A 72,089-nucleotide genomic window follows, 5' to 3' on the forward strand; every position below is an offset into this window, starting at 1 on the left:
ACAATCGTAATGTGGGCAGCGTTCACCAGAATATCGTAATGTGGGACAGAAAATCGTAATGTGGGCAGAGTTCACCAGAAAATCGCAATGTGGGCATCAGTCACCAGAAAATCCTAATGTGGGCAGCAGTCACCAGAATATCGTAATGTGGGCAGCAGTCACCAGAAAATCCTAATGTGGGCAGCAGTCAGTCACCAGAATATCATAATGTGGGCAGCACACACCAGAAAATCCTAATGTGGGCAGCAGTCACCAGAAAATCCTTATGTGGGCAGCAGTCACCAGAAAATCGCAATGTGGGCAGCAGTCACCAGAAAATCGCAATGTGGGCAACAGTCACCAGAAAATCGCAATGTGGGCAGCAGTCACCAGAAAATCCTAATGTGGGCAGCATACACCAGAAAATCGTAATGTGGGAAGCAGACACCTGAAAATCGTAATGTGGGCAGCAGACACCTGAAAATCGTAATGTGGGCAGCAGGCACCTGAAAATCGTAATGTGGGCAGCAGACACCTGAAAATCGCAATGTGGGCAGCAGACACCTGAAAATCGTAATGTGGGCAGCAGACACCTGAAAATCGTAATGTGGGCAGCAGACACCTGAAAATCGCAATGTGGGCAGCAGTGACCAGAAAATCGTAATGTGGGCAGCAGTCACCAGAAAATCGTAATGTGGGCAGCAGACACCTGAAAATCGTAATGTGGGCAGCAGGCACCTGAAAATCGTAATGTGGGCAGCAGTCACCAGAAAATCGTAATGTGGGCAGCAGACACCTGAAAATCGTAATGTGGGCAGCAGGCACCTGAAAATCGCAATGTGGGCAGCAGACACCTGAAAATCGTAATGTGGGCAGCAGACACCTGAAAATCGTAATGTGGGCAGCAGACACCTGAAAATCGTAATGTGGGCAGCAGACACCAGAAAATCGTAATGTGGGCAGCAGGCACCTGAAAATCGCAATGTGGGCAGCAGACACCTGAAAATCGTAATGTGGGCAGCAGACACCTGAAAATCGCAATGTGGGCAGCAGACACCAGAAAATCGCAATGTGGGCAGCAGACACCTGAAAATCGTAATGTGGGCAGCAGTGACCAGAAAATCGCAATGTGGGCAGCAGACACCAGAAAATCGTAATGTGGGCAGCAGGCACCTGAAAATCGCAATGTGGGCAGCAGACACCTGAAAATCGTAATGTGGGCAGCAGACACCTGAAAATCATAATGTGGGCAGCGGGCACCTGAAAATCCCCCTGCAGAATTTCAATGTGTGTGGGCAGCGGGCAGCAGCGGGATACATACCTTCTTCCTTGCGTTCCATCGCCGCCTTCTCGCTCTAGCGGCTGACGTCACTTCCGCTTCCGGAAGTGACGTCAGCCGCTAGAGCGAGAAGGCGGCGATGGAACGCAAGGAAGAAGGTATGTATCCCGCCGCCGCTGCCCGCTGCCCACACACATTCACTAGCTGGAGGGGAGCGCAGAGGGGAGAGCCCCGAGGTGAGGGAGAGGGGGGAACTTCCCCTCTCCCCGCCGACTGTGGGCAAGGCTTTCCCCTCATGCTGCCACCCCTCCAGCCCCCAAAAAACGGCCCCGAGCGGGCCCCAGGGGGGGCCGGGCCCTCCCACGGGCACAAGCGCTGCAGGGCCTATTGCTACGCCCCTGACCGGGTGGCATAATCGAGCCGCGGAAACGCACCGTGTATTCCCAGCATTATGCCTGGTACACACCATGCAATTTTCTGTCTGATAGACAGGTTGAATTGATTATTTCCAACAGGTCCAATCTGATTTTCGATTGTTTTTCTAATTGATTTTCTGATCACTTCTATACAAAATCGATTAAAAAACAACAGACGAACCTGTTGGAAACAATCGATTCAACCAGTTTATCTGACAGGAATTTGCTTGGTGTGTTACAGGCTTTAGACAGTTCGAAAACTGTTTACTAGCATGGTGTGCTAGAAAATGTTACTGTGAGAGAACGCGGAAAGCGTGCATCTAGTGACATGGCAGAACGCAGAAAAGCCGTCGCATGTATTGACAGCAAGGCGGCTGGTTCCGCGTCCAGCACGGCGGTTTGCGCGCAGCAGCGTGCAGCTAGTGTGGCTGAGCCTGTTAGTTCACACAGGTTCAGGAACTGAAAGGCAAAACTTTTATGATGGCCAAGGAGGGATCAGCTGACCAGGCCGGTCAGCTGACCTCAGAGCTGGTAGCCATTGGTTGATCACTTCAGGGTGGCGCCAGAGAGCACTGCGCTATATATGGTTACTGCTGGCCACTCTCAAGTTGTCTGCCGCTGCGATCACTACGTGGAAGCACTCAGATCTTAGTCAGATCCAACAGTGTGTTTGAACCAGGAGGACCTGGAAATTCACACTGAGCCAGATTACTTGTGTTATTATTCTGTTATACTTCAGACTAGTTCCAGGGTGTAGACACCACGGACATCACACCCAAGACTAGGGAACTTGTGTTATTATTCTGTTATACTTCAGACTGTTATACTGTTATACTTCAGACTAGTTCCAGGGTGTAGAGACCACGGACCTCACACCCAAGACTAGGGAACTTGTGTTATTATTCTGTTATACTTCAGACTAGTTCCCGGGTGTAGAGACCACGGACCTCACACCCAAGACTAGGGAACTTGTGTTATCATTCTGTTATACATTAGACTAGTTCCAGGGTGTAGAGACCACGGACCTCATACCCAAGACTAGGCATTGTTTGATATTTGTTATGACCTGTTGCTTTCCTGACTATCCCTCTGCTTTCTGATTCGGTACCACGCATATCTGATATCACGTTGCCAAACCCTGCCTGTCTTAGATACCGAATCAGCCTTCAGTCTCTCCACTTAAGAGATAGTCTCCAAGATCAGTCAGTGACATCCACCCTCAGGTGTCACTCAGTCTCTGGTCCTTCCTACCTTCAGCCTGACTCCACCCCTTGGAGAGTCTCAGGCTGCTGGAAGGTTTCTGTACTGCTTAGGGTCACCTGTTCATCAGGTGGGTTGCTCAAAGTCATACTGTTACATCAAACACTCACCATATATATCTAGAGGTGTCCAGAGGTTAGCACTATATCTGTATTATTGGTGATTCTGCAGATCATCCATAATCAGGTATAGATCTGTATTCTTGGTGATACTGCAGATCACCAATAATCGGATTCTCTCTGCCTGCTGACATCGATCGTTACAGTTACCATGTCAGAAGTGGTTTTGTTTGTTTGTTTATATCTCTGTTTTTAGGGCACTTTTTGGGCAAAATTGGCATGTTTTGGCAAAATTGGCATGCTAAGCCTTGGTGGATTTTTATGTTACAATAAGTGTGAACTGCAATGGAGACTGGCCATAGACTTTATAACAAAGCCTGCATGCAGCCAGTTAGAACAACATGATCAGTTACAACGCAGTACTGTTAACAGGCCCATAGGATTGTATTGGCAAACTACAATTACATGATCAGTTACAACACAGTACTGTAACCGGTTCAGCGCCGCAGTGCCGAAAATCTCATGCATCCGAGCAACGTTCACCTCCCATTCATTCGCCTATAACTTTATTGCTACTTATCACAATTAATTGATCTATATCTTGTTTTTTCCGCCACTAATTAGGCTTTTTTGGGGTACTACATTTTGCTAAGAATTATTTTTTTCTAAATCCATTTTAACATGAAGATTAAGAAAGAAATGAAAAAAATTCATTACTTCTCAGTTTTTGGCCATTATAGTTTGAAATTAATATACGCTACCGTAATTAAAACCCATGTATTTTATTTGCCCATCTGTCCCGTTAATTACACCATTTAAACGATGTCCCTATCACAATTTATGGTGCCGATATTTCATTTAGAAATAAAGGTGCATTTTTTCAATTTGCGTCCATCACTATTTATAAGCTTATAATTTTAAATATTATAATAACATACTCTCTTGACATGTATATTTAAAAAGTTTAGACCCTTGGGTAACTATTTATGTTTTGTTTTTTTTACTGTATTTTTTTTTTTTTTTAAATAAAAAATGTATGTGGGTAATTTTTGGTGTGGGAGGGAAACTGCTTATTTTACATGTAAAATAAGCAAATTCTTTAATTAAAAATGTATGTGGGTGCAGTTTACTATTTGGCCACAAGATGGCCACAGTGAGAAAAGTCCTGGATGCAAACGATTTCGCATCCAGGAACCAAAATTCAGAGGAGTTGTTTCCTGGGGGCAGAAATACCACGCTCTCTGGAGAGAAAGCATCGGTATTTCTGCGGGGAAGTTAGATCGGTGAATGGGAATTATATTCCCATTCACTGATCGGGGGGCTAGCGGCGGGCGGCGGGCGCGCCCGATCGCGCGCACCACGCATTGAAAGCAGCAGTGCCTTTCTGGACGAGAAAGCTCGTCCAGAAAGGCCGAACTGGGTAAACAACCCCTTAGAATTATATGGGCAGTGAGCAGATATGCAACACAACTGAGCACTGACAGCATTTTAGCATTTTAACCCTTGATGGATTTAGGTAGGTAGTTTTTATTGCATTTTTTGGCCATAATAGTAATACCTAATTTGGCATGGTAGCCCTTGTTGGACAAAGGCTGGAGCATGACGACATAGCCAAGCTTATGCCCCTTCCCGCTTCATGTAGAAGCTGGACTTCACATTCGCCCCCTCGTCTTAAAGGGAATGTCCGAGCAAATTGAAAAAAAAAATCTACTTACCTGGGGGTTTCCTCCAGCCCTTTGCAGCCGACATGTCCCACACCGCAGCTCCACTCTCAGCCACTGGCTCCCGGTCCCCTCTGTTGCAGAGGCCAACCTTGCGAGATCATCCTCTACCGCTGTCAAACAAGTCCACGTTATCTGGTGTGTACTGCGCAGAGGCAGTAGTTCTGCAAGGGACATGTCAGCTGCAAGGGGCTGGAGGAAGCCCCGGGTAAGTAGATTTTTTTTCAATTTGCTCAGATATTCCCTTTAAACTCCTTAGCGGTAACCCCGTGTGTGACACGGGGTAAGCCGCCGGAGGGTGCCGCTCAGGCCCTGCTGGGCCGATTTTCATAATTTTTTTTTTGCTGGACGCAGCTAGCACTTTGCTAGCTGCGCCAGCACCCCGATCGCCGCCGCCGCGCGCCCGATCGCCGCTATCCGGTGCGGCGCGCGGCACCCCCCCCCCCCAGACCCCTGCGCTGCCTGGCCAATCAGTGCCAGGCAGCGACAAGGGGTGGATCGGGTCTCCCAATGACGTCCCGACGTCGCTGACGTCGGTGACGTCATCCCGCCCCGTCGCCATGGCGACGGGGGAAGCCCTCCAGGAAATCCCGTTCTTTGAACGGGATTTCCTGATCGCCTATCGCCGGAGGCGATCGGCGGGGCTGGGGGGATGCCGCTGAGCAGCGGCTATCATGTAGCGAGCCCTGGGCTCGCTACATGATTTAAAAAAAAAAATAAAAAAAAAACTGCTGCGCTGCCCCCTGGCGGTATTTTTCATACCGCCAAGGGGGTTAAGGCCTGGTTCATACCAGGGCTGTGGAGTCAAAGTCAGTGGCTTCAATAAAGTGAGGAGTTCGAGTCTGAATCGGATGATTTTGAAACCAAATCCATAGCTTTTGTAAAAGTTAGACTAAGGAGTCGGAGGAATTTTGGGTACCTGGATTCGGAGTCAGTGGTTTGATAAAATAAGTCGTTGGAAGATTTTTGTACCGACTCCACAGCCCTGGTACAGTAAAACAAAAAGTCAGTTTAGCAGACCATAACCGAATGGATCCTATGGGCTGGTTCACACTTGAGTGGATGCAGAATGGAAACAGTAAGCGCATCCGGGAGGTGAATGTGTACCGTCTGTTCTGCATCCACATGCAACAAATATACCAGAAGTTGTAGTTTTTGGTTTTATAACTTATAGATTTATCGGGTCCAATGTTTTTACTGTAGGCTATGTTCTGTTAGTTAGGCTCCTTGCACACATTATGCAATGCGACGCGTCTAGTTAAAAATGGCGCCGGCAAAAAAATGGCGCCCCCTTCTGCCCGATATATGTTTAAAACGATATTTATCGTTTTAAAGGTTAAAATAGTGCAGACCTTTTGAACGAAATTTATCGTTTTAAAACTTTTTTTTTGTCCTGCCTGAACGATATTTATCGTTTTAACCCTTGCTTTGCTGCCGTTTGGAAAATATCTGCCCGCCGGCTTTAATGTTTAATAACAAAGCCCCCTTAAAAGCTAAAAACACCAAATTTGCAGGGAATGTTAAGAAGAAAATTGTGAACAAGAGGAAACATTTTTTTTTCAAAAAGACCTTATAGTTTTTGAGAAAATCGATTTTGAATATTCTTCTTCTGACCGTGGGAAAATTAAACGCCCGCCGACTTTAGCGGTTAATAGCAAAGCCCCATTCAAATGCCAGAAACACCAAATGTGTAGGGAATGTTAAGAAGAATAGTGGGAACACGAAGAAAAAAAAATGTTCAAAAAGACCTTATAGTTTTTGAGAAAATCGATTTTAAATCTTCAAAGAGGAAATGTATCTATTTAAATCGCGTACTGACATTTCCGTGGAAACTTTTTCCGCCGACTTTAGCAGTTAATAGCAAAGTCCCCTTAAATCCTAGCAACACCAAATTTGCAGGATATGTTAAAAAGATACTGGGAAACAATATTTAAAAAAAATTGATTTTTTTTTTTTAAATTAAAATTTGTGGGTTATGTTCAGAGTGTGGGAAATTTTTTGAAAAAAATGACGTGGGGTACCCACTCCCGAGCCTCTGTAACCCCTTGTCTCCCATGCAGGCTGGGATAGCCAGAATGCGGAGCCCCGGCCGACTGGGGCTTCGCACCCTGAGCTATACCAGCCCGCATGGTCCATGGTATGGGGGGGCTTCGGGGGGGAGGGGCGGCCAAGCCTTCCCCTCCCCCCCGGAGCCCTTGTCCAATCCATGGACAAGGGGCTCTTCCCCACCTCCGGTGCCCCAGGAGGAGGTGGGGGCGATGACTCCCTGGGGGGGGGGTTCATGGTGGCATCTGGGAGTCCCCTTTAAAAGGGGACCCCCAGATGCCCACCCCCCTCCCAGGAGAAATGAGTATAGGGCTACTTTGTACCCCTTACCCATTTCCACAAAGGGTTAAATGAATTAAAAACACAACAACGAGAAAAGTCCTTTTTTAATGTTCTAAATTAACCAGAAATACTTACATGTACCTTTAAGAAAAACATCCCACGTCAATTAGGTCCCACGACAGTATCCTCTATCTTGCGACCTTCTGTTACATCTTGATTGAAGATCTCCACCGCCCCGACGCCACACACGCCGCCTCAGCCGCACTGCTCTTAGCTATACTTAGTATAGGCTTCTTCACCGCTGGACGCCCGGAGGGAGAGGAGCTGCGCTGAGGGCACTGATCGACTGCCAGGAGCTGGAAGAAGCCCCAGGTGAGGGCAGTTTTTTTTTAGCAGCGCGGATCTTCCCTTTAACCACCCACCCCACGGCTAACAGAGATGGGGCCACTACTATAAAATATGTATACCTGGGGCTTCCTGCAGCCCCCTCCAGCCTGATCACGCTCATGCTGTCCTCTTCTACCTCTCCGTTCACATGCAACTGGCCGCGGAAAATCTTCTAGTCCAGGCCAATCGGCACATACGCAGTCCGGCCAGGTGCGCTCCCCTGTGCCGGGAGTGTTCCGGGCGTCCAGCGGTGAAGAAGCCGACCTCGCCAGGTCGGCTTCCGAGTCGGCGTCATGTGTGTTCCACTGCGCGGGTCACGTGGTGTAAGTGACGTCATCAGTAGTTCTGCACCTGCGCAGTAGAGACCCGATGACATCTCTACACCATGTGACCCCCCACCGTGGAGCGCACAGAAGCCGACCTGGAAGCCGACCTGGCGAGGTCGGCTTCTACATCGCTGGATGCCCGGAGGGAGAGGAGCTGCGCCGAGGGCACCGATCGACTGCCAGGAGCTGGAAGAAGCCCCAGGTGAGTGCAGTGTTTTGTTTTTTTTTAGCAGCGTGAACCTTCCCTTTAAGCTTAGACATCGGTAGTCGGAGGGTTTAGTGTGAAAAAATGGTTATGTTTAGCTACAATAAAATATTGTATGTATTTCCGATATTTTACTATAGGAGAAAGGGATTAATGAGTAGACTACATGTGAGGTAAGTATGACCTTTGTATGGTCATTTTGACTTTTTATTTTCAGTTCAGGTTCTCTTTAAGTTAAAAGAATAAATGGGGTGACTTAATTTGCACAAACATAGGGAGCAGGTATATAAGGGCAGTAGTCCTCATGCCCACTTCTCCCTCCGTTCACCTCTGCCCCCCAAAGAAGCTGGACAGAGGGAACAGTGGTCATGAGGACTGCTTCCCATACATGCCTGCTCCCTCCATCTTTGCAATTTAAAGAAAACCTGTACTGAAAATAAAAGTCAAAATAGGCATACACAAGTCATACTTACCTTCCATGTAGTCTACTCCTCAGTGTCTTTCTCCTGTCCTGCGTCCTATTTGTTCACTATGATCAAGGGAATTTTCCGTCCTCCATTTTGAAAATAGCCATTACCCATAACAGCTTTCTGGTCAGCACACAGTTAAACTGTAACATCGCCCACTTGAGCCATAGGGAAACATGGACATTGCCTGGTACATCAGTTTTCCTCTCAGCTATAACTGACAGCAACTGATATTTTACTGACAGCAACTGATATATTTCAGATCTGACAAAATATTGTCAGAACTGGATGGGATTATTGTCAGAAGAAAATGGTGAGCTTCTGAAAGGAACTGATGGCAAGGTAACTCTGTAATTTTCATTTGAAGTTACCTCATGTGTTTATTTTAAATATTTTTACTCAGTACATGTTCTCTTTAAGTTTCCTTGTGTATCCTTTAAGACTAGAATTGTAGAGATACTAAGAAATGAAGCCTGACAGCGATCAAAAATGACTACCTATATAAATTTACTTGGAGGGTACAGACACCTGGGGTTACCTTTTTATTATTAAAGGGTGCACCCAAAATTCATCATAAGCCCCCAGGACCCAGGGCCGGTGTTCCAACTAACTAGCATACATTGACAAAACAGCATATATTTAAAGTGATATACCCCTTTTTAGTAGAATCAGTGTCCCCTTGCCCACTCGCTTCGCTCGCTGGGCTGCGGGCTCGGTCCTCACTTCGCTATGACAACTTTTTATTCTAACTCTATGTCCACTTGGATAGTGGAGATTGCACATCAGCACCCAGGCAGCTAACTGGGGTTGCAAAGGTTAATGCTGCTGATGGACATTATGGGGTTAATGTATGACCTGCATGACTTTGCACATGCTCAGTAGCATTTGTATGCTATTTTGTCGGGTATGCTAAAATGTTGGAACACCGGTTCTAGACTTTTTGTCGCCTAAGGAACAGTTGTGAAATGCGCCCCCCACTCACCAACCCTCCTGCCACCCCATCACCCTCCACCCCCACCCAATTCTCAGTCAGCCGCTCAGGCAGGGCAGCTAGATGAAAGCAGCTGTGCGAGGAGGCCAGGACTGGAGTGGTGACTGGGCTTGCAGTGCGCGGCAGAGATGCGAGGAAGCCAGGACTGGAGCAGTGGCTGGGCTTGCATAACTCAGCAGAGGTGTGAGGAAGCTCTGACTGGAGTGGTGATTGGGGATGCAGTGCACGGCAGAGGTGCGAGGAGGCCAGGACTGGAGCGGCTCCCTATGTTGCAGTCCGCTGCCCGCATGTGGAGCGATTATGCCCAACCCCCCACGTGGCATCAGCAGTGGCGGAGCCGTTGAACGAGCAGGCATGGGCGTAGGGCCCAAGGTCGCAGGGGTCGTACGTGCGACCGGGCCCGGGTCCTGCAGCCTTGAAAGAGGGGCGCCTCCCCCCCCCCCCCCCGCCTGTGCGCGTGTGTACTGGCGGTGGCCGGCACTTACTAATTAACTTGGCTGGCTCAGGCTCCATTTGCGGCTTCCAAACAAACACAGTGCATGCAGACACATGATCCACTCACTCTCTGCCTTGTCTCCAGACTCCTTCCCTAATTATCTCCCTCGCTCTCTTCAGACAGCAGCGCCTGCTTCAGTGTGTGTGACTGCTATACGTCACACATACAACACAAGTCATGCTGTCTGGCTCTGATTACTCATCTCCTCTCTGCAGCTGTTGTCACTCACTCCTGAGTCCTGACCTTTTGGACCACCCCTCCACGCTCCAGTTGGCCCTTCACTGATCTCTGGAAAAAAGAAGCAGTCCTAGAAGCTCAACTGCAAGCCAATGTGAAGCCAGGGAGTCAACCAGTCCACACCCGGATCCTTCAAGGTGCAACAATCCACAGCAATAGAAGAAAAAAGACTGGGACTCCACCTGGATAAATGCAATAGTAGCACTATTTTATTGCACCATAGTGACAAAACAACACGTTTCGGCCAGCAGGCCTTTATTAAGTGTTACACTTGATAAAGGCCTGCTGGCCGAAACGTCGTGTTGTTTTGTCACTATGGTGCAATAAAATAGTGCTACTAATGCATTTATCCAGGTGGAGTCCCAGTCTTTTTTCTTCTATTTTTTTCTTCTATTGCCTTCACTGATCTCTGCCTGGCCTGGCTCCTCCCATATCCCTCAAGTGAGCTGCAGGTTCAGAGTCAGTATGTGAAAGACGTGCTTGCCGCCTGCAATTCTGCTGGACTGCTGCCATAGACAGTCAGTGGGGAGGTCGAGGAGAAAAAGAGGATTAGGATATATTACATTAGACTACTACAACTTGTAGACAGACAGTGGAGGTCGAGGAGGATATATAGACTACAAGCAGTGTGCTAGCACTGCCTTTTGCCTGGTTTCTCTGGCTTCACAATCGCTCTTCTGTCACCTCCAGATCCGTGGACAGTGGTCTGTCGGTGAGTAGTTTTCTTCTTTCTTTTACCTGCTTCACTCACTGCCATTCCCACCACACATACACAAAAACAGTCGATAGTGGGGCCCTGAAGCAGGGGCATAGGGCCCGGGCCGTAACCTGTCTTGAATGTGTGCTGGAGGGACCCGTGTGTGCTCCACGTGACTGTAGCAGGTACTTGCATGGATGCAGCAGCGGCACGCCAGAGTCCTGTTGTGCTGCAGAGAACAGCGAAGTGGATGTGGCACAATGGTACTCTGGCGTGCCGCAGTCGCCTGGAAAACATGACCTTGGGCCCTATGCTGCAGGGGCCCCAGGGAGTAGAACCACTATTCTACTCCGCTATTCACTGTTTTTGTGTGTGTGTGTGGTTTGATCTTTTGGAACCCCCACATCTAGTAGCTACTCGTAATCAAAATTTAAATTAGACGATGCACTCCACTTGCGTTCCGTTTACGGGTTGATGTAGGAAGCACAGGAATGACATGGAACGCGAGTGGAGCGCATCGGCTAAGGCAGCATCATGGGTAAGTTAACCCCCTTCTGCCATAGGCAGCCCAGTATTGTGGGTTCAGTTGTGGGTTCCAACAGAGAGATAGAGCCAGCTAGCGGACTCCCCAGGTCTCTCCAGGTTTGTTCCGGACTTCCCCCAGATACCTGGAGCCGGCTTGTGAATCCCCCAGGTCTGACACCCATCTTCCCAGTGAATAGTGGTCCCCTGGGGCCCCTGCAGCGTATTTGCAGTGGAGCAAACCTACCCATCTGTCCAGCACCCTATTTCCATCAGACTGCTCCTTCAACGGCTCCGTCACTGCTGATGCCACGTGGGGGTCGGGCATAATCACTCCACATGCGGCCAGCGGGCTGCAACATACTTCATACTTGTGGACGCCTCTTCTCTGTGATCCCCACAGCATGTTATGTGTCACAGAGAAGAGGTACCTGCGAGGGTGAAGGCAGAAGCACATAGGCGGACGGACCAGACAGGTGAATTTACTCCACTATGAATACTCTGCAGGGACAGCAAAGACCACTAGGAAGGCGGTTGTCAGACATGGTAGGTCTGCCAGCTGGCTCTGGGTCCCTGGGGGAACACCTGTTATAGTAAACTCATATATAGTAAACATTTGGGTATTGTACACTACGTGTCCGGGTCCTAGCCAGGTACCATAATAAGCATTTACTTTATTTCAAGGAGTGATCAGGCTAAAATAAGAAAATAAGCGCTATTTACCTGGGGCTTTCTCCAGCCCCAAGCTCCCAGCATGTCCCTCGCCGCAGCTCTGCCCGCAGCCGTTTGCCGCAGCTCTGTCCCGGTCCCCAGCGATGATGTCAGGCTGATCTCTAGGTCGGCCTGTACTGCGCCTGCACGAGCGGCGCTGTCAATCACTGCCACATGGACCAGAGCGGTCCACGTGGCGGTGATTGACAGCGCCGCTCGTGTAGGCGCACTACTGGCCGACTTGGAGGTCGGCCTGATGTCATCGCTGGGGACCGGGCCGGAGCTGCGGCGAGGGACATGCTGGGAGCTTGGGGCTGGAGGAAGCCCCGGGTAAGTATCGCTTATTTTCTTATTTTAGCCTGATCACTCCTTTAAGTATTTATATATAGCGCTGACATATTACATAGTGCCGTACTCACAATCTAATCCCCACCATAGTCATATGTCTGTCTATGTATCATGTAGTGTATGTATCTATCTTTTTTTGGGAAAGTAAATTAACTTATCTGTATGTTTTTTGGATGTGGGAGGAAACCGGAGTACCAGGAGGAAACCCACACAGACACAGTGAGACTTTAAATTGGGGACCCAGCGCTGCAAGGCGAGAGCGCTGACCACTGCACCACCGCGCTGCCCATAAGAATAAGGGACTAATGCCTGGTATAGAAAACCCTGATGTAATAGAGCTTTTGTTATAGTAAACCTGTTTTCTAGCCTCTTTAGTATTCTGTATTCGACTCTAGTGAAAAGTGGGCAGGCACATTTGTCATACATCAGTCAGAGACGCTTGAGCCATGGTTGATGAGTAGGCAGGCTGGCAGCCACTTGTAGCCTGCTCACTATCTGCACACTCGGGGCCTGCATGGATAAACTCAGAAGCATCAGCCAGTGAAATCTGTGCTTTGTGTGGAAGCTGCGGCCTGATTACTGAGTGAACTGCCTGTCATCTGTGACTTGCTTATGCGTGGCTGCAATGCTACAGTATCATCCACGCTGCACATTAATATGGACAGAGGAGCACACTACCAATGCTGAACCTGCAATACCTGGTGAGACCTAAACTTCCTCCTCAAGCTGTTGCATCATTATTGCATGCAAATCCCTGCATTTTTATCTAGTTTAGACACTTCAATGCTTCAGCTAGTGTTGGGCGAACAGTGTTCGCCACTGTTCGGGTTCTGCAGAACATCACCCTGTTCGGGTGATGTTCGAGTTCGGCCGAACACCTGACGGTGCTCGGCCAAACCGTTCGGCCACATGGCCGAACTAAGAGCGCATGACCGAACGTTCCCCGAACGTTCGGCTAGCGCTGTGATTGGCCGAACGGGTCACGTGGTTCGGACCCGAACGCGCTCTGATTGGCCGAACGGTCACGTGGTTCGGGTAAATAAATACCCGAACCACGTCATATCTCCGCCATTTGTCTGTGGGTTTAGCTTTGGGTAGGCAGGCAGGGTAGTTCGCGCTCCAGCCACGCTAGCCAGGGTCCCCCCTGTCATTGTGTCACTGCTGGGAACAGTAGTACACCGCTTGCTCAGCCACACTATATAGCATTCTGTTTACTGCCACTCTGTGTACCTCGCTCAGCCACACTATATAGCATTCTGTTTACTGCCACTCTGTGTCTGCTGGGAATAGTAGTACACCGCTTGCTCAGCCACACTATATAGCATTCTGTTTACTGCCACTCTGTGTACCTCGCTCAGCCACACTATATAGCATTCTGTTTACTGCCACTCTGTGTCTGCTGGGAATAGTGGTACACCGCTCGCTCAGCCACACTATATAGCATTCTGTTCACTGTTCTGTGTCTGTTTGGAATAGTGGTACACCGCTCGCTCAGCCACACTATATAGCATTCTGTTTACTGTTCTGTGTCTGCTGGGAATAGTGGTACACCGCTCGCTCAGCCACACTATATAGCATTCTGTTTACTGTTCTGTGTCTGCTGGGAATAGTGGTACACCGCTCGCTCAGCCACACTATATAGCATTCTGTTTACTGTTCTGTGTCTGCTGGGAACAGTAGTACACCGCTCGCTCAGCCAGAGTATATAGCATTGTGTTTACTGCCACTCTGTGTACACCGCTCAGCCAGACTATATACCATTGTTTACTGACACTCTGTGTACACCGCTCAGCCAGACTATATACCATTGTTTACTGACACTCTGTGTACACCGCTCAGCCAGACTATATACCATTGTTTACTGCCACTCTGATTCTGCTGGGAACAGTAGTACACCGCTCGCTCAGCCAGACTATATAGCATTGTGTTTACTGCCACTCTGTGTACACCGCTCAGCCAGACTATATACCATTGTTTACTGACACTCTGTGTACACCGCTCAGCCAGACTATATACCATTGTTTACTGAAACTCTGTGTACACCGCTCAGCCAGACTATATACCATTGTTTACTGCCACTCTGATTCTGCTGGGAACAGTAGTACACCGCTCGCTCAGCCAGACTATATAGCATTGTGTTTACTGACACTATATAGCAGACTATATAGCATTGTGTGTACACCGCTCAGCCAGACTATATACCATTGTTTACTGACACTCTGTGTACACCGCTCAGCCAGACTATATACCATTGTTTACTGCCACTCTGATTCTGCTGGGAACAGTAGTACACCGCTCGCTCAGCCAGACTATATACCATTGTTTACTGCCACTCTGATTCTGCTGGGAACAGTAGTACACCGCTCGCTCAGCCAGACTATATACCATTGTTTACTGACACTCTGTGTACACCGCTCAGCCAGACTATATACCATTGTTTACTGCCACTCTGATTCTGCTGGGAACAGTAGTACACCGCTCGCTCAGCCAGACTATATAGCATTGTGTTTACTGCCACTCTGTGTACACCGCTCAGCCACACTATATAGCATTGCGTACTCTGCCAGTCAGTGTGTATATTGCTGGGATCAGTAATACTCCACTCACCGTCAACCACTATATGAGCTCAACATGAGTTCCCCAGAGACCTCCGCTGTGAGCAGCACTCCCAACAACAGCAACAGCCAACGCCCCACGCAAGCTATAACATCCACCCCAGCAGCCAGTGGTCAGCAGCAGCCCTCCCCGGAGGAGAACGTTGTGTCCATCAGTCCGTCGCCAGAGCGATTAATGAGGGCTGCCATTGAGGAGATGATGGGGCCTGATGTGGAGGAGGAGGTCTGGCTCAGGCCAGCATCCCAAGTTAATGTTGAGGACGATGAGGGGTCTGTGTCTGGGGATGTTGGGGTGGCAGAGGTGGTGGGTGGGTCAGACTCAGGAGAAGAGTTGTATGATGAGGATGATGATCGGGACCATCTGTATGTGCCTCAGAGTCCGACCCCGGAAAACATGTTGTATCGTGTGTTTAGGTACTAAAATCTGCGTTCCCTCCCAGTAGTGTTGGGCGAACAGTGTTTGCCACTGTTTGGGTTCTGCAGAACATCACCCTGTTCGGGGTGACTATATAGCAGACTATATAGCATTGTGTTTAATGCCACTCTGTGTACACGGCTCAGCCACACTATATAGCATTGTGTTTACTTCCACTCTGTGTCTGCTGGGAACAGTAGTACACCGCTCACCCGCCACTGTATAGCATTGTGCTCTGTGTCACTGCTGACAATAGTGGTACACCGCTCACCCACCACTGTATAGCATTTCTGTACTGCCACTGTACTGCTGCCAGTCAGCGTGTACTTTAAGGATAAGTGAAATGAGGAAGAAATCCGGTGAAAGAGGGAGGGGCAAGGGAAGAGGTGTTTCCCCTGACGGTTCACGTACAGGCCACAGGGGAGCACCCAAGAAAACCCACTCAATACTGCCCATGTTGTCCAGGACAACAACCCTCACAGATCCAAAAGAACAGGACCAGATAATTACTTGGATGACCTCTCAAGCGTCCAGCAGTGGGTTAAGCAGCACCAGCACATCACGCACGAGGTCCGAGTCCTCAGCCAGTTAAAGTCTGGGCTTTCTTTGAAGACTGCACTGAGGATGTTACCATGGCGATTTGCAAGGTGTGCAAGACCCGCCTGAGCAGGGGGAAAAGTATTAACAACCTCTCCACCACCAGCATGAGCCGCCACATTCTATCCAAACATCCCACTCTGTGGGCAAACGCGGCAGGACAGGGTACCACCAGCAACACTGCCTCCCTTGGGTTCACCAGACTCACCACCAGACCCGCCTCAGCAGCAGCAGTAGCCCAGCCATTGCGTGGTTCACAACATTCACAAACATCAGACGATGCTGACACTGTCACTTTCCGGACTAGTGCTCTTGAGGTCTCCCAGTGTTCATCAAACACAACAACCAACAGCCCTTCGGTGTGCAGCGCTACGGTTGAGTTGTCTGTCTCTGAGATGTTTGAGCACAAGAGGAAATTGCCAGCAAATGACCCCCGGGCCGTGGCAGTAACAGCCAGCCAGCATAGCCAAGCTTCTGGCCTGCGAAATGCTGCCATATCGAGTGGTGGAGACAAACAGCTTCAAGGGCATGATGTCAGTGGCCATCCCACGTTACGTGGTTCCCAGCCGCTACCACTTTGCGCGCTCTGCAGTGCCTGAGTTGCATGAGCACGTGGTCAGCTAAATAACCCGAAGCTTGAAGAATGCCGTTGCCTGCAAGGTTCACCTCACCACTGACACCTGGACGAGTGCGTTCGGCCAGGGTCGATACATCTCCCTTACCGCGCACTGGGTGAACCTTGTGGAGCCTGGCAGCGATTCCTCACCTGCTACGGCGCGGGTGTTGCCCACGCCGCAAACAGCTGGATAACAACAGCAGCACCTACCTCTCTGACTCCTTCTCCTCCAACGCATCTCAAAGCTGTACCTCATCCGGAAATGCTAACCCAGCACCAGCAGCAGTAGGATCGTGGAAGCAGTGCAGCACAGCTGTTGGCATGCGTCAGCAAGCGTTGCTGAAGCTGATCTGCCTTGGGGATAAGCAGCACACAGGGGAGGAAATTTGGAGGGGAATAAAGGAACAGACGGATTTGTGGCTGGCACCGCTGGACCTGAAACCGGGCATGAAGCTAGACACCTGGCACGAACTGGCAATGTACGCAATAGAGGTGCTGGCTTGCCCGGCAGCCAGCGTTATGTCGGAACGCTGTTTCAGTGCTGCCGGAGGCATCATCACAGATCGGCGTATCCGCCTCTCCACAGAAAATGCAGACCGTCTGACTCAAATTAAAATGAATCAATCCTGGATTGGAAACGACTACGCAACACTCCTGGACCCCAACCAAGTAACATGACCGATGAACATCTGGGATGGTTTAGCGTTTCCGGTCCCTGTTTATTGAACCTCTCATCTGTATTACATTTATGACTGCATGGCGGCAAAAAGCATTGCTGCTATATCCGCACGCTTTTTGTCCTCATGCAAGGCCTGGGTTGTTGTGTCTCACAAAGCGTGGCCTTCTCCTCCTGCGCCTCCTCCTGTTCCATCACGTGTGCTGCTGCTGCTGCTGCTGCTGCTGGGTTACCGTTGCCGGTCCCTGTTTATGGAACCTCTTATCTTTATTACATTTATGACTACATGGCGGTACAAAGCATGCTATCCGCACGCTTTTTGTCCTCATGCAAGGCCTGGGTTGTTGTGTCTCACAAAGCGTGGCCTTCTCCTCCTGCGCCTCCTCCTGTTCCATCACGTGTGCTGCTGCTGCTGCTGCTGCTGCTGGGTTACCGTTGCCGGTCCCTGTTTATGGAACCTCTTATCTTTATTACATTTATGACTACATGGCGGTACAAAGCATGCTATCCGCACGCTTTTTGTCCTCATGCAAGGCCTGGGTTGTTGTGTCTCACAAAGCGTGGCCTTCTCCTCCTGCGCCACCCTCCTCCTGTTCCATCACGTGTGCTGCTGCTGGGTTAGCATTACCGGTCCCTTTTCCTGGAACCTCTTATATGTATTACATTTATGACTGCATGCCGACAAAAAGCATGTTACCTGTGCAAAGAAAACAGACATTTCCCGCATTTAAAAGACAGTTTTCCCTTTGAAACTTTAAAATCGATTTTCTCAAAAACTATAAGCTCTTTTTGCTAAATTTTTTTTCCTCTTGTACCCACTCCCAAGGTGCACATACCCTGTAAATTTGGGGTATGTAGCATGTAAGGAGGCTTTACAAACCACAAAAGTTCGGGTCCCCATTGACTTCCATTATGTTCGGAGTTCGGGTCGAACACCCGAACATCGCGGCCATGTTCGGCCTGTTCGGCCCGAACCCGAACATCTAGATGTTCGCCCAACACTAGTCACTAGGGACATATATAATATGTCATCTTAGGGTAATATTAACCTATTTTGGTTCCTGGACGTAGTTTCTACGTCCAGGAACCATGCGCGCTACCGCGCGCCCCCGCGGCCGATCGTGCGCGTGCACGCGCACTCCCGGCCGCGGATTCGGTAGCCAAGGAATCAATGTATCGGGCTACGGAGCCCGATCATTGATTCCTCTCCCCCGCTGAAAAAGCGACAGCTTCTCTCAGAAGCTGTGCCTTTTCTGGCCGTTCCCTTCCCGATGTGTGACTCTAAGCGTGTGCTACGCTTAGAGTGACGTCATGTAAACAAACTCATGGCCGCCATCTTGTGGCCAAAAAGTAATACTACACCTGAAAAAAAAAAAACAGAATTAACACACATTTACATTATAAATCTATTGTTTACCTCCCACCCTCCCAAAAGTACCCTAATAACATTTTTAGTATAAAAAAAAAACCATTACAATAAAAAAAAAAACACATGTAAATATTTACCTAAGGGTCTAAACTTTTTAAATATCAATGTAAAGATGAAATATTTCTATATTTTTTTATTTTAAACTTGTAAATAGAGTTGGGCGAACTGTTAGCGCAACTGCAGCCGAACTGTTCGGCTGCCCAACCTGTCATGTGGCTGTGGCTCTTACTACTTCCGGGTCGCAATGACCCGGAGTAGTACGTCTGCGCTGGCCCGGCAGAGCGCGTCCTAGATCGCGCTCCCGTTGCCGGGCACTCTCTGCACATGTGTGTGACGTCACTCATGACGTCACACACATGCGCAGAGAGTGCCCGGCAACGAGACCAGCGCCGGGCCAGCGCAGACGTACTACTCCGGGTCATTGCGACCCGGAAGTAGTAAGAGCCACAGCCACATGACAGGTTGGGCAGCCGAACAGTTCGGCTGCAGTTGCGCTAACAGTTCGCCCAACTCTACTTGTAAATAGTGATAGATGCAAAATGGAAAAAATGCACCTTTATTTCCAAATAAAATATTGTCGCCATACATTGTGATAGGGACATAATTTTAACGGTGTAATAACCAGGACATATGGGCATATACAATACGTGAGTCTTAATTATGGAGGCATGTATTATTTTAAAACTATAATGGCTGAAAACTGAGAAATAATGAATTTTTCCATTTTTTTCTTATTCTTCCTGTTAAAATGCATTTACAGTAAAGTGGCTCTTAGCAAAATGTACCCCCCACAGAAAGCCTAATTGGTGGCGGAAAAAACAAGATATAGATCAGTGCATTGTGATAAGTAGTGATAAAGTTATAGGCTAATGAATGGGAAGTGAACATTTCTCACGTGAAAACGACGGAACCTGAATGGGTTAATGAGCAAGAGGGGTCGCCTAGGGCTAATGCTAAGTCTCCCCTTCAGGTGGGAATCCGTAATGTGATATGTCCTGGCAGTAGGATCTAAGTGGGGACCCCCTTGAAAAACAATCCTGTATTACCTCACGCGTGGGGTCCTTCACGACCAACGAGAAGTGAAGACTTTTTCTAAGGAGCAGCGACCGACTACTACAAAGACCGAGTGGGGACGGGACTGCCCTACACGCTTATACAAGTGGTTGCCTTAAAGCAACCTACACTTGTGAGTATATTTATTCTTAATTTTAATCCCTTTATCTGAAGATAATACACCATCAGGGCTCCTGGTATCCCTGCGGTTTTTTTTTCTTTTCTTTTCTCCACAACTGACCAGGATATCTCCGGATAGCTGCTTGCTATCCAACTGCGCTCGGATAGCACAGCCCGGATAGCTAATACTATTCAAATTCGGTATTCGAGCTCGAATAGTGAAAAAAGAGCTAGGATATCCGAGTACCTCGGATATCCTAGCTCAGATGAGCACCACTGATTGTAGCCAATCTAGACTCTCTCCTGGAGCAAATCCCCCCCTTATATAAGGCAGGCTCCGCCGGCCATTACACTCACTCGTGTTCCTGCAATAGTGAGAGAAGGGACAGTTGTTGGCAGACTCCCATAGGGAAAGATTAGTTAGGCTGTTATAGGCTTGTTACCTTGCTCCTGGTTGATTCTTATTGCTAAAATAGCACCCCACAACAGCTCTTTTGAGAGCTAATCTTGTTCTTGTGATCTATTTTTTTTCTGTGTGTCCCACTAAAACTTGTGTTGCATAAACAGCCTTGCTAATTCATACTGTGTGTGTGCCACTGCCAGCAAGGCCCAGCACATTCACGGACTACCTGTGTGTGAGACAGGTGCACATTGTAATACCCAGTACTGCATATACCTAGAGATGAGCGTAATGGCGTAATTACGATTTCGCGAAATTTCGCGTAATTAGTGTAATTACGTTTATGGCCGTAAGTACATAATCGTAATGAAGAAGGATTTCGTGAAATTTCGCGTAAGCATAATTTTCGCATTGCAACGGGTATTCCGAAATTAATGCGTATGGCCATGCTCCCGAAGCGGAAAAGTTGACGCATGGATCAATGTTAGGTAGCCGCCGACTTTAAGGGTTAATAGCAAAGCCCCCTTAAATGCTAAGAGCCTCAAATTTGGAGAATATATTAAGGAGATCAGGAGGAATAAGAGGAAAAAATTTTTTTTCAAAAAGACCTTATAGTTTTTGAGAAAATCGATGTTAAAGTTTCAAAGGAAAAATGTAAACATTTAAAAACCCGCCGACTTTAACGGTTAATAGCAAAGCCTGCTTAAAGTTTAGGAACACCAAATTCCCAGGGTATATTAAGGGGATCAGTGGGAATAAGAGGAAACATTTTTTTTTTCAAAAAGACCTTATAGTTTTTGAGAAAATCGATTTTTAAGTTTCAAGGGCGAAAATGTCTTTTAAATGCAGAAAATGTCAGGTTTTTTTTGCACAGGTAACAATAGTGTATTATTTTCATAGATTCCCCCAAGTGGGAAGAGTTTTACTTACTTCGTTCTGAGTGTGGGAAATATAAAAAAAACAACAACGTGGGGTCCCCCCTCCCAGACCTCTTTAACCCCTTGTCCCCCATGCAGGCTGGGATAGCCAGAATGCGGAGCACCGGCCACGTGGGGCTCCGCACCCTGACTATACCAGCCCGCATGGTCCATGGATTGGGGTGTCTCGGAAGGGGAGGGGCAGCCATGCTTTCCCCTCCCCCTCCGAGCCCTTGTCCAATCCAAGGACAAGGGGCTCTTCTCCACCTCCGATGGGCGGTGGAGGTGGAGGCCGCGATTTCCTGGGGGGGGGGGGGGGGGTTTCATGGTGGAATCTGGGAGTCCCCTTTAAAAAGGGGTCCCCCAGATGCCCACCCCCCCTCCCAGGAGAAATGAGTATAGAGGTACTTGTACCCCTTACCCATTTCCTTTAAGAGTTTGGGCTCCAAGCAGACCAATGGGGTTCCTTGGAGCCAAAATACAAAGATGCTTTAGAGAGCTCTGAGCTATATAGCTCAGAGCTCTGTCGGGTCCGTGCAGCGCAGACGCGTATGCGGCGGCGGCGGCGAGTGACGTCGGGTGCGGCGTAGTTACAATGTAACAAAGTTGTTACATTGTAATAACTTTGTTACATTGTAACTGATAGAACATTTCCGAGGCTATTTCGAGGGATCATTTATTTAAAGGGACAGGTAAGTATTAATGGTTAATTAAGAATATTAAAGGACTTTTTTCGTGGTTATGTTTTTTGTTCAATTAAAATACTTTTTCTAAGTGTTTGTGTGTTTATTTACTTTTAACTAAATGGGTAAGGGGTAAAAGTACCTCTATACTCATTTCTCCTGGGAGGGGGGGTGGGCATCTGGGGGACCCTTTTTTAAAGGGGACTCCCATATTCCACCATGAACCCCCCCCCCCAGGAAATCGCGGCCTCCACCTCCACCGCCCATCGGAGGTGGAGAAGAGCCCCTTGTCCTTGGATTGGACAAGGGCTCGGAGGGGGAGGGGAAAGCTTGGCTGCCCCTCCCCTTCCGAGACACCCCAATCCATGGACCATGCGGGCTGGTATAGTCAGGGTGCAGAGCCCCACGCGGCCGGTGCTCCGCATTCTGGCTATCCCAGCCTGCATGGGGGACAAGGGGTTAAAGAGGTCTGGGAGGGGGGACCCCACGTCGTTTTTTTATATTTCCCACACTCAGAACGAAGTAAGTAAAACTCTTCCCACTTGGGGGAATCTATGAAAATAATACACTATTGTTACCTGTGCAAAAAAACTGACATTTTCTGCATTTAAAAGACATTTTCGCCCTTGAAACTTAAAAATCGATTTTCTCAAAAACTATAAGGTCTTTTTGAAAAAAAAAATTTTCCTCTTATTCCCACTGATCCCCTTAATATACCCTGGGAATTTGGTGTTCCTAAACTTTAAGCAGGCTTTGCTATTAGCCGTTAAAGTCAGCGGTTTTTAAATGTTTACATTTTTCCTTTGAAACTTTAACATCGATTTTCTCAAAAACTATAAGGTCTTTTTGAAAAAAAAATTTTTCTCTTATTCCTCCTGATCTCCTTAATATATTCTCCAAATTTGAGGCTCTTAGCATTTAAGGGGGCTTTGCTATTAACCCTTAAAGTCGGCGGCTTTTTTATATTATACGGAGCGTTACGGTTTAACGCGAAATTACGGTAGCGTTTAATGCGAAATTACGGCATGAACGAACGGCGAAATTACGCGTTGAAAATTACGCTTACGGTATTTTCAATTACGATTTTAATGGCAATTACGCTACTGTAATTTCGCATTGTAATCGCAAATTTCGCATGCGTAATTTTAGTAATGCGAAATTACGAAAATTTCAGCTCAACTCTACATATACCTACCTGTTCTGTTGAGTCCACCCACCTCATCACTGCATATATCTACCAGTTGTGTTAAGTGAACCCACCTCATCACTGCATATACCTACCTGTTGTGTTTAGTGAACCCACCTCATCACTGCATATACCTACCTGTTGTGTTGAGTGCACCCACCTTATCACTGCATATACCTACCTGTTGTGTTCAGTGCACCCACCTCATCACTGCATATACCTACCTGTTGTGTTGAGTGCACCCACCTCATCACTGCATATACCTACCTGTTGTGTTCAGTGCACCCACCTCATCACTGCATATACCTACCTGTTGTGTTGAGTGCACCCACCTTATCACTGCATATTTCTACCTGTTGTGTTCAGTGAACCCATCTCATCACTGCATATACCTACCTGTTGTGTACAGTGAACCCACCTCATCACTGCATATACCTACCTGTTGTGTTGAGTGCACCCACCTCATCTCTGCATATACCTACCTGTTGTGTTTAGTGAACCCACCTCATCACTGCATATACCTACCTGTTGTGTTTAGTGAACCCACAATAGTCATCATGTTGGACTATGCTGTACAGTGTACATCCTGTGACATGTATGCATGCCTTGATCAGCGGATTGAGGGTGTTTACTGTTGCCCTGGGTGTGTGCGTGTTGCTCAGTTAGAGGCGGAATTCGCAGAGCTAAATAAGCATCTCGCAACACTGAGACGCATACACAACATGGAGATGAGCTTGGATCTCACGATCCAGACACTGGATGGAATCGGTGAAGATGAGGTGGGTGGAGTAAAGCCGGAGCAAGAAGCAGAGGTAGCCGCTAGTTGGGTCACAGTTAGAAGGGGTAGGGGAAAAAGTGACAGGGAGGCTAGTCCCGAGTTGTCCCTCACTAATAAGTATGCTTGTTTGCGTAATATTGGGGAGGATGATTCTGGAGTAGCAATGCTGCAGCAGGATGTGCTCCTTAGCAACCAAGGGGCAGACTGCTGTAACGAGAAAGGGAATAGGAGTGCAGCTAAGGCTAGACAGGTACTGGTGGTAGGGGATTCAATTATTAGGCGCACAGATAGGGTAATCTGTCGAAGAAACCGTGAATGCCGTACAGTCTGTTGCCTCCCGGGTGCTCGGGTTCGGCATGTAGCGGAAATAATTGACAGATTATTCGGTGGGGCTGGGGAAGACCCAGCTGTCATGGTACACATTGGCACCAATGACAAAGTTAGTGGGAGATGGAAGGTCCTCAAAAATGATTTTCAGGTACTTGGAGATAAACTTAAAGCAAGGACCTCCAAGGTGGTGTTCTCTGAAATACTGCCAGTGCCACGCGCTACATCTGAGAGACAGAGGGAGCTTAGGGAGTTAAATAAGTGGCTGAGAAATTGGTGTAGGAAGGAAGGGTTTGGGTTCCTGGAGAACTGGGCAGACTTTGCAGTCGGCTACAGGTTCTACAGCAGGGATGGGCTGCACCTTAATGGGGAGGGTGCAGCTGCATTGGGGGAGAAGATGGCTAAACGGTTGGAGGAGATTTTAAACTAGGATCTGAGGGGAGGCGGGAGGATAAAGTCTCAATATGTAGACAAGATAAGGTAAAAAGACAGTGGGAGCCTAACATTATGGGGGGTGGAGAGGGGGGTGGAGACAGTGTAAAGATTAAGGAGGTTGGTAAAACTTCAAGTAGCCCATTTCGTGTAAACAAAATTGGTAAATGTGTTGGTAAAAATATAAAGTGCATGGTAACCAATGCTCGGAGCTTGCAAATAAAATAGACGAACTAGAGTTCATTCTGAATGACAAAGGCTATGACATTGTGGGAATAACCGAGACATGGATGGATGAAAGCCATGACTGGATAGCTAATTTAAAAGAATACAATGTGTTTAGGAGGGATAGAACAGGGAAAAAAGGTGGAGGGGTTTGTCTCTTTGTTAAGAATTCTTTTACAGCTGTCCTCAACGATGAGATGGAGGAAGATTGCGAAGATGTGGAGTCCGTTTGGGTAAATATTCATGGTGGAAATAAAAGTTGCCAATTGCTTATTGGGGTATGCTACAGACCACCTCTTATTAATGAAGCTGCAGAACTGCGATTACTACAGCAGATTGAAAAAGCTGCAAGTAAAAACGAGGTCATAATTATGGGCGACTTCAACTTTCCAGACATTGACTGGGGTATTGAGGCTACCCATTCTGGTAAAAGCAGCAGATTTCTGGCAGCACTACAGGACAATTACTTGACTCAAATGGTAACGGAACCAACTAGGGAGGATGCGTTACTGGATCTGATCATTTCTAATAGACCAGATAATGTATCAAATGTGCAGGTTCAAGAACATTTGGGAAATAGTGATCACAACATGATAACGTTTGATCTGGTGACTGATAGGCCACGGGGCAGCGGGACCACTAAAACTATGAATTTTAGAAAAGCAAAGTTCAATCAAATTAGGCAGGCACTAAGTTTGGTGAACTGGGATAATGTACTACAAGGGGACGACACTGAAGGGAAATGGCAAGCTTTTAAACGTATTCTCAATCAATATTGTAGTATGTATATCCCATATGGAAACAAAATGTCTAGGAATAAAAAAAGGCCTCTATGGATGAATAGAAAGGTTAGGGATAAAATGAAGAGGAAAAAGAATGCCTATAAGGTCCTAAAACAGGAGGGGACTGAGGCTGCACTAAGCAATTATAAGGAGTGCAATAAAAATTGTAAAAAAGAAATTAGGCTGGCAAAGATCGAAGCTGAAAATCAAATCGCTAGGGATATCAAATCTAACCCAAAAAAGTTTTACAAGTACATCAACTCTAAAAAAAGAAAGGTTGATTGTATAGGAATCCTAAAGGATGAGGGTGGGAACTCAATGGTGGACGACCAAGGTAAGGCAGAGTTATTAAATGCTTTCTTTGCTTCTGTCTTCACAAAGGAAACAGCACTGTTGCAAATTACAGAGGCAGAAGAGTCTCAATCTTCTAACTGTAATATTAAATACTTAACGCAGGAAGAAGTAAAGGCAAGACTAAATAAATTAAAAATAGACAAGGCACCAGGCCCGGATGGCATGCATCCTCGGGTCCTAAGAGAATTAAGTTCAGTTATAGCTAAGCCCCTTTATCTTATCTTTTGTGACTCTCTTGCAACTAGCAGAGTCCCAGTGGATTGGCGTACAGCCCACGTTTTCCCATTATTTAAGAAGGGCAAAAAATCTGATCCAGGAAATTATAGACCTGTAAGCTTAACATCAGTTGTATGCAAACTATTTGAGGGGTTACTAAGAGATACTATACATGACTTCATAGTAGAAAATAATCTTATTTCTCAGCATCAACATGGGTTTACTAAAGACAGGTCCTGTTTGACTAACATGCTCAGCTTTTATGAGGTAGTGAATGCTAATATGGATATTGGGAATGCTGTAGATGTGATATACTTGGACTTTGCAAAGGCCTTCGACACTGTTCCCCACAGAAGTCTGGTGCAAAAGTTGAGGATGCAAGGACTGGGGAAGAGTTTGTGTGCATGGATAGGGAACTGGCTAATGGACAGAAAACAAAGAGTTGTGGTCAATGGATCGTACTCAAAATGGGAGACTGTTAGCAGTGGGGTCCCACAGGGGTCTGTACTGGGTCCAGTGCTCTTCAATTTATTTATTAATGACCTAGTAGATGCAGTAGTGAGCAATGTTGCTATTTTTGCAGATGATACAAAATTGTGCAGAATCATCAACTCTCAGGAAGATAGTGTCATATTGCAACAGGATCTGGATAGGATGGCTATATGGGCACATACATGGCAGATGAAATTCAATGTTGACAAATGTAAAGTCATGCATTTTGGTCGTACCAATGGTCTAGCACCATACAAAATAAATGGGATACAGTTGGGAACATCAAACTTGGAGAAGGACTTAGGAGTACTCATCGACAACAAGTTAAATAATCGTACTCAATGCCAAGCCGCTGCAGCTAAAGCGAACAAAATTTTGGGATGCATTAAAAGGGAAATAAAAACTCGAGATGCTAGCATAATATTGCCCCTGTTTAACTCTCTAGTAAGGCCACATCTGGAATATGGAATTCAGTTCTGGGCACCACATTACAAAAAAGATATTGCAGTTTTAGAGCAGGTGCAGAGACGAGCTACAAAATTGATACGTGGGATGGAAGGTCTCGCTTACCAAGAAAGGTTAGATAAACTGGGTTTATTTAGTCTAGAGAAAAGACGCCTTAGAGGAGATCTAATTAACATGTATAAATACATCAGAGGGCAATATAATAGCTTGGCGGATGAGCTTTTTGTCCCTAGGCCTTCTCAAAGGACTAGAGGACATGAGCTGCGCATGGAGGAAAAACGTTTTAGCCATTTATTTAGGAAAGGGTTCTTTACAGTAAGAGTGGTTAAGATGTGGAATGCATTGCCACAGGAAGTCGTTATGGCAAACTCTATACCTGCATTTAAAGGGGGCTTAGATGCTTTCCTTGCGTTGAAAGACATCCATGGCTACAATTACTAGGTTATGCCTAATGATGTTGATCCAGGGATTTTATCTGATTGCCATCTGGAGTCAGGAAGGAATTTTTCCCATTTGGGGCTAATTGGACCATGCCTGGTGGGGTTTTTTTCGCCTTCCTCTGGATCAACAGGGGTATGTGGGGGACGGGCTGGAGTTGTACTTTGTACTGGTTGAACTCGATGGACGTATGTCTTTTTTCAGCCAAAATAACTATGTAACTATGTAACTATGTAACCCACCTCATCACTGCATATACCTACCTGTTGTGTTCAGTGAACCCACCTCATCACTGCATATACCTACCTGTTGTGTACAGTGAACCCACCTCATCACTGCATATACCTACCTGTTGTGTTGAGTGCACCCACCTCATCTCTGCATATACCTACCTGTCGTGTTTAGTGAACCCACCTCATCACTGCATATACCTACCTGTTGTGTTGAGTGCACCCACCTTATCACTGCATATATCTACCTGTTGTGTTCAGTGCACCCACCTCATCACTGCATATACCTACCTGTTGTGTTGAGTGCACCCACCACATCACTGCATATACCTACCTGTTGTGTTCAGTGTACCCACCTTATCACTGCATATAACTACCTGTTGTGTTCAGTGAACCCACCGCATCACTGCATATACCTACTTGTTGTGTACAGTGAACCCACCTCATCACTGCATATACCTACCTGTTGTGTTGAGTGCACCCACCTCATCTCTGCATATACCTACCTGTTGTGTTTAGTGAACCTACCTCATCATTGCATATACCTACCTGTTGTGTTGAGTGCACCCACCTTATCACTGCATATACCTACCTGTTGTGTTCAGTGCACCCACCTCATCACTGCATATACCTACCTGTTGTGTTGAGTGCACACACCTCATCACTGCATATACCTACCTGTTGTGTTCAGTGCACCCACCTCATCACTGCATATACCTACCTGTTGTGTTGAGTGCACCCACCTTATCACTGCATGTTCCTACCTGTTGTGTTCAGTGAACCCACCTCATCACTGCATATACCTACCTGTTGTGTACAGTGAACCCACCTCATCACTGCATATACCTACCTGTTGTGTTGAGTGCACCCACCTCATCTCTGCATATACCTACCTGTTGTGTTTAGTGAACCCACCTCATCACTGCATATACCTACCTGTTGTGTTTAGTGAACCCACCTCATCACTGCATATACCTACCTGTTGTGTTCAGTGAACCCACCTCATCACTGCATATACCTACCAGTTGTGTTGAGTGCACCCACCTCATCACTGCATATACCTACCTGTTGTGTTCAGTAAACCCACCTCATCACTGCATATACCTACCTGTTGTGTTGAGTGCACCCACCTCATCACTGCATATACCTACCTGTTGTGTTCAGTGAACCCACCTCATCACTGCATATACCTACCTGTTGTGTTCAGTGAACCCACCTAATCACTGCATATACCTACCTGTTGTGTTGAGTGCACCCACCTCATCTCTGCATATACCTACCTGTTGTGTTTAGTGAACCCACCTCATCACTGCATACACCTACCTGTTGTGTTCAGTAAACCCACCTCATCACTGCATATACTTACCTGTTGTGTTGAGTGAACCAACCTCATCACTGCATATACCTATCTATTGTATTGAGTGCACCCACCTCATCACTGCATATACCTTCCTGTTGTGTTCAGTGAACCCAAAGCTGGGCAGGATGATGATGAATATGATGATACGGATCCCACATGGGTTCCAAAGAGACAAGATGACCAAGGGGACAGTTCAGAGGGGGAGTCAGAGAGGAGTAGGAGGAGACAAGTTCCTGAAAGAGGCAGGGGGAGCTCGTCGTCAGAAACAGCTGGTGTTCAGTGAACCCACCTTATCACTGGATATACCTACCTGTTGTATTCAGTGAACCCACCTTATCACTGCATATACTGTACCTACCTGTTGTGTTCAGTGAACCCACCTCATCACTGCATATACCTACCTGTTGTGTTCAGTGCACCCACCTCATCGCTGCATATACCTATTTGTTGTGTTCAGTGAACCCACCTTATCACTGCATATACCTACCTGTTGTGTTCAATGTCCCACCTTTTTACTGCATATACTGTACCTACCTGTTGTGTTCAGTGAACCCACCTCATCACTGCATATACCTACCTGTTGTGTTCAGTGAACCCACCTCATCACTGCATATACCTACCTGTTGTATTCATTGAACCCACCTCATCACTGCATATACCTACCTGTTGTGTTGAGTGAACCAACCTCAACACTGCATATACCTACCTGTTGTGTTCAGTAAACCCACCTCATCACTGCATATACTTACCTGTTGTGTTGAGTGAACCAACCTCATCACTGCATATACCTATCTATTGTATTGAGTGCACCCACCTCATCACTGCATATACCTACCTGTTGTGTTCAGTGAACCCACCTTATCACTGCATATACCTACCTGTTATGTTCAGTGAACCCACCTCATCACTGCATATACCTACCTGTTGTGTTCCGTTCACCCACCTTATCACTGCATATACCTACATGTTGTGTTGAGTGAACACACCTCATCAATGCATATACCTACCTGTTGTGTTCAGTGAATCCACCTCATCACTGCATATACCTACCTGTTGTGTTGAGTGCACCCACCTCATCACTGCATATACCTACCTGTTGTGCTCAGTGAACACACCTCATCACTGCATATACCTACTGTCACAGACCGCTAGGCCGGTCTGCGGGTGGGTCAGTCAATCAGCGTCAGAAATCCTCTCACACGGTCATTTGTTCATCACGAAGGGTAACCCGCGTTCGCAATATGATGAACTGACTCGCGAAGGGAACGTTCTGATACCAACCGATTCACCACACACATACAATTCAAAGATCTGCCACCAAGCGAGTTACACAGCCCGCTACTGTAATTTTACTAGGACTTGGAGAACGCTCTATTAACCCTTCGCAGTATGCAGGAACCTGGGTCAGATCGTTATATCTGGGCCGGGTTCTCACATACGGGTTATAAGTGTATACTTCACATACGGGTTATAAGTGTATACTTCTATTAAACACAGGGTAGCGATTTCAGGAGAATAGGTACGATTGTGTTTGTTTAGCAACAGGTCATAACCGCTAAACGATTTTTAAATGTTTAATAACAAAAATGCATTACATACAGTTATATACACCTATTAACACATAAACACAGAGCTTAAAAATAAAAAGGAATAAACTCAGAAAGTTCTTACTTAGTTAACTGAGCAGTCCATTTGAAGCATGAAGAAAATAGTCCAGTTTAAAAGTAGGCATTCAGGTTAAAAGTCCTTTGTACACTGCAGGCGTTGGCTCTCCTTAGCGCCTGCATAGACGTTCCTTAGTCGATGGAATTTGGAGAACTGCGGGAGGAGTTCCTCGCAACATTTTTTACTGATCTGAGTTTTGGGGCGGTCACTACCTGGAAAGTAGGTGTGTTTAAGGCAGGGTTACCTCCTGGCAGTCAGGTTGCCACCCACAGACTCGGAGCAAGGAATGTACCAATTATTAATAATTTGTGTAATTCCGCCCCAGATTGGCATATTGCCAATCCGAGACTATATTCCTAAGCAGCTTGCGACCCTCTATTAAACGAGGCTATACACGCCTAGTCTGTCGCACTCGCTCTAATCATGTGAGTGATAGAACTGATTTCTGGGTATCAGGAAATGTGTTTGTTGTCTTTCTGTGCCAAACCTATTTTGAATTATTAATACATTAAGGATTCCTTTGTTTGAGCCTCTGAGTTTGGAGGGAATTTTGAATTTCAACCAGTTTGAGCTGGCTTGGGGAACATGAGCTGGGTGACCAAATGGCTTCTCGGCAGGGGAGTTAGCCACTTGTTAAATTCTTTCCTGACCTGAACAGGATGTGGGGGGAAGGTTACTGTACTCTCTGCAATTCTTTAAAAAGAAGAGCAAAAGAAAGGTATTTGTTATTCTACTCAGGGCTGACAGTAACTGTGCGGGGCCATACGAAAATCGTTGGCGTTTACGCGCACGACTTTCCGTAATGTTCGTCACACCTACCTGTTGTGTTCAGTGAACCCACCTCATCACTGCATATACCTACCTGTTGTGTTCAGTGCGCCCACCTCATCACTGCATATACCTACCTGTTGTGTTGAGTGAACCAACCTCATCACGGCATATACCTTCCAGTTGTGTTCAGTGCACCCACTTCATCACTGCATATACCTACATGTTGTGTTGAGTGAACCCACCTCATCACTGCATATACCTATCTATTGTATTGAGTGCACCCACCTCATCACTGCATATAACTACCTGTTGTGTTCAGTGAACCCACCTCATCACTGCATATACCTTCCTGTTGTGTTCAGTGCACCCACTTCATCACTTCATATACCTACATGTTGTGTTCAGTGAACCCACCTCATCACTGCATATACCTACCTGTTGTGTTGAGTGCACCCACCTCATCACTGCATATACCTACCTGTTTTGTTCAGTGCACCAACCTCATCACTGCATATACCTACCTGTTGTGTTCAGTGCACCCACCTCATCACTGCATATACCTACCTGTTGTGATGAGTGCACCCACCTCATCACTGTATATGCCTACCTGTTGTGTTCAGTGAATCCACCTCATCACTGCATATACCTACCTGTTGTGTTCAGTGCACCCACCTCATCACTGCATATACCTACCTGTTGTGATGAGTGCACCCACCTCATCACTGTATATGCCTACCTGTTGTGTTCAGTGAATCCACCTCATCACTGCATATACCTACCTGTTGTGTTGAGTGCATCCACCTCATCACTGCACATAGCTACCTGTTGTGCTCAGTGAACTCACCTCATCACTGCATATACTTACCTGTTGTGTTTAGTGAACCCACCTCAACACTGCATATACCTATCTGTTGTGTTGAGTGCACCTGCCTCATCACTGCATATACCTACCTGTTGTGTTCAGTGAACCCACCTCATCACTGCATATACCTACCTGTTATGTTCAGTGAACCCACCTCATCACTGCATATACCTACCTGTTGTGTTCAGTGCACCCACCTCATCTCTGCATATACCTACCCGTTGTGTTCAGTAAACCCACCTCATCACTGCATATACTTACCTGTTGTGTTGAGTGAACCCACCTCATCACTGCATATACCTATCTGTTGTATTGAGTGCACCCACCTCATCACTGCATATACTTACCTGTTTTGTTCAGTGAATCCACCTCATCACTGCATATACCTATCTGTTATGTTCAGTGAACCCACCTCATCACTACATATACCTACCTGTTGTGTTCAGTGAACCCACCTTATCACTGCATATACCTACCTGTTGTGTTCAGTGAACCCACCTTATCACTGCATATACTGTACCTACCTTTTGTGTTCAGTGAACCCACCTCATCACTGCATATACCTACCTGTTGTATTCACTGAACCCACCTCATCACTGCATATACCTACCTGTTGTGTTCAGTGAACCCACCTCATCACTGCATATACCTACCTGTTGTTTTCAGTGAACCCACCTTATCACTGCATATACCTACCTGTTGTGTTCAGTGAACCCACCTTATCAATGCATATACTGTACCTACCTTTTGTGTTCAGTGAACCCACCTCATCACTGCATATACCTACCTGTTGTATTCACTGAACCCACCTCATCACTGCATATACCAACCTGTTGTGTTGAGTGCACCCACCTCATCTCTGCATATACCTACCTGTTGTGTTCAGTAAACCCACCTCATCACTGCATATACTTACCTGTTGTGTTGAGTGAACCCACCTCATCACTGCATATACCTACCTGTTGTATTCACTAAACCCACCTTATCACTGCATACACCTACCTGTTGTGTTGAGTGAACCAACCTCAACACTGCATATACCTACCTGTTGTGTTCATTAAACCCACCTCATCACTGCATATACTTACCTGTTGTGTTGAGTGAACCAACCTCATCACTGCATATAACTATCTATTGTATTGAGTGCACCCACCTCATCACTGCATATACCTACCTGTTGTGTTCAGTGAACCCACCTCATCACTGCATATACCTACCTGTCATGTTCAGTGAACCCACCTCATCACTGCATATACCTACCTGTTGTGTTCAGTGAACCCACCTCATCACTGCATATACCTACCTGTTGTGTTGAGTGCACCCACCTCATCACTGCATATACCTACCTGTTGTGTTCAGTGCACCCACCTCATCACTGCATATACCTACCTGTTGTGTTGAGTGAACCCACCTCATCACTGCATATACTTACCTGTTTTGTTCAGTGAATCCACCTCATCACTGCATATACCTATCTGTTATGTTCAGTGAACCCACCTCATCACTACATATACCTACCTGTTGTGTTCAGTGAACCCACCTCATCACTGCATATACCTACCTTTTGTGTTCAGTGCACCCACCTCATCACTGCATATACCTACCTGTTGTGTTCAGTGAACCCACCTCCTCACTGCATATACCTACCTGTTGTGTTCAGTGAACCCACCTTATCACTGCATATACCTACCTGTTGTGTTCAGTGAACCCACCTTATCACTGCATATACTGTACCTACCTTTTGTGTTCAGTGAACCCACCTCATCACTGCATACACCTACCTGTTGTATTCACTGAACCCACCTCATCACTGCATATACCTACCTGTTGTGTTCAGTGAACCCACCTCATCACTGCATATACCTACCTGTTGTGTTCAGTGAACCCACCTTATCACTGCATATACCTACCTGTTGTGTTCAGTGAACCCACCTTATCACTGCATATACTGTACCTACCTTTTGTGTTCAGTGAACCCACCTCATCACTGCATATACCTACCTGTTGTATTCACTGAACCCACCTCATCACTGCATATACCAACCTGTTGTGTTGAGTGCACCCACCTCATCTCTGCATATACCTACCTGTTGTGTTCAGTAAACCCACCTCATCACTGCATATACTTACCTGTTGTGTTGAGTGAACCCACCTCATCACTGCATATACCTACCTGTTGTATTCACTAAACCCACCTCATCACTGCATACACCTACCTGTTGTGTTGAGTGAACCAACCTCAACACTGCATATACCTACCTGTTGTGTTCATTAAACCCACCTCATCACTGCATATACTTACCTGTTGTGTTGAGTGAACCAACCTCATCACTGCATATAACTATCTATTGTATTGAGTGCACCCACCTCATCACTGCATATACCTACCTGTTGTGTTCAGTGAACCCACCTCATCACTGCATATACCTACCTGTTATGTTCAGTGAACCCACCTCATCACTGCATATACCTACCTGTTGTGTTCAGTGAACCCACCTCATCACTGCAAATACCTTCCTGTTGTGTTGAGTGCACCCACCTCATCACTGCATATACCTACCTGTTGTGTTCAGTGCACCCACCTCATCACTGCATATACCTACCTGTTGTGTTGAGTGCATCCACCTCATCACTGCATATACCTACCTGTTGTGCTCAGTGAACCCACCTCATCACTGCATATACCTACCTGTTGTGTTCAGTGAACCCACCTCATCGCTGCATATACCTACCTGTTGTGTTCAGTGCGCCCACCTCATCACTGCATATACCTACCTGTTGTGTTAAGTGAACCAACCTCATCACTGCATATACCTATCTATTGTATTGAGTGCACCCACCTCATCACTGCATATACCTACCTGTTGTGTTCAGTGAACCCACCTCATCACTGCATATACCTACCTGTTATGTTTAGTGAACCCACCTCATCACTGCAAATACCTACCTGTTGTGTTCAGTGAACCCACCTCATCACTGCATATACCTACCTGTTGTGTTCAGTGCACCCACCTGATCACTGCATATACCTACCTGTTGTGTTGAGTTAACCAACCTCATCACTGCATATACCTATCGTATTGAGTGCACCCACCTCATCACTGCATATACCTACCTGTTGTGTTCAGTGAACCCACCTCATCACTGCATATACCTACCTGCTATGTTTAGTGAACCCATCTCATCACTGCATATACCTACCTGTTGTGTTCAGTGAACCCACCTCATCACTGCATATACCTACCTGTTGTGCTCAGTGAACCCACCTCATCACTGCATATACCTTCCTGTTGTGTTCAGTGCACCCACCTCATCACTGCATATACCTACATGTTGTGTTGAGTGAAGCCACCTCATCAATGCATATACCTACCTGTTGTGCTCAGTGAACCCACCTCATCACTGCATATACCTACCTGTTGTGTTGAGTGCACCCACCTCATCACTGCATATACCTACCTGTTGTGTTCAGTGCACCCACCTCATCACTGCATATACCTACCTGTTGTGTTGAGTGCACCCACCTAATCACTGTATATGCCTACCTGTTGTGTTCAGTGAATCCACCTCACCACTGCATATACCTACCTGTTGTGTTGAGTGCATCCACCTCATCACTGCATATACCTACCTGTTGTGTTCAGTGCGCCCACCTCATCACTGCATATACCTACCTGTTGTGTTTAGTGAACCCACCTCAACACTGCATATACCTATCTGTTGTGTTGAGTGCATCCACCTCATCACTGCATATACCTACCTGTTGTGTTCAGTGAACCCACCTCATCACTGCATATACCTACCTGTTATGTTCAGTGAACCCACCTCATCACTGCATATACCTACCTGTTGTGTTCAGTGCACCCACCTCATCTCTGCATAAACTTACCTGTTGTGTTGAGTGAACCCACCTCATCACTGCATATACCTATCTGTTGTATTGAGTGCACCCACCTCATCACTGCATATACCTACCTGTTTTGTTCGGTGAACCCACCTCATGACTGCATATACCTACCTGTTGTGTTCAGTGAACCCACCTCATCACTGCATATACCTACCTGTTGTGTTCAGTGCACCCACCTCATCACTGCATATACCTACCTGTTGTGTTCAGTGAACCCACCTCCTCACTGCATATACCTACCTGTTATGTTCAGTGAATCCACCTCATCACTGCATATACCTACCTGTTGTGTTCAGTGAACCCACCTTATCACTGTATATACCTACCTGTTGTGTTCAGTGAACTCACCTCCTCACTGCATATACCTACCTGTTGTATTCACTGAACCCACCTTATCACTGCATATACTGTACCTACCTGTTGTGTTCAGTGAACCCTCCTCATCACTGCATATACCTACCTGTTGTGTTCACTGAACCCACTTCATCACTGCATATACCTACCTGTTGTGTTGAGTGCACCCACCTCATCACTGCATATACCTACCTGTTGTGTTCAGTGCACCCACCTCATCACTGCATATACCTACCTGTTGTGTTGAGTGAACCCACCTCATCACTGCATATACCTATCTGTTGTGTTGAGTGCACCCACCTCATCACTGCATATACCTACCTGTTGTGTTCAGTGAACCCACCTCATCACTGCATATACCTACCTGTTGTGTTGAGTGAACCCACCTCATCACTGCATATACCTATCTGTTGTGTTGAGTGCACCCACCTCATCACTGCATATACCTACCTGTTGTGTTCAGTGAACCCACCTTATTACTGCATATACCTACTACTGTGTTCAGTGAACCCACCTCATCACTGCATATCGAGTAGAAATCACCAGAAAACCGATCATACCTCCCCGGGACAGTGCCGGACCCAGGACAGGCCAATCCAACAAGACAGAAGCAAGAAAGGGGGGTGTCTGCACGATATCCCTTGAATCAAGTTCCTTTATTATGGACTTTATCTTACTCATGAGTAAGAACCGTTGGGTTCGAAACATGTCAGCTATATGATGTGTGATTCGGTGTGGATACGTCCATAATAAAGGAACTTGATTCAAGGGATATCGTGCGGACGACCCCCCCCCCCCCTTTTTTGCTCATCACTGCATATACTGTACCTACCTGTTGTGTTCAGTGAACCCACCTCATTACTGCATATACTGTACCTACCTGTTGTGTTCAGTGAACCCACCTCATCACTGCATATACCTACCTGTTGTATTCACTGAACCCACCTCATCACTGCATATACCTACCTGTTGTGTTGAGTGCACCCAGCTCATCTCTGCATATACCTACCTGTTGTGTTCAGTAAACCCACCTCATCACTCCATATACTTGCCTGTTGTGTTGAGTGAACCCACCTCATCACTGCATATACCTATCTGTTGTATTGAGTGCACCCACCTCATCACTGCATATACCTACCTGTTGTGTTCACTGAACCCACCTCATCACTGCATATACCTACCTGTTATGTTCAGTGAACCCACCTCATCACCACTCATCACCATATACCACTCCGTGCATACCTGTTTACTGCACCTGTGTGACTGCACATTGTATTAGTCAAGTCAGTGCATACCTTTCACTTCATCCCCCCCTGATATGGACAAAATTAACAAAACAGGTAGAGCAAGAGCGTCTGCATGGCCAGAGGAAGGCCACCCAGCAGGTCTGTGCATGGTCGTAACAGGAAGAACAAGGTCGTGTTGATGTGATTAGGCGACACTATGGACATAACGTGTGAGGAGGAGGATGATGAAGTACCTGCTGTTGGTGCAGTTTTGGAGGTGTCTGAAGCAAGCAAAGCTGGGCAGGATGATTATGATGATTATGATGATACGGATCCCACATGGGTTCCAAAGAGACAAGATGACCAAGGGGACAGTTCAGAGGGGGAGTCAGAGAGGAGTAGGAGGAGACAAGTTCCTGAAAGAAGCAGGGGGAGCTCGTCGTCGAAACACCTGGTGGCAGTGTCCGGGGCCATGTATCACCACCTATGGACAGCCAGCCAACATGCCCTTCAATGTCAGCTGCTGAGGCCACCATAGTGCCATCACCCCAGGGGGGCTCAGCGGTTGGGACATTTTTTAGTGTGTTTGCCTCAGATCGGAGCAATGCCATCTGTTCTCTCTGCCTCCAAAAATTGAGCCGTGGAAAGGCCAACACTCACAAAGGGACAAGTGCCTTACAAAGGCATCTGGAGAAAAGGCACAAACTGCAATAGGAAGAGCACCTGAGCAAAAGCAGCACACAAAAGAAAAGCCACCCTCCTTCTCTTCTTCCTCCTTCAGGTGCAGCATCTTCTGCTGCTTTCTCCCTTGCACCTTCACAGCCACCCTCCTCCACTCCGCCTTGAGCAGTTCCTGCTCCTCTGCCCACAGCAGCCAGGTGTCCGTGAAGGAAATCTTTGAGCGGAAGAAGTCGATTTCTGCCAGTCACCCCCTTGCCCGGCGTCTGACAGCTGGCGTGGCGGAACGGTTAGCTCGCCAGCTGTTACCATACAAGCTGGTGGACTCTGAGGCCTTCTGTAAATTTGTGGCCATTAGGAAACCACAGTGGAAGATGCCAGGCCGCAATTATTTCTCTAAAAAGGCAATACCCAAACTGCACCGTGAAGTGGTGAGGCAAGTTGTGTCATCTCTGGCACACAGTGTTGGGTCAAGGGTCCACCTAACCATGGATTCCTGGTCTGCCAAGCACGGTCAGGGCTGCTACATTACTTACACAGCCCATTGGGTCAACCTGGTGACCGATGGCAAGCATGGAGTACGTGCTAGCAGGCAGGCCTCCTGCCACCTCCTCTCCGCCTGCTACAACCTCTTCTCTGTTGTCATCCTCCTCCTCCTCGGCTGGTGCCGCGATCTCCTCTCCAGCTACATAGCCCCATCTCCCCAGGGCCTATGCTACATGCCAGCTACGACGGTGTCACGCCATCTTAGACATGTCTTGCCTCAAAGCGGAGAGTCACACTGGAGCAGCTCTCCTGGCTGCTCTTAACAAACAGGTGGATTAGTGGCTGACCCCGTACCAGCTGGAGATCGGCAACGTGGTGTGTGACATTGGCAGCAATTTCCTTACCGCTTTGAATTTGGGAAAGCTGACACATGTACCCTGAATGGCACAGGTGCTCAATCTAGTCATTCAAAGATTTCTGTCAAAGTACCCAGGCTTAGACGTCCTGAAGCAGGTCATTGCGGTCTTACATGGCCATGGCACGCTTTGCGGACTATCAGCGGAGAAACAACTTGCCGGTGAGACGCTTGATATGTGATAGCCCGATTCGCTGGAATTCGACCCTCTACATGTTCTCTCGCCTGCTAGAACAGGAGAAAGCCGTCACCCAGTACCTGTACAATTACAGTAAAAGGACACAATCTGGGGAGATGGCGATGTTTTGGCCGAACAACTGGACACTGATGCGAAATGCATGCAGGCTTATGCGGCCGTGTGAGGAGGTAACCCAACCTGGTGAGTCACAGTGAAGGCACCATCAGCAACTTGATCCCGTACGCTTACTTTCTGGAGCGTGCCATGCGTAGAGTGGTGGATCAAGCTGTGGAGGAGCATGAAGAGGTACAGTTACAGCAGGAACAGTTGTGGGAGAAATTTACATCAGAACCAGATGTTTCCTCAACACCTGCGGCAGCACAGAGGGGGGAGGAGGAGGAAGAGTCGTGTGGAGAAGAGCAGTCAGACTCAGATGATGAATAAGGTGTTTCTGTGGAGGAGGAGGAGGCAGCGGCAGAAGAACAACTGCAACAGGCGTCGCAGGGAGCTTGTGCTGCTCCACGTTCCCGTGGTATTGTTCGTGGCTGGGGGGAGGAGGAGGACTTACCTGACGTCACTGAGGAAGAGCAAGAGGAGATGGAAAGTACGTCTGAAAACTTTGTGCAGATGGCATCTTTCATGCTGTCCAGCCTGTTGAGGGACCCCCGTATAAAAAACTCAAGGGGAATAAGCTGTACTGGGTGGCTACGCTACTAGACCCTCGGTATAGGCACAAAGTGGCGGACATGTTACCAAGTCACCTGAAGGCAGAAAGGATGCAGCATATGCAGAACAAGCTGGCAAGTATGCTTTACAATGCGTATAAGGGTGATGTCACAGCACAACGCAATAAAGGTACCACTGCCAGTAATCCTTCTCCCATGTCCACGCAGCCAAGGACAGGACGCTCCAGCGATCTCATGGTGATGTCAGACATGCGGACATTCTTTAGTCCAATTTTATAAACACTAGGATAGAAGAGATGAGGGGAGTGAAACTGACAGCCAACAAAGGTTTAGAAATATATCAAAAGACACTTTATTAACACAACAAAATTCACATAAAACCCATAAATAAAAAATGCACAGCAGCTAGGTGGCCACCCCGCAAACAAACCGGCGCCCTCACACACATGCACACGATCAACTCATAACACTGACGCACTGGGCAAAGAAAGGGACCTCTATGACCTATGGTCCCAAAGGTAGAGGCCAATGGTAAGTATGGAAAAAGCTGATCAGCAAGTCCTCAAAATCCTCAGAAGTTTGGACAGCAATACACTTGTGTAGGCAAGATGATTAGTATACAGTTCCAAAGAAACAAATCCGCACCCCAGGCGGTAGTGTTAGCAAGCAGCCACATCAAGGATTAGTGTTGCAAAAGCAGCAGGATAAAGCAGTGCAAGCCAATAAAGTAGCGTTCAGTGCAGGCACATCATGTATAAGCTTGTCTTACCGACCAGTTGCGGATTGCAATATTCAGCAGGCAACAATACCTCCTATAGAACGGTTTGCTGTGTCAGCAGGGCAAGGATGAAGTTAGCCCAATCATGGAGGTAAAGGATGGCACGGAAAGTAGCCTCCGTGATGAGGGATCCAGCCAGAATGGCTACCGTCCGATGTAATGTGCAGTGCAACAGTTCAGTACTGCGTAATGTCGCCCAGCGGCAAGGGCGGTGGATCCCACACAATTCAGTGACCTGCTGGACTGGTCGTAGACTGTGACAGGCCCTGGTAGGCGGCAGGGGGGCCCCTTTCTAGCTGCAAAGCGTGTCCACGCCACACAAGCCCGACATGTTTCGCTGGCCAAACGCCAGCTTTCTCAAGGGAGGCGTGGTAGATAGAGTGCTCCATTGATAGGAGCCTTTTGAAGGCACCGCCAATGCGGCGGAAGTGCGTGAACTCCCAGCAGGCACCGCGCCCCCCATCCATCGGCCGGAAGCAGGAAGAAGAAAAATACCTGCGCTCCAGGCAACAGACAAGGGGGCGGGTACGCGCTGTAACCCACTCCACCAAGCCCCGCACATGGAACGCAGGAGTCAAAACAACGCTGCGTTACCAGACGGGGAAAGGGGAGGAGGAAAACCGGAGCGCAACGCAAATCCATCTCAAACATAAGTCGTCAAACATAGATAATAAACTCATAAATCTTCATAACCGAGGTATGTATCACACAATAACCTTACAATGAATAAATATAATAAATGGCTTACTAAATACCCAAAACCAGAACCGACCTCATTAAATATAGAAAAATGTATGGCCAATATAGTAAGTGCCATACTGGGTGCATATAAATGCATTTAAAGCGGAATATAACCCTGCATTTCAACTTTGCTCTAAAACATTATTTACAGTATATTATATGCAACCAGCATTTTTTTTTTTTACTAGACCAGCATTGGAAGGGTTACACAGGGCATTAAAGTCCCTAGAGATTTCTGCAGACGAATCCGAACTTGAGTTAGATACTTTTTGTTTACAAATATGTGTTTATTATGACTCATCTCTCTCACTGAGAAGGAGCTTGGAGGACAGCCAAAGAGATGTATCTATTGATAAACAGTTACACACTAACTAAATAGAATGTAACCATCTGAATGTCTGCACGGAACTTAAAACCTCTGTGTTTAACCCTTCCAATGCTGGTCTAGTAAAAAAAAAATGCTTTTTGCATATAATATGCTGTAAATAATGTTTTAGAGCAAAGTTGAAATGCAGGGTTATATTCTGCTTTAAGAAAAACGCAGATTTATAGGGGAGAGGGAAAATACCCAATCAGTCTCCCAAAATAAACTGAAAGGTCAGTACTCAATAAGGGCATAAAGCTAAAACTGCAGTGGGACGCAGGTGAAGCGTCGCGGACATCAAAGCGGGAGGAATGGTGAAAAACCAAATGATTCATTGAGCCCTGGGGGCTCAGTGGCTGCCAGCTCATAAATCCAACGAGCCTCTTTTTGTAAGAGTAGGCGGTCCAAGTTGCCACCCCGTATTGTGCCATGTAAACGATCCAGACCAATAAAACGGATCTGATCATATCTGCCGCCATGCACGGTTCTGAAGTGGCGGGCCACCGGAGTTAAAAGAGACAGGTCAAACTGGCCACTTTCTCTGTCTTTCTTTTTGCCCCTAATGTTGGTAATATGTTCACCAATGCGGGACCGAAACTCTCGTTTGGTTTTACCCACATAGAATGCTCCACATGGGCAAGTAAGCAAATAAACAACCAAAGTAGTTTCGCAATTCACAAAGTGTGCCAGTGTCCATTGCCTGCCATCCGGTAGCCCAACCACTCGTCCCACCCCTACATAGCGGCAGACAGAGCAACCTCCGCACGTATAGGTGCCCGTCACTTGACAGTGTCGTGAACCCATACCCGAACCCTGGAAATGACTTCTAACCAGAATATCACCCAATGACGGGGCCCTCCGAAACGATAGTGCCGGCCTGGGGGGCATGAGAGGACCAATCAAGGGATCATTTTGTAGTATATACCAATGTCGCTGCAATACCTTGGAAATCTCCAGAAGTTCATTGCAGAAACGTGTGACAAATCTGGGGGAATTGTCTGATTGTTCACGAATATGGGGTTTACAAATCAGGGAATCTCTCCTGCTACATCGGGCTCGCTCATAGGCTCTTCTCAAGCATTTGTCACCGTATCCCCTTGCCCTGAATCTAGACCTCAATTCACCTTAGCCCTTCTGGATCCACCCTCCACCAATGCCTGGACCGGCAGGTAGCCGACTACCTGGCCTTAAGTGTGGATGTAGACACTGTGAGTAGCGATGAACCCTTGGACTACTGGGTGCGCAGGCTTGACCTGTGGCCAGAGCTGTCCAAATTTTCCATCCAACTTCTGTCTTGCCCTGCCTCAAGCGTCCTGTCAGAAAGGACCTTCAGCACAGCTGGAGGCATTGTCACTGAGAAGAGAAGTCGTCTAAGTCACAAAAGTGTTCAGTACCTGACCTTTATCAAAATGAATGAGGCATGGATCCCAGAGGGCTACTGCCCGCCCGAAGACTAAATCAGTCCCCACACACAGCATCTCTGCCTGCAGGCCGCTTGCCTTCTCCGCCACCACCAACAGGGTCCAGGACTCCAGGTGGATTTCTGATTTTTTAAGCTAGCAGCGGCCGCTATACTAACTTTTCTGGTGCGTGTGCATGCCTGCCTAATTTTTCTGGCTGCAGTGCAGCTGCAACAACAAAACAAAAGGCATGTACATGTGACCATTCCCCTTCATGATTATTACCTTGCCATGGTGAAGGGGCTTGCAATGACTGCCGGCTATATGAGTGTCTCGAGGGGTGGCACACCAAAGATAATAAGTTCGTTGCTTCATTGTGGACAGACCAAATTTGATCAGCTGGACAGTCACTGTTGTTCTATCATTGAGCTACCAAAGCCCGGCGACCATATGGGCTTGAAAACTGCCACGGCCTGCACTCTCACCATGGTGCGCACCAGTCCAGCACGCCCGTCACTACGCAGACTGCTGTTTGTGGTGCGTTACACAGTGAGTTTTGTGTGTCAGTGTGAAGCAGTACTCCAATTACACTCCCTGATTGATGTATACACATGCAAGATGTTTTAAAGCACTTTAGGCCTGCTATTTAGCATTCACTGGGATTTCTGCCCTTAAAAAACGCAGCTTTGCGTCAAATCCAGATTTTCTCCCCGGGACTTTTGACTTGTATCCCACTCTGCCATGCCCCCCTCCAGGTGTTAGACCCCTTGAAACTCCCTTTCCATCACTTTTGTGGCCAGCATAAATGTTTCTAGTTTTCAAAGTTCACTTCCCTATTGAAGTCTATTGCAGTTCGCGAAAGTTCGTGCAAACCGAACCTTCCGCTGAAGTTCGCGAACCGAAAATCGGAGGTTCAGGCCATCTCTAGTCCCCAACTGTATCCCATTTATTTTGTATGGTGCTAGACCATTGGTACGACCAAAATGCATGACTTTACATTTTTCAACATTGAATTTCATCTTCCTTTTATGTGCCCATATAGCCATCCTGTCCAGATCCTGTTGCAATATGTCCCTATCTTCCTTAAAAAGTTGATGATTCTGCACAATTTTGTATCATCTGCAAAAATAGCAACATTGCCTTCTACTGCATCTACTAGGTCATTAATAAATAAATTCAAGAGCACTGGACCCAGTACAGACTCTTGTGGGACCCCACTGCTAACAGTCACCCATTTTGAGTATGATCCATTGACCACAACTCTTTGTTTTCTGTCCATTAGCCAGTTCCCTATCCATGCACACAGACTCTTCCCCAGTAGTGTGGATCAAACATCCAGATATTCGGGTTCGGTGCGGCCGAATATGGTCCAGACATTCGGCATATTCGTGCAGAATATTCCTTTGCAGGCCAGAAAAACCACAAAAAATGAGGGTGCTTAAAAACAAGAAGAGAATCGAGAGCCCAATATGGTGCAGTATTGTCAGGTAAAATGAAGAGTTCAATACAATTTTATGTATATATATATATATATATATATATATATATATATATATATATTTTTACTCACAAACACGGGTTACCAATAGGCAACCACTTTAAATGCAGGTGGGGAGCATTAGGACCTGACCCCACTCAGGTTAAGAAGTCGCTCTCTGTAGATAGTAGATGGGGATGCACCCCTCCACCAAGGGTGGACTAGAAGATCAACAAAAACTCGGTATACAGAGGCGCCAGAGTAGAGTAAAACGTTTTAAAAACCACTTAAAAGGAGAGGGGGATGTTAAGGTGGACTCACCTCCCTCTTACAAAAAAAGAAAACTCACTTGAGTCTCAATAAAATAGAATTGTCAAGTAATTTATTCAACTCCACAAATGCAACGCGTTTCGCGGGCGTGACCCCGCTTCCTCAGGCAAAAATGGGAGCACAACTCAGTGGGTCAAGCAATAAGTTTGAGCGCCTCTGTCACAGAGGCACTCAAACTTATTGCTTGACCCACTGAGTTGTGCTCCCATTTTTGCCTGAGGAAGCGGGGTCACGCCCGCGAAACGCGTTGCATTTGTGGAGTTGAATAAATTACTTGACAATTCTATTTTATTGAGACTCAAGTGAGTTTTCTTTTTTTGTAAGAGGGAGGTGAGTCCACCTTAACATCCCCCTCTCCTTTTAAGCGGTTTTTAAAACATTTTACTCTACTCTGGCGCCTCTGTATACCGAGTTTTTGTTAAAAAAATGAGGGAAACTTCTGCAAAATGGCTTGGAAATAGTGTGTGTGCGTGTGGGGGTGTATTCCTGATATTCCTGAAAATGGGCCCAGCAACGCTAACCCCACACACAGGATGGAAGAGGAGGTACAGGAGAGCAAGGCCACGCTTTGAGACACAACCCAGGCCTTGCCTGAGGACAAAATGCATGCGTAAAGCAATGCATTTTGTCGCCATGCATTGATAAATGTAATAGAAATGAGATATTCCTGAAAATGGGACCAGCAACGCTAACCCAGCACACAGGATGGAAGAGGAGGTACAGGAGGAGAAGGCCACGCTTTGTGACACAACCCAGGCCTTGCCTGGGGACAAAATGCATGCGTAAAGCAATGCATTTTGTCGCCATGCATCGATATATATAACAAAAATGAGATATTCCTGAAAAGCAGTCCTAACAATGGGACCAGCAACACTAACCCAGCACACAGGATGGAAGAGGAGGTACAGGAGAAGAAGGCCACACTTTGTGACACAACCCAGGCCTTGCATGAGTACAAAATGCATGCTTAAAGAGATGCATTTTGTCGCCATGCATCGATATATATAATAGAAATGAGATATTCCTGAAAAGCAGTCCTACCAATGGGACCAGCAATGCTAATCCAGCACACATGCAATGCATGCTTAAGTGAACCCGAGGTGAGAGTGACATGGAGGCTGCCATATTTATTTCCTTTTAAGCAACACCAGTTGCCTGGTTGTCCTGCAGATCCTCTGCCTCTAATACGTTCAGGCATAGACCCTGAACAAGCATGCAGCAGATCAGGTGTTTCTGACAATATTGTCCGACCTGGCAAGATTACCTGCATACTTCTTTCTGGTTTAATTCACACACCACTGCGTCCAAATAGATCATTATGGCTACTAGGTAACTGGTATAGTTTAAAAGGAAATAAATACGGCAACCTCCATCTCAAGCTTTGCCACTTGTCACACCTTCTGCAGAAGATCTGCCACGTCTGGGTATGTCCTCAGGAACCGCTGACCCACTAGGTTCAGAACGTGGGCCAGGCAAGGGATGTGTCTCAGCTTTGCCAACTGTAACGCACTAATGAGATTGCTCCCATTATCACACACAACCAGGCCTGGTTCCAGCCAGGTCCAGCAGTGCCAGCCACAACTGGGTCTGTTCCTGTATTCCCTTCCAAATTTCAGCACCTCTGTGCTGCTTATCTCCAAGGCAGATCAGCTTTAATAAGGCCTGCTTACACATGGCAACAGCTGTGCTGCACCGCTTACATGTACCTATTGCTGAGTTAGCACTGCCGGATGAGGTAGAGTTTGGAGAGGCGGTGGAGGAGAAGGAGCCAGAGAGGTAGGTGCTTGATAGTGCTGCCCAAAAAATGATATGCATCCGTGGACCCGGGCAGTGGGAACGCAGATTTTAGTACCTAAACACACGATACAACATGTTTTACAGATTGTCCCTATCATCATCATCATCATCATAGAACTATTCTCTTGACCCCCCCACCACCTCTGCCACCCCAACATCCCCAGACACAGACCCCTCATCGTCCTCAACATTAACTTGGGATGCTGGCCCGAGCCCAACCTCCTCCACCATATCAGGCCCCGTCATCTCCTCAACGGCAGCCCTCAATAATCGCCCTGGCGCCGGATCGAGGGACACAATGCTGTCGTCTGGGGAGGGCTGGTGCTGACCACTGGCTGCTGGGGTGGATGTTATAACTCACGTGGGGCATTGGCTGTTGCTGCTGTTAGTGCTGCTCACAGTGGAGGTCTGTGAGAAACTCATGATGGGCTCACGAAACATGGTGAATGAACTGCAGTGGCAGTCTGACTGTCTGTAAGTAGTAGCTGAAGTGTATGACTGGCCTGCTGAATACAAGTGAGCACTCTGAACCTGCCTGCCTGCACTAAACACACTAATCACGTACTGCTTTTTTATACAACACTAAGCAAGAGTAAAATGCAATAAAGTGTGTTTTTTATGGGCACAACTGATCCCAGCTGACACTGAAAGTACTTTAAGAAAAAAAAAGCAACAGTAAAATGCAATACACTGTGTTTTTGTATGGGCACAACTGATCCCAGCTGCCACTGAAAGTACTGTCTTTTGGTTTAAAATCAACACTAAGACAAAATTAATTGCAATAAAGTGTGTTTTTTTGGAGACAACTGATCCCAGTTGCCACTGATAGTACTGTCTTTTGGTGCAACACTAAGACAAAATTATTTGCAAGAAAGTGTGTTTATTTTAGAGACACAAGTGATCCCACCTGGCACTGAAATTACTGTTTTTGGTTCAACACTAAAACAAAATTAATTGCAATAAAGTGTGTGTTTTTTTTGGAGACACACCTGATCCCAGCTGCCCCTCAAAATACTGTCTTTTGGTTCAACACTAAGACAAAATTAATTGCAAAAAAGTGTGTTTTTTTGGAGACACACCTGATCCCAGCTGCCACTCAAAGTACTGTCTTTTGGTGCAACACTAATACAAAATTAATTGCAATAAAGTGTGGTTTTTTTGGAGACAACTGATTCCAGCTGCCACTGACAGTACTGTCTTTTGGTGCAACACTAAGACAAAATTATTTGCAAAACAGTGTGTTTTTTGGAGACAACTGATCCCACCTGCCACTAACAGTACTGTCTTTTGGTGCAACACTAAGACAAAATTATTTCCAATACAGTGTGTTTTTTTGGAGACAACTGATCCCACCTGCCACTGAAAGTACTGTATTTTGGTGCAACACTGCTGCTGGCAGTGCCTGCTGGCAGTGCCTGCTGGCAGTGGTGAGTCAGAGGCCTTGTGGGTGCTGTCAGTGGTGAGGATAGGGCCCTGTGGCTGGCAGTGGTGAGGCAGGGGCTCTGTGGGTGGCTGAGTGCTGCTGTCAGCGGTGAGACAGAGGCTCTGTCCTCTGTGGCTGCAGCAGTGCTGTGTGAGGCAGAGGCCCTGTGGGTGCTACAGTCAGTGGTGAGGCTGGGGTCCAGGGACCTGTGGCTGGCCTGGCTGGAAGTGCGCTATGCTGACTCTCCCTCCTACCTACCCAAAGCTAAACCCCAAAGCAAATGGCGTCAATAATAATGGCGCATTCAAGTATTTATAGTCCTGAACCACGTGACCCGCTCGGCCAATCACAGCGCGAGCCGCACATTCGGGTGTCCGCTCGGCCAAGTTCGGTGCACGCTCGGCCAAGTTCGGTGCACACTCGGCCAATCACAGTAGGGGGGAGGAGTTCGAGCAGCGTGGCCGAGCATCATCACGAACACCATGCGGTGTTCGACTCAAACCTGAACGCCCCATTATTCGAGGAATAACAAATAGTGTAGAGCACTGTTCGATCAACACTTTTCCCCAGTCCTTGCATCCTCAACTTCATGCTGAACAATCATGAATCATGCTGAACAAATATTTTTTTTACATCCCCCAGTACTATACATTACATCTCCTTGGGAGGTGTTCACCTTCCGGGTGTGGTGTTATCTACAACCAAGGAGGACTAACTAGGAGTGCGACCATCCAGTTCCAGTAGGACCTGGAGTGCCGAGCGGGGATGGTTATTTCCCGTTGGCGATATATGGTGGTTGCAGGGACTGCAACCCATCTTTGTGTGTATGAATACTCTTATACTGCAATCTAACATCTGATACCCCATGATACTGCACCATTTGGCTCCTGGTCTCTCCTTGTCATATAGGTGACTGTATCCCCACAATGACCACCTTTTCTACTAGGTCAAACTTTATGCTAATGTTATTACCCTTAGTCTTGGCTCCTTACCCCCAAAATTAATCAATCCTGACCAGGTGGAGTTTATCCCGGAAATAGAGGCCCGTGACAATTCCTAGAGAGTTATCTGAACCATTCCAGATCTGTAATGGGATAAGGCAAGGCTACCCACTTTCCCCCTTAATTTTTACTCTAATCCTAGAATAGGCCTAAATGGTGATATATTGCATTTCTAGGGTCCCCCAACCTGAAATTTTATTTCTGGGCTACTCATCTCTATTGCATTTTAGATTGGATTTTTTTCTGTCACTGAAAAAGTGGGTAAAGCATGAGCAGATCTCTCGATCAGTCTCTCCAAGACCTGATTTGGATCCCAAAGTCACAGAGCTCACTCCTTGCCATCACAATGCCCACAGTTTTGCCGACTTTAGACCTTTGGCATAAGATAAACAAAGCATTTGATGATGCCTATAGCATATCTAGTCTACTCCCCTAAACAGGTCACTCTCACTTACCGCCTGGAATACTAACCACGTCGTTAGGGTTGGGTTGGGATCCCCCTGCAACCCTGCATTTGAAAGATGTTCTTACATCTGATAAAATTCCTTGGCTTACTTTAGATCCCTAGCAAGTACATTAACGTTTGACTCCTGGGTGTGGAGGCAGCTACAACACTATATAGCCTCTCTGCACTTTAAAGATGCCTTTTTGCTGACTTGCATATTCTTCCTCAGCTCTAAATCACCCCATGGGGTCTCCCTTTTCTATGATCTGCAAGTTGATCCAATATTCCCAGGTTATCTGGGCTACCTGGAAGACTGGGATACTTAGAAAATTGCTTCACGCACCTACGCTCAAAGAATGGTTCCTAGCTATTAACAGCATTATGGCATATGAGGAAATCACAGACCTTCAGAGAGATACTTTTGATAAACACTACCTGACTTGGACTGTGTGGATTAAGCTGAGTATTTTTGCTCTTCTTATGCTGTATGGATACTTGATGCAAACATGTTTTTCTTTTTTTATGTTTTTTCTGAGTTTATGCGTTATTTGTGAATTTTTGGTATATCTTTTTTTTTGGTATATTCGTATATCTCATCCTGCTGGTGCTCCCCACCCTCCCCCCATCTGACTCCCTTTTTGTAATATGTGTATTATTTATTCTTTGTATGACACTGTGCCTATTCCTTATCTTCTGCATTTTTCAACATTTTGGTCATATATTGCCCCCATTCTTACATTTTCCAGCCACTTTTCTTTCCATAATCCAAGCTCTGGCTGTTGTCAGTACCTGAATTACATGTTTTTTTATTGTAATCCTGGCTCCTGCTATTTCTGGCACAGTGAGTGCCACTAATTCACATTACAGCCTATGGTGGTACCCAAATCCCTGACACCATGCCCAAATTTACTGGTTCAACTGTGTAAGCATAGCACATACATTATCCACCATTTTTTATTTCTGTCAGCCATTTTAGTTCTAAGCTTCCAAGCCTCTAACTATCGTATTTTTTGCCATATAAGACGCACCTTTTCTCCCCAAAAAATGGGGAGAAAAAGTCCCTGCATCTTATACGGCAAAGGCAGGGAATCCCCGACTAATGAACGCCTGCTGATACAAACCGCGACCCGCCGTCATCGGGGATTCCCTGATGTGTGTCCTGCTGTGGCCGCCCCCCCCCCCGCTTGCCTCTACCCCCTCCTCGTGTCACCGCCCCCCCCCCATGTGAGAAGTGGCAGCGGCAGCAGCTTACCTCCTCCATCTTGCCCGCAGCGATTGAAGACATCCAGCTTTTTTGGGCGGCTTCTTTTAGTGCCGGCTTCTGATGACACATCATTGATGACGCGTCATTACAAGCCGGCACTAGAGGAAGCCACCCACAGAAGTCGGATGTCTTCAATCGCCGCGGGCAAGATGGAGGAGGTAAGCTGCTGCCGCTTCCCACACAGGGGGGACCTGAGGACACCAGAATGAGGGGGAAGAGGCAAGCAGGGGGGAAGGGGGGCAGACAGCAGACACATTGGGGCATAAACATGGGGGCAGACAGCAGAAACATGGGGGAAGACAGCAGACACATGGGGGCAGACAGCAGACACATGGGGGCAGAAACATGGGAGCAGACAGCAGACACATGGGGGTAGGCACATGGGGCAGACAGCTGGGGGCAGGCAGCAGACACATGGGGCAGACAGCAGGACACTGGGGCAGACAGCAGGACACATGGGGGAGACATTGGGACACAGGAGGACGCCATTTGGGGGAGGTCATGTACAAAGTGCTCCTGAAATATGGGCGCACCGGGTTTAGTTTTTTTTTCTCCTTGGTTTTTGGCCTCTAAACCTAGGTGCGTCTTATATTCCGGAGCATCTTATGCGACAAAAAATACGGTAATATCTCTAGCTTAAAGCGGTTTAACACCCAGCATTACAACTTTGCTTTAAAAGATTGCTTACAGCTTACAAACTATTATGCCAGATTTTTTTTTAAGCAGAAATTCACTGAATGGGTTAAACATGACATTTTAGTGTTGGATTTAACTAGGAATCCGCATCCGTTCTTATCTTTTAGTTACAAATGTATCTTTATTTGGAATACAAATAGACCTTTGAAAAGCCTGCGGGGGAAGCCCTCTTTGTTCTCTCAAAGCAGTGTTTGTTTGTTACATTGTAGATAGATACATTTGTAACTAAACAAGCAAGCACAGAGGAGTATTTCTAGCTAAATGCAGCACTAAAATGTCATGTTTAATCCATTCAGTGAATTTCTGCTAAAAAAAAAATCTGGCATAATAGTTTATAAGCTGTAAGCAATCTTTTAAAGCAAAGTTGAAATGCTGGGTGTTAGACCACTTTAAGATCAAAGAACATATTCATCATGCACTTCATATTCACTTCTGCTTTTCTGTCTAAATCTGTCTGTACGAGAAATTCTCTGAGCACATTGGCTCGGCAAAACCAAAAGTGGTAGCTTGGGCATTTGCCCAGATGTCAGGACAACTGTATCATCTGTCACATGTTTATGTGGGGATTTTCCTCTTATCTAGGTGAAAGGTTGCTTATATACTACGCCTGCGCAGCCATCATAATTTGTGCATAAAAGATGCTGGACTCTTAGTAAAAGATAACCTGATTCTCAATTACAACACTGTGTCTGTCTTTCATTTGTAGTTGAAACAGGTTCATTTCTGGTACCAGATCAGAAACCACAAAGCATTGTCTATAGGTCTTTAGGTTGGGGGCTCGTCCGGGATTGTTTCGAACACTGTACTTCAGGTGAGTTATTTGTGTCTTCTTTTTTTGTTTTTAAAAGAAGGGGACCCTTATTACTAACCTGAAGGTATGTGTCAAACCAGGTAACCCAGTTTGGATAATATTCAGACCTGGTGTCTAAATTTTTGATGATACATTTTAATTATATAGACCTTAGTTAAAAAAAAGGGGGGGGGGATAGGTTTTGACTTTTGTTGAAAAGTCTAAAAGGAAAAATTTAAAAAATTGTCAGAATCAGACTTTTGGTAAGTTTGATTACTTTATCTGAGTTTGATCAACTCAGTAGTACTTTCTTTAGATAAGAAAGAATTCCTTTGGGTAAGGAATAAGGGTTTGTTAGGTGCCATAGTTTAAATTTGTTTTTGTGAATTTGAATGGTTTGTGGTTTCTATTATATGTTTTCTTTGCTTGTCTTACATCTATAGCATAGAGTTATATGATAATTTGTTGTTTTTTATTTTTCATCTGTGTGGAACTTCAAGTTCAAAATCATTATATCTAGAATGGTTTTGGCTCCACTGTATTTTGCTGTTTACCCGTAGACATTAACATTTTAGGTCAGTTAGTTTGTGTTTGCCAAAACAGGTTTCTCTCTTTTATTTTTCAGGTCACAGGAAAAAAGCTAAGTAAATATTAATTAGACGAATATAGTAAAAATATTGTGCCTCTATAACACAAAATTACTGACATTATGGGGGCTAAAGTAAGTAAATCACAAATCGTAAGAGATCCAGGTCCACCTGAAATAAATGAGTCTTTTAAAGCGGCAAGGATTTGTGGGGCAATGTATTATTTATTTAATACATGGATAAATAATATGGCGGGTTGGACAGAGAATATGAGAAGTGTGAGTCGCTTTCCTAGAGTAGGAGGAAACAGTAGTTTCCATGTGGACATGGTCAAGGGTCTCTGTTTGGGAGATACCGACGCATGGCCATATTTTGGACCAGATCCACATTGGGATATGGTTTATATGAGGAGTGCTGGAGAAAATTGGCTTCTTTTGGGCTCCTTTTTGGTATGATAGACGGGATAATAAACAGGGAAAGTCAAAAAGTATCAGATGATAGTTTAATGAAACATAAATTAGAAGGAGAAGTGTATAGACCCCTTCCTAGTTTCTCAGGACGCATACCAAGTGCTCCACTACCTTCTCCACCACCTCCCCCTCCAACATCCATATTACCACCTAAATATGCATATACATCTAAAAACCACTAGAAGTTGAGGATATTAATAAGATTGTCAAACATTGCCCAAAACCCACAGTGACACCTCTCGGTTGTCTTCAATATCTCAAAAGAGCATCAAAAGGAAGATGTTTTACCCAAGAGCATATTAGGTTAATATTGGATGGCATCATTGGAATTGGCACAAATTTGGATTGGAAAAATGTTACAAGTATCAGTGTGTTAGTAGAACCAGATACTGGGGCAGATTCATATCCCCTTTTACAATGATGCTGACCTTAAAGATATGCGGGAGGAGGTGGAGAAATAATTACTTACAGTTTTTACTATTAGGTCTTCTTTGTCCACAGCTATGAACTGTAGACAAAAACCAGGTGAATCAATAGTAGATTTTTGGAAAAGGTTTTTAGATGTTTGGGAACATGATGCAGGTATGTCAGGAATCCCCCCTCTGGCAAGCTCTTCCTTCCCCCTTTTCCCAGTCCCTTCCCCCTTTTCCTCCCCTCATCTCCTTCCTTGCCTTCTCTGTAATAGATAGTCATTCACTCTGTTAGATATTGTATGTCTTGACGGAATATTTGTATATTACAGATTGCTGCAATCTGGTGCAGTTTTCTTGTGTTTTTTATAAATTTTTTTGTATATTGTAATGGCTTAAACTATTTTTATATTACGATGTATGTACCTTTAAGGCCAAAATGTACACCCCTAGGGGTGTGGACTGACACGCTATATAACCTGTGTAACATCTGTATTTAGAACACACACTAGCCGAATGGTTACCAGGGTAAAAATATCAGACACTATGTCTAAAAAGACAAACCCTATAGGTATAAATAGGAGGTTAAATAGACTCCAAAATAAAAACACCAAGTGGTGCTAAAAAATGGGTCACCCTGCGGTGCGGGGCCCAAACGGTGTGTACCCTATTAGCGTAGCAGGGGCGCACCAATGCCAATATAGAGGGTCTTTGCTGATCCCCCCCGTTAAAAGAAAGCGGGGTGTAGCTATCTCATAGATGGCTGGTGCTTACACACTGGATATCGCAGTGCAGGATATGGGATATCACCCCTGGCCAACTGTGCATCAATAGTGGCCAGCGGGGTACCCAGAGTACTGCCGGCACTGCCAATCCCAGAGTGGAGCAGTAATGGAGGGTAGAAAGTGCACAGTGCTATACAAATGTGAATCACCCTAATATGAACATATTTCACCCTAACAGGCTTCCTCAGAAGGTGCTATACAATATGTACAATGCTATACACAATATATACAAAGAACCCCCAATCACAGCCCCAGTAGCTTAAGTCAAAGCTACCTGTGTACTGACAAGCCACTGCTTAAATACCTGGTCCAGCAGGAAATGGGTCACACCCGGTGGGTGGGAAGGGGGTAGCCACACCCGGTGGGTGGAAAGGGGGTAGCCACTCCCTCCTAAACAACTCCCCCAGAGGTGTAATGGAGGCCAGCCCTCATCTGCGTAATAGGCCAAATGGCACATCCTGCAGCAGCCCACTGTAGTTATCTGGCCAATTTGTATCCTGGCCGATCCATGCAATAGATGTACAGTGGCTGTAAATGTGTATAGCGGCGGCTGCTCGGTATATCACTTTCGCCCCCCGTGTAGCCAAATGCGTGCAGGTGTTACCATGGCAATAGGAGACACCCCCATGTGACGAAGCGCGGCTGGACCAATAGTCTAGAGGCCACAGCCGCACTGAAGCTGAATGTGTGTCGAATGCCGCTGTGACGTCACAGCGCATCCGCCCACTTGCTCGCACGCCCAACGTACGTGCGGGTAGCCATAGCAACGGGCGCTCGCTGTCACATACAGCGCGTCCCTGCATCATCGTACGTGCGGGTAGCCATAGCAACGGACGCTTGCTGTCACATACAGCGCGTCCCTGCATCATCAGCCGTCAGAGATGGTCATGGCAACAACGCCCCCTACCAGTGGGCGTGTGGGGTGTCGTGCACTGAGCAGCGGCACTCCCACTCGCATCTGACAGGGTGATGAGGAGTGTGTGCTGGGTTACCATGCCAACCACCTCTTGCCATTATACATATCCCAGAAACCAGAGGAGGCTGCCAGTGGCACAATTGACAGCATATATAGACATAAAACGATGCATGGGCTGATTATATACACATGGAGCTGGCCACAAGGGGGGTTTAGAGGGGGGGGGGGGCAGACGTGGATTCGGAAGGAATCCCTCCCGCTACACCAGGCGCAGTGGACATCAGATGGGAGGCCAAATGGAGGCAACAATAAAATAAAATAAATATAAATGCTGTAATGCAACCGTGTTAACCAATGTTAAGCAATGCAGAATAATGACACTAGGTGGAACACCCAAACCCATAAATGTTGATCGCTCAACCCCATAATATGTTATAAAATGAATGCAATACCAACTGGATGTTACACACATAGATATGGAGAATGGTAAGAGGTTCACAGAAAACATGCCAGATTGAAATCCTCATTGAGGCCACGGGGAGCGATGGTATCCAGACGGAAAATCCACTCAGATTCAATCTGTGTGAGTTTACGGTCAAAATTCCCACCCCTTCTGTCCTTTTTCCAGCATTGTATCCCCCAAAAAACAATACTAAAACGGCAGTCGCTATGAAATTCATTCATATGTCGTGCAATCGGGGTGCTGCTTTTGTGCTTGATGTGACCCACATGTTCCAGCACCCTTTCCTTAAATTGTCGGGTGGTTTTTCCAATATACCACAGATTGCAGGGGCACCTTGCTCCATATACCACCCCTCTTGTTTCACAGTTGATGAAAGATTTTATTTCAAAGGTTCTACCGCTATGGGGGGCTGTAAAGGACTTTGTAGTGGGAATGTATCTACAGGCCTTACATCTAGCACACCTAAAAGACCCGGTGGGTTTCGGGGGTAGCCAAGTCCTTGTAGGTTCAATAGTGTTAGAGAAGGTGCTATGTACAAGCATATCACGAAGGTTAGCTGACCTTCTATATGTGATTACTGGATGTGAAGGCAGGTGTCTAACGAGATCCTTATCTTTTTGCAGAATCGGCCAATAGTGTTTCATGATGTTAAACACAAACTGAGAATGTTCCGTATAGGTCCCAATCAATCTCGGTGTACTGATAGTAGGTGTAGGGTTGCACATAATAGCTCTGCTCTGGGCTGTAAATAGGTTGGTGTTTTTTCCTTCTTTCTTATTTGTAACTGAAAGGGTCTCAATCCGCGGGGTCGCTAGCGCCCTTTTATGGGCACTATCAATAACCTTCTCAGGAAAACCGCGTTGCTTGAACCGTCTGCGCAGAAGTTCGCATTCTTTATTAAAAGCGAACTCTGATGAACAGTTCCGCCTGGCGCGCAGAAACTGACCAACTGGTATGCCCTTACTACTGCCCCACTCTGGGATTGGCAGTGCCGGCAGTACTCTGGGTACCCCGCTGGCCACTATTGATGCACAGTTGGCCAGGGGTGATATCCCATATCCTGCACTGCGATATCCAGTGTGTAAACACCAGCCATCTATGAGATAGCTACACCCCGCTTTCTTTTAACGGGGGGGATCAGCAAAGACCCTCTATATTGGCATTGGTGCGCCCCTGCTACGCTAATAGGGTACACACCGTTTGGGCCCCGCACCGCAGGGTGACCCATTTTTTAGCACCACTTGGTGTTTTTATTTTGGAGTCTATTTAACCTCCTATTTATACCTATAGGGTTTGTCTTTTTAGACATAGTGTCTGATATTTTTACCCTGGTAACCATTCGGCTAGTGTGTGTTCTATCATTGTTCTTAACAGGGTGCTCCGAACACCCATTTGTATATGGTATGGCCTACCTATCAGAAAGCCTACCATCCATTGATTCTCTTACTAAAGAGGCAAGGGAGACCTTCCAACGAGGGGAGGACGGTGTTGAAATTGAGTCAGATGCAGAATGTAATGACACTGATATTGAACCTGTTTTTTCGGACATTTTTAAAACCTATAGAGACTTCACACGCTCAACTTGGGAGGTGGCGTCCTTTAAGGTTTATCTGAAGGAACAGATTACTGTTAGAGGTCTACGGATTCTCACTAAACCCAACTCACACACAGATGACACTGATTTTATTAAAGGTTGGGAAGAATTAAAAACCAGACAGACTCTCGAGCAGATGCGTTATCTACATGATTACGAACTTAATTATTCAGAAAAAGTTAGAGCCAAACTTGTACAGGAGCAGAAAATCCTACTTGAGCTATCAGGTCATCCAGACTTTGAGAAATTTGAGTCTAAGCTACAAAGGAAAGTTGAGGCATTGACAGACGAAATCAAGACAAGAAAACAAAAGAAATTTGCTAGAGATAGCCAAGATTTTAAAAACAACAAGGTATACACCTGGGCTCAGAAAACTCCATCTATACCACAGGACGGTATCACAGCAAGTGGTACCTCTGACACAGATACACAGTCAGGGAGTGAATCTAACACCTCCACTGCACACGCTCGAGTTAGACCTCACAACAAGAGAAAACCAAGGGAACACAAACCCAAGTATAAACGTAACAAACCAGTGAATCCCCCCAGAGACCAACAGATTGGTTTTTTAGACCAACCACCTGGCAATCCAAATCCACCATGTGTCGACCCACAAAATCAAATACACCAGGTGGGGAACGAGAAAGAACCCATTCAAACATTAAGGAACAGACAAAAGTGGGGGTACACGGGCAGGTGGAGGGGAAGACCCAATCACCGTTGGTAGTGGGGGAGGTTGAAAGTACTGATAGTGCACCCCGTATGGAACAGGATCAACTAAGGGTAATCAATTTGTCATCTGTCTCCCTCACACATTCACAGATCACCCTTTTGACCAAAGGCCTGTCATTTGTACCGACAAACAGATTCAATGCGTTCGATTGGACCAAGGACGTCCATTTGTTTGCTAGAAAACTCACACTAATCAAAATGTTTGAAACAAAGGAGGCAAAGGATAAGAGGAGTGCACAGAATGAGAGAGAGGCTATGGAGGCATTACAAGATCTCTTGAATGAGAACATTGAGGGTACCACCACAATGCCACCACCGAGTGGGGTAAAACCCAAAAGTACTTACTGTCCCTCCATTAGCCAATATCCTCAGATCCACACCTTTGTGGACATGGTGACACGTGCTCTACGCAAACTTGAAGGTGATGTTGTGGGGGTACCAATGCATGACAATTTGTGCCAAGATGAGAGAGTGGCTCTTAATGCATTAAAGAATGATAATCGCATAATTATTAAACCGGCAGACAAGGGTGGCAATGTTGTGGTGTTAGATAAAAATGTGTACGAACAGATATGTCTTACCATACTGAATAATAGGGACCAATACACCATCTTGAGTAAGAACCCCATCACAGCATATCGTGAATCACTGCGTACAATTTTGAAGGAAGGTCGGGAAACTGGTTGTTTGGATATAGACGACTATAATAGACTATATAGATCCACCGAATTTCCAGTAATGTCAGTCTTTTATGTGTTACCTAAGATCCACAAAAATGTACTACCTCCACCCGGTAGGCCTATAGTGTCAGGACGCGACAATCTCACAGATGTCACGAGTCAATATGTGGATAAATTTCTTAGACCTTTTGTGGAATCACTCCCGTCCTACCTGAAAGACACCAAAGACGTCCTACTTAGACTACAGGACATGGAAGTACCACCAACCACTTGTCTGGCTAGTCTTGATGTAGAGGCCCTCTATAGTAACATTCAACACAATCTAGGCCTGAATGCGGTGAGCTTCTTTCTAGGCACAAGAGGGCAGCACCTCCATGAACATAATAAACTACTGCTTAGACTACTTGAGTTCATACTTACGCACAACATTTTCATGTTTGATGGTCGCATCTACCACCAGCTGAGGGGCAGTGCGATGGGGACAGCGTGTGCCCCGTCGTATGCTAATCTGTTCCTGGGCTGGTGGGAGGATCGCATTGTGTTTACGGAAGATCTATCCTTCTTTACATCACACATACTATATTGGGGCAGGTTCATAGACGACGTGCTTATACTATGGGAAGGCCCTATTCCGTTGTTTGAAGATTTTGTGAGCATCCTAAACAATAACCAGGTGGGGATGAAATTTACCCACGAGATACATCCCAAAACTATCAATTTTCTCGATCTTACTATCACTATCAATGAGAGGAGTTGCATTGAAACAGAGATTTTCCGCAAACCGACCTCTACAAATGCCCTACTGAAATGGGAGAGCTCTCACCCTAGCTCCCTTAAAAAGGGCATACCAGTTGGTCAGTTTCTGCGCGCCAGGCGGAACTGTTCATCAGAGTTCGCTTTTAATAAAGAATGCAAACTTCTGCGCAGACGGTTCAAGCAACGCGGTTTTCCTGAGAAGGTTATTGATAGTGCCCATAAAAGGGCGCTAGCGACCCCGCGGATTGAGACCCTTTCAGTTACAAATAAGAAAGAAGGAAAAAACACCAACCTATTTACAGCCCAGAGCAGAGCTATTATGTGCAACCCTACACCTACTATCAGTACACCGAGATTGATTGGGACCTATACGGAACATTCTCAGTTTGTGTTTAACATCATGAAACACTATTGGCCGATTCTGCAAAAAGATAAGGATCTCGTTAGACACCTGCCTTCACATCCAGTAATCACATATAGAAGGTCAGCTAACCTTCGTGATATGCTTGTACATAGCACCTTCTCTAACACTATTGAACCTACAAGGACTTGGCTACCCCCGAAACCCACGGGGTCTTTTAGGTGTGCTAGATGTAAGGCCTGTAGATACATTCCCACTACAAAGTCCTTTACAGCCCCCCATAGCGGTAGAACCTTTGAAATAAAATCTTTCATCAACTGTGAAACAAGAGGGGTGGTATATGGAGCAAGGTGCCCCTGCAATCTGTGGTATATTGGAAAAACCACCCGACAATTTAAGGAAAGGGTGCTGGAACATGTGGGTCACATCAAGCACAAAAGCAGCACCCCGATTGCACGACATATGAATGAATTTCATAGCGACTGCCGTTTTAGTATTGTTTTTTGGGGGATACAATGCTGGAAAAAGGACAGAAGGGGTGGGAATTTTGACCGTAAACTCACACAGATTGAATCTGAGTGGATTTTCCGTCTGGATACCATCGCTCCCCGTGGCCTCAATGAGGATTTCAATCTGGCATGTTTTCTGTGAACCTCTTACCATTCTCCATATCTATGTGTGTAACATCCAGTTGGTATTGCATTCATTTTATAACATATTATGGGGTTGAGCGATCAACATTTATGGGTTTGGGTGTTCCACCTAGTGTCATTATTCTGCATTGCTTAACATTGGTTAACACGGTTGCATTACAGCATTTATATTTATTTTATTTTATTGTTGCCTCCATTTGGCCTCCCATCTGATGTCCACTGCGCCTGGTGTAGCGGGAGGGATTCCTTCCGAATCCACGTCTGCCCCCCCCCCCCCCCCTCTAAACCCCCCTTGTGGCCAGCTCCATGTGTATATAATCAGCCCATGCATCGTTTTATGTCTATATATGCTGTCAATTGTGCCACTGGCAGCCTCCTCTGGTTTCTGGGATATGTATAATGGCAAGAGGTGGTTGGCATGGTAACCCAGCACACACTCCTCATCACCCTGTCAGATGCGAGTGGGAGTGCCGCTGCTCAGTGCACGACACCCCACACGCCCACTGGTAGGGGGCGTTGTTGCCATGACCATCTCTGACGGCTGATGATGCAGGGACGCGCTGTATGTGACAGCGAGCGTCCGTTGCTATGGCTACCCGCACGTACGATGATGCAGGGACGCGCTGTATGTGACAGCGAGCGCCCGTTGCTATGGCTACCCGCACGTACGTTGGGCGTGCGAGCAAGTGGGCGGATGCGCTGTGACGTCACAGCGGCATTCGACACACATTCAGCTTCAGTGCGGCTGTGGCCTCTAGACTATTGGTCCAGCCGCGCTGCATCACATGGGGGTGTCTCCTATTGCCATGGTAACACCTGCACGCATTTGGCTACACGGGGGGCGAAAGTGATATACCGAGCAGCCGCCGCTATACACATTTACAGCCACTGTACATCTATTGCATGGATCGGCCAGGATACAAATTGGCCAGATAACTACAGTGGGCTGCTGCAGGATGTGCCATTTGGCCTATTACGCAGATGAGGGCTGGCCTCCATTACACCTCTGGGGGAGTTGTTTAGGAGGGAGTGGCTACCCCCTTTCCACCCACCGGGTGTGGCTACCCCCTTCCCACCCACCGGGTGTGACCCATTTCCTGCTGGACCAGGTATTTAAGCAGTGGCTTGTCAGTACACAGGTAGCTTTGACTTAAGCTACTGGGGCTGTGATTGGGGGTTCTTTGTATATATTGTGTATAGCATTGTACATATTGTATAGCACCTTCTGAGGAAGCCTGTTAGGGTGAAATATGTTCATATTAGGGTGATTCACATTTGTATAGCACTGTGCACTTTCTACCCTCCATTACTGCCCCACTCTGGGATTGGCAGTGCCGGCAGTACTCTGGGTACCCCGCTGGCCACTATTGATGCACAGTTGGCCAGGGGTGATATCCCATATCCTGCACTGCGATATCCAGTGTGTAAGCACCAGCCATCTATGAGATAGCTACACCCCGCTTTCTTTTAACGGGGGGGATCAGCAAAGACCCTCTATATTGGCATTGGTGCGCCCCTGCTACGCTAATAGGGTACACACCGTTTGGGCCCCGCACCGCAGGGTGACCCATTTTTTAGCACCACTTGGTGTTTTTATTTTGGAGTCTATTTAACCTCCTATTTATACCTATAGGGTTTGTCTTTTTAGACATAGTGTCTAACATCTGTATTTGTAAGCTATGATTAAGGAGCCAGTCATTGCTCTGATATGCGTGAGCTTTTACCTGTAACACTGATGATGGATTACAGAATAAAGATTTTCTACTTCACCCTACCATTTGGTGCAGCGGGATTTCCTTGGTTATTCATGAACTTTCAGCACTTAAATTTCCTGCTCCCATCTGTGCATTACAAGTGAATGCAGCAGTCTCCCCCTTCTTCTTCTATGTCAGGAATCAATGAGAGGGATCAGACTCTTTTGATTCAGTCTTACATTTTTAATTTAGATCAAGCTGTCCAACTTACAGGAAAACAGCAGATTTCAGATTGGCCTAGATTATCTCAGGATGAGTTCCAAAGGAAGTTGATGGAGAAAGACACCGCTGGATGTTTAGAAATTCCAAAATCTAAGAAAGCCAAAGAGGTACATTTTCAGATTGGGGAAGAGATGTTTCAGGGCCAGGGAGGTAGTAGAAAAGGTCAGTTTAAAGGGAGTGAAAAAGTTAGGAATATTCAGGGGAATAATCAGGGTGGCAACAGAGGTAGAGATGGCCCAAAACTCTGAGTTTCGGTTCGCTAACCAGGTTTGTGAACCTCCCGCGAAAGTTCGGTTCACGCAATCTTTCGAGAACCGCAATAGACTTCAATGGGGAGGCGAACTTTGAAAACTAGAAAAAGTTATGCTGGCCACAAAAGTGATGGAAAAGATGTTTCAAGGAGTCTAACACCTGGAAGAAGGGCATGGCGGAGTGGGATACACGCCAAAAGTCCTGGGGAAAAATCAGGATTTAACGCAAAGCAGCGTTTTAAGGGCAGAAATCACATTGAATGCTAAATTGCAGGCCTAAAGTGCTTTAAAACATCTTGCATGTGTATACATCAATCAGGGAGTGTAATTAGAGTACTGCTTCACACTGACACACAAAACTCACTGTGTAACGCACCGCAAACACAGCTGTTTGCGTAGTGACGGCTGTGCTGGACTGGTGCGCACCATGGCGAGAGTGCAAGCCCATATGGTCGCCGGGCTGTGGTAGCTCAATGATAGAACAGTGACTGTCCAGCTGATCAAATTTGGTCTGTCCACAATGAAGCAACGAACTTATTATCTTTGGTGTGCCACCCCCCTGAGACACTCATATAGCCAGCGGTCATTGCTTCATTGTGATACGCAAGCCCCTTCACCGCGGCAAGGTAATGATCACGAAGGGGAATGGGCACATGTACATGCCTTTTGTTTTGTTGTTGCAGCTGCAGTGCAGCCAGAAAAATTAGGCAGGCATGTACACGCACCAGAAAAATTAGTATAGCGGCCGCTGCTAGCAGCGGCCTTAAAAATTCAGGAATCCGTCTGGAGTCCTGGACCCTGTTGGTGGTGGCGGAGAAGGCAAGCAGCCTGCAGGCAGAGATGCTGTGTGTGGGGACTGACTTAGTCTTCAGGCAGTTGCCTTCCGGGATCCATGCCTCATTCATTTTGATAAAGGTCAGGTACTGAACACTTTTGTGACTTCTCTTCTCAGAGACAATGCCTCAAGCTGTGCTGAAGGTCCTTTCTGACAGGATGCTTGAGGCAGGGCAAGACAGATGTTAGATGGAAAATTGGGACAGCTCTGACCACAGGTCAAGCCTGCGCACCCAGTAGTCCAAGGGTTCATCGCTGCTCAGTGTCTACATCCACACTTAAAGGGATACTTAAGTCAAAATTAAAAAATGATTTTTACTCACCTGGGGCATCCCTCATCCCCCTGAAGCTGTGTGGTGCCCTCGCAGCCTCGCTCCGATCCTTCTGTCCCCTCCAGCGGCTACTTCCGGGTTCGGATTTTGACTTAAGTATCCCTTTACGGCCAGGTAGTCAGCTACCTGCCGTTCCAGGCGTTGGTGGAGGGTGGATCTGGAAGGGCTAAGGCTAAGGCACTGTAATGCATACTTGCCAGCTTGTTCTGCATGTGCTGCATCCTTTCTGCCTTCAGGTAAGTCGGTAATATGTCCGCCACTTTGTGCCTATACCGAGGGTATAGTAGCGTGGCCACCCAGTACAGGTCATTCCCCTTGAGTTTTTTTATACAAGACAAGACAAGACAAATAACATTTATATTGCGCTTTTCTCCCTCAACAGGCTGGACAGCATGAAAGACGCCATCTGCACAAAGTTGGATCCAGATGTACTATCCAACTCCTCTTGCTCTTCCTCAGTGACGTCAGGAAAGTCCTCCTCCTCCCCCCAGCCACGAACAATACCACGGGAACATTGAGCAGCACAAGCCCCCTGCGATGCCTGCTGCAGTTGTTCTTCTGCCGCCGCCTCCTCCTCCTCCACAGAAACATCTTCCTCATCATCCGAGTCTGACTACCTCTTCCCCACACGACTCTTACTCCTCCCCCCCCCCCTCTGTGCTGCCGCAGGTGTTGAGGAAACATCTGGTTCTGATAAAAATTGCTCCCACAACTGTTCCTGCCATAACTGATCTTCTTCACGCTCCTCCACAGCTTGATCCACCACTCTACGCACGGCATGCTCCAGGAAGTAAGCGTACGGGATCAAGTCGCTGATGGTGCCTTCACTGCGACTCCCCAGGTTGGTCACCTCCTCAAATGACCGCATGAGCCTGCATGCATTTCACATCAGTGTCCAGGTGTTGGGCCACAACATCCCTATCTCTCCAGATTGTGTACTTTTACTGTAATTGTACAGGTACTGGGTGACTGCTTTCTCCTGTTCTAGCAGGCGAGAGAACATGACCAGGGTCGAATTCCAGCGAGTCGGGTAATCACATATCAAGCATCTCACCGGCAAGTTGTTTCTCCGCTGAATGTCCGCAAAGCGTGCCATGGCCGTGTAAGACCGCCTGAAATGCCCACACAAATTCCTAGCCTGCTTCAGGATGTCCTCTAAGCCTGGGTACTTTGACACAAATCTTTGTGTCAGCTTTTTCAAATTTAAAGTGGAAAGGAGATTGCTGCCATTGTCACACACCATGTTGCCGATCTCCAGCTGGTGCGGGGTCAGCCACTGATCCACCTGTTTGTTAAAAGCAGCCAGGAGAGCTGCAACAGTGTGACTCTCCACTTAGAGGCAAGACATGTCTAAGATGGCGTGACACCGTCGTACCTGGCATGCAGCGTAGGCCCTGCGGAGATGGGGCTGTGTACCTGGAGAGGAGATTGTGGCACCAGCCAAGAAGGAGGAGGAGGAGGATGACAACAGCAAAGAGGATGTAGCAGGTGGAGAGGAGGTGGCAGGAGGGCTGCCATCAAGCCGTGGAGGTGTCACAAGTTGGTCCGGTGCACAGCCACGTACTCCCTGCTTGCCACTGGTCACCAAGTTGACCCAATGGGCTGTGTAAGTAATGTAGCGTCCCTGACCGTGCTTGGCAGACCAGGAATCCGTGGTCAGGTGGACCCTTGACTCAATGCTGTGTGCCAGAGATGACACCACTTGCCTCTCCACTTCACGGTACAGTTTGGGTATCACCTTTTTAGAGAAATAATTTTGGCCTGGCATCTTCCACTGTGGTGTCCCAATGGCCACACATTTACGGAAGGCCTCAGAGTCCACCAGCTTGTATGGTAACAGCTAGTGAGCTAATAGTTCCGCCAAGCCAGCTGTCAGACGCCGGGCAAGTGGGTGACTGGCAGAAATTGGCTTCTTCCGCTCAAAGATTTCCTTCACGGACACCTGGCTGCTGTGGGCAGAGGAGCAGGTACCGCTCAAGGGCAGAGGCGGAGTGGAGGAGGGTGGCTGTGAAGATGCAAGGGAGAAAGCGGCAGAAGATGCTGCACCTCAAGGAGGAAGAGGAGAAGGAGGGTGGCTTTTCTTTTGTGTGCTGCTTTTGCTCAGGTGCTCTTCCCATTGCAGTGTGTGCCTTTTCTCCAGGTGCTTTCATAAGGCACTTGTCCCTACTTGAGTGTTGGCCTTTCCACGGCTCAATTTTTGGAGACAGAGAGAACAGATGTCATTGCTCCGATCTGAGGCAGACACAATAAAAAAAATTCCAAACCGCTGATCTTCCCTGGGGTGATGGCACTATGGTGGCATCAGCAGCTGACATTGAAGGGCATGTTGGCTGGCTGTACATAGGTGGCAATACATGGCACCAGACACTGCCACTAGCTGTTTGACAACGAGCTCCCCCTGCTTCTTTCAGGAACTCTTCTCCTCCTGCTCCTCTCTGACCCCCCCCCCCCCCCTCTGAACTGTCCCCTTGGTCATCTTGTCTTTTAGGAACCCATGTGGGATCCGTATCATCATGATTATCCTGCCCAGCTTCGCTTGCCTCAGACACCTCCAAAACTGCACCAACAGCAGGTACTTCATCAACCTCCTCCTCACACATTACGTCAATAGTGTTGCCTAACTCACACATATGAGGTGGTGTAACTTGCTTAGCGCCTTCATCTTGTTGTAGCGGTAGTGGCTTTGAATCAGTGATTTCACCACCAAATAACTCCTGCGAAGTGTCAAATGCAGCGGATGTGGTGCTTGTAGTAGCTCTGGTGACTGCGGAAGATGAGGTGTTCTGTGTTAAATAGTCAACCACGTCCTGACAATCTTGGAAGATGATGGCACGTGCCTTCTTCTGAGCACTGTACTTTGGACCAGGGCCGCACGAAATCACATCAACTTGACCTCGCACAGACCTGCCGATTGGCCTTCCTCTGGGTCTGCCTCTACCTCTTTCTCTACCTGTTTTGTCCGTTTTGTCCATATCGGGGGGGGGGATGAAGTAAAAGGTATGCACTGACTTGACTAATACAATGTGCAGTCACACAGGTGAAGTTAACAGGTATGCACAGAGTGGTATATCACACTGCATGCACTCACGTAGGTAGGTGTATATCACACTGCGTGCACTCACGTAGGTAGGTGGGTGCACTGAACACAACAGGTAGGTATATGCAGTGATGAGGTGGGTTCACTGAACACAACAGGTAGGTATATGCAGTGATGAGGTGGGTGCACTGAACACAACAGGTACGTATATGCAATGATGAGATGGGTTCACTGAACACAACAGGTAGGTATATGCAGTGATGAGGTGGGTTCACTCAACACAACAGGTAGGTATATGCAGTGATGAGGTGGGTTCACTGGACACAACAGGTAGTTATATGCATTGATGAGGTGGGTGCACTGAACACAACAGGTAAGTATATGCAGTGATGAGGTTGCTTCTCTCAACACAACAGGTAGGTATATGCAATGATGAGGTGGGTTCACTCAACACAACAGGTAGGTATTTGCAGTGATGAGGCAAGAGCCTAACTAATCTTTCCCTATGAGAGAGTCTACAGCAGCTGTCCCTTCTCGAATTAGTGCAGGCACATGAGTGAGTGTAACGCCTTTTATAAGGGGGGGGAGTGGCTCCAGGAGGGAGTGTAGCCTGATTGGCTACAATGTGCCTGCTGACTGTGATGTAGAGGGTCAAAGTTGACCCTAATAGTGCATTATGGGGGCGAACGAAACTTTCGGAAAAGTTTGTGGTTCTCTGCGATCGCGAAACCCGGAAGTTCGCCTGGAACAGTTCTCCGGCGAACCATTCGAGCCATCTCTAAACAGAGGTAGATGTAATTACCCTAATCAAAAACGGGCAGGTTGTTTTAATTGTGGGAGTTTAGATCACTGGAGAAAGGAATGTCCACATCCTCCTAATTATAGGAATAATCAAAGGCATCAGAACCAGCCCACCCCATTGTTCCAACAACCTCAACACATGAGTCATCCACAACAGGGTACATATAATCAGCCACAAGTTCAGCCACAACAAGGTCAGGCTCAGGCACCCAAGTTTCACATTCCCTGGGGAACACAACAACAATGACGAGGCCCAGAGGAATATATCCCAGCGTATACAATGATCTCTTCCTCTTATAAAGACTCGCCAATGATTGTTTTATTAGTTGAAGGAAAGCGTATTCCTTTCCTTGTTGACTCAGGTGCTACTTGTGTGAAGATTTTTATAAGGTACCAAGAGAAACTACTACGTCCTCCATGGGTATCCATGGGATACTCACCAAATCTTACAAAACTCCTTTTTTGACAGTGGAACACACACACACTCAGAACACTTTGTTTTTTCACCAGTTCAGACTTATACCAAATTGTCCTGTTAGTTTGTTGGGTCGAGATCTTTTTGGGCCATTACAATTACAAATGGGGACTGATCCAAGAGGGAAGTTCCATGTTACTTCCTCTATCATTCCAATCCAGACTCCCGATTTCATTTATTACATGGTTATGGAAGTACCTCCCCCAGAATTGGAGGATGTACCTCCTGACATCTGGTCCTCTAATGAGGCAGATGTGGATCTTGTTTCATGTATACAATACAAGGCCATACTTAAACCAGATTGTACGCCAGTTTACATCAAACAATACCCATTGTCTCCAGAAAAGGAGGAAGGTATTTGTCCTTTACTTGAGTCTTTCCTTAAAAAGGGTGTTATAAGGGAAATAATTCCATCTTATAATTCTCCTACAAATCCCTTAAGGAAGAATGACAACTCCTTTAGGTTCATCCAAGATCTACGGGCAGTAAATGCTCTAGTTGTGCCGATAGCGCCCATTGTCCCAGACGTGCCATCTCTACTATCATCCATACCAGCTGATGCCACCGTCTTCAGTGTCATTGATTTAAAAAAATGTGTTTTTCAGCGCCCAAGTTGACAAGGAGACACAGCCACTCTTTGCTTTCACTTTTAAAAATCTGTTGTCCTGTTGTCTACTCCATTGTCCTTCAAGCTACTCTGAGGCCCTGGGCTCCCGGTTTTGGATCCATCCTACTCCAGTATGTTGATGATTTATTTATTTGTAGTACTACTCAGAAGGCCTGCCAGGTAGATGGAATCAGTCTTTTGAAATGGTTACATTAGTGTGGTCACAAAGTCTCAAAGCAAAAGTTACAATGATGTCAAGAAAGTGTTGAATATCTGAGTTTTGTCCTTGAAAAGGGGGAGAGGCACATTAGGCATGCAAGAATTGCTGCCATAGTGGGTCTGGTCTGCCCACAATCCAAGTAAGAAATGCTAACCTTTCTTGGAATGATCGGGTATTGTCACCAATGGATACCTGATTGTTATTTTTATGACAATGTCTTCAGAGAATGTACAAAACAAGACAGCCCAGAATTAATTATATGGTCAGATGAAATGTTAGAAGCTTTTACTCACTTAAAAAATGCAATTATTTCGATTTCTGATTTAGGCCTCCCTGACTATGGCGTGATGTTTCACCTATTTGCCAGGGACAACTGTAAAACCATGGCGGGAGTCGTAGCTCAGGAGCACGGAGGCACGTTGTGCCCTGTTGCTTTTTTATCAAAAGTGGTCCCTTCGCAGGTACAAGGCATGCCTGTGTGTCTCAGAAGTTTAACTGCTTGTGCAATGGTAGTTGAGATGGCTACATAAATCACTCTAGGACATCCTACCACTCTCCATACTTCCCATAACGTGCATAGTTTATTGAAAAATGTCCACACCCAACACATGTCTGCTCAAAGACTCAGTGGATAGGAGATACTTCTCCTATCCAATCCACAGTTGCATATCAAATACTCAGCTCCCACATTTGGCCCAGCCGTTATCCTTAATGGCCTCTTAGGCTCAAGGGTGAGCAGGATGGAATTGCGCCAGAACATGGCTGTGCGGACATCATACACCAAGACACATCACCTAGGTCTGATATGTCCTCTACACCAATTCCAGGAGCTCCTGATGTTTTTGTAGATAGTTCTTGTTCAAGGCCAAATGACAACACTTACCATGCAGGTTATGCAGTTGTTCAACTACCAGACATAGGTAACCCTATCCTATTCAGATCAGCTCAGGCAGCAGAATTGATCGTGCTCACTAGAGCATGCAGACTCTTCGAGGGAAAAGAGGTAAATATTTACTTAGATAGCAGATATGCCCATGGAGTAGTTTGAGATCATGGAGTCATTTGGCAGAGGTGAGGTTTTATTGCAGCAGATGGGAAACAAATTTCTCATTCCACTTTAGTCACAGACTTACTGGCTGCTATTCAGCTACCTGCAAAGCTTGTAATCTTGCATTGTAAAGCCCATATAGTCAGACAGGACCACATTTCTAGGGGGAATGCTTTTGCAAATGCCACAGCAAAACAGGCCAATGCTAGCTCCAGAAATCACGTTGGGCTTGATTCACAAAGCTGTGCTAAGGCTAGGTCCACACTAGACACAGATGCAGGACGGACACTGCAGTCCGGATCCGGGGAAGATTAGGGGAAGTACCACCGTACTGCAAACTGATGAAAGTGCATCAGTTTTGCATCAGTTTTGTATCAGTTTCCGTTCAGGTTTTTCCCTGACAGAAAACGTCTCTATCATTAGGAAGGAGTGGGAGGATTTTTTGGGCCAATCATAAAGCTCAGGCTATCCGTTTTCACATCCGTTTTTTGCCTGTGGAGCTGGAGATGCATTTTCTCATTGCTTTCACTACCCCTGCGTGTATCCGTGGTCCTGATCCGTTGCGTGAAAATGCAGCAGGTCCGGACCTTCCGTTCAGGTTTTGAAAATGGATCCCCGCAAACGCAGACGGATCCATTTTTTACTTGGGAGAGGCTGGCTGCTATTTTAAACATTAGTATCCGGGACTCCGTTTTTCATCAGGTTTGAAAAACGCAGCCACGGATACGTTTCCGGACCTAGTGTGGACGCAGCCTAACTGTTAGCACGCTGGTGAAAAGCCCATTATCAGGCCTAAAATCAGTTTAGGAGTGATAAAATAAACTCGCGCGCAAAGTTTTGCGCATAAAGTTTTACGCACGTCAACGCCATTAAACCCTATGCGACATTTTGCGTGCACCGGACTTGCGCGAGTTTTTCCCTCAAAGCAGTGCTAACCTACTTAGTGCAATGCTTATCACGCCCAAAAGTCTTTAGGCGTGCTAACTAGGTTAGCACCACTTTGTGAATCAAGCCCATTGTCTCAAGACCTCCTCCAAGAGCTCCAAAGTTGGGCTACTGAAGTAGAACGCTCTATTTGGGAAGCAAAAAATGCAATTCAAGACCCTAAGACGGGTTTGATTTGCAAAGATAT

Source organism: Hyperolius riggenbachi, chromosome 10, assembly GCF_040937935.1.
Source record: "Hyperolius riggenbachi isolate aHypRig1 chromosome 10, aHypRig1.pri, whole genome shotgun sequence".
Lineage (NCBI taxonomy): Eukaryota > Metazoa > Chordata > Amphibia > Anura > Hyperoliidae > Hyperolius > Hyperolius riggenbachi.